At 43.7% G+C, this 72,089-nt stretch overlaps 1 protein-coding gene across 1 annotated transcript; it reads right to left on the bottom strand.

The window, feature by feature from the left end:
* Positions 1-16,403: 16,403 nt before the first annotated feature.
* LOC137527384 (interleukin-13 receptor subunit alpha-1-like) lies at positions 16,404-55,913 on the bottom strand. The gene is made up of 11 exons (XM_068247897.1): positions 55,757-55,913; positions 53,404-53,537; positions 50,847-50,994; positions 46,997-47,117; positions 42,939-42,983; positions 35,779-35,966; positions 32,687-32,832; positions 25,392-25,533; positions 24,012-24,108; positions 23,139-23,202; positions 16,404-16,511 (listed from the first exon to the last, which is right to left on the bottom strand). Exons 1-11 carry the CDS (start codon positions 55,911-55,913, stop codon positions 16,404-16,406), a joined length of 1,350 nt encoding a protein of 449 aa, XP_068103998.1.
* Between the last annotated feature and the right edge of the window lie 16,176 nt (positions 55,914-72,089).

Raw genomic sequence — 72,089 nt, 5'->3', positions numbered from 1 at the left:
AAAACAGGCAGACAGGGGCCGGGGGCCGAAGAAGAAGTTTTCAAGATATTCCACAGCAAAACAAGCGGAATAGACGCGGACTGTAAAGCTTATCAAGCTGAGACTGATAAGTGGTGTGGGGAGTGTGCATTGCGTGAGCCAAGCGAGCACACGGGCTGCAATTCGAGGAAACCAGCGGCGAAACTCGTGGATGTTAAACTTTGACTGTAAGTGCACGCAGTCATAGCCTAAACCGGATCGCAGGTGACTGGAAGGCTCCGAGGCCGGCTGGCAGCTGCCGCTAGAGATCGATCCGCTGAGCCAGTGTGGGTACACAGAGATGACGCTCAGTAGTTCCAGGGATCCACTCAGTTTCGTGGAGTTGCCACAAGCTGGTCGAATTGGCAGGCGTACGAAGTCCTCTCAGGCAAGTTTGATTTACGTTGTTATATGGCGTTATCTGTGTTGTATTTGGTGTTATAACAAGGAGAGGATAATGTGGTCATATGTACATTCTGTGTTAATTGCAGCGTGGAGGCTGCGTGCTTTATTTTTTTTTTTTTGTTTGTTCCTTCTTCTATGTTGGTTTTGTTTTTCTTTCTCCCCGTCCAGAGACTGGGAGTGATGCCAGCTGTGTTTTAGCCTAGCAGAGAGCGCCCCGCGGAAGAGATAGGGGGGGGGGCGGCTGTCGAGCAGGTGGAGGGGGGAGAGAGGGGAGAGAAGAAAGAGAGAGATAGCTGAGTAGACAGGAGAGGGGAGTTGAGACAGTTGTAAAACTTAGAAGTAAGTTTTTTTCTTCGGTGAGCTGGCGTTTTTCCAGAGCCGATCAGCGTGGTTTTTTCCTCTCTGTCCGTAGTGGATAGCGTAGTGAGAGGTGCAAGCTTATCTAGTTCCAGTCAGGGCCGCTAAAAGTTCTAAATGAAGATGTAGGTTTAATGTTGTAGTCATGTCAGACTGATAAATGTGCGTCTCAGAAGTATTAGCTGTTAATATGGTTTAGAGTTACGCTGTGCGCTTGAGTAGTTCTGGGTTATGGCGGAGATATGCTGCAGATGATTTGTGAGGAGAGAGAGAGGTTTCTACGTTCCTGGGTGATGCTAAGATGTAAAATATTTAGCATTGCAGCTGTGACGCGGTTTGTCTCAAGTTTGGCAAGCATCCCAGAGAGTATAGGTAGCGAAAGGCTGACTCTCGGTAAAATGTATCGATGCTGTGTGTAACTATGCATAAAAATGTTTGTTCTGTGTGAGTTTGTTTCTCTCCTAAGGTATAGGAACGAGAGGCTGCTATGGGAGCAGCCATCTTAGCTGGCAGTCCAGGACTCAAAATGGCGGCAGTGGAGAGAGCCCGCCCCCGAGAGTCATGGCCCCCACACGTCATGGCAGGGGGGAGGAGGGGCTGGGGGATCCACGTCACGTCAGGCTGTGCTCGCGGCTCCGGGCAGAGCAGCTGTAAGGGAGGGGGGTAGAAATACAGAGACAGTCTACTGAGTGTCTCGGTTCTCGAAGTATTTCCCCAGAAGCTTTTCCCTGAGTCCATGGAAAGGAATGCCAGGATACGTGCACCAAGCTATTACTGTAAGATTAGCAGGAGCACGGAAAAGTGTCCCAGCTAGGTGCAGGGACACACGTAGCAGTGCAGGTCAGGAAAGTGTCTGTACTGAGTTGCTTACGGGATTATTCCTGTAAGTGGGGCACCTTAATGGGTGGTGCAGCATGAGTTCCCAATAGAGTATAGGGGGGGACAGTGCATCAGGGGGGTGCCGGAGTTGGAAAAAAGGGAGTTAACCAATCGGGGTTTCCGTCGCCGCTGCTGCAGAGCGGTAACGTTTTTTTCCGTTTTTTGTCGTGGACAGGGCCAGAGCTTGACTGAGAGGTCTATGCTGGGCTGGGGCTGTTTTTTTTGTGCGTTTTTTTTCGTCCACTGATTGGTCAAATATGTTTTTTCCAGCTCCTATCAATTGTAGCACAAAGAACAAAAACTGACCGCAGTTCATGGGGCAATTATACAGATGATAGAATTGCCATGTACAGAGTGACAGTGTATCAGTACGCTGTTTGCCATGTGACTACCTACCATGTGGGCATTCACGGATCTGCATACAGGCATGTGACGCTGGTATGCTTAGCCCTGCACCCTGTGTAGTTTAAGTGCAAAGTGCTCCTTCCTACAGGGAGGCAGCCGGTTTTTTTTGGTAGTCTAGGTAGTGGCACGGCAAACATGGATCAGAGGGTACAACACACAGAACTTCTAGCAGAGCTGGTATCGCGATGAAGTTCTAGATAAGTAAATGCGATAATGAGTAAGAGCATTGCAGGCTCACCTGCAAAGCAGCATCAGGTGTGGCATCCGTAATCTGTGCATGCAACGGCCGCGCATGGACAGATAGGGGGGGATGTGGAGTGAGCTGCAATGAGGTGAGAGCTTCCAGAGGTGAAGTCCGCGGGAGCATATTTTAAACAGGTAAGTACTGAGGATAGTACTGAGGTAGGGGGGTGAAGTTTAACTCCAATCTACCAAAAAGAGTAAACAGAGTTCATGAGAACCATAAAGCAACGAGATCAATTACGATATATATTGATCAATTTAAAGTGTACAGAGTACAAGCCGCAGGGCGAATCCCAAATCATTAATAAGAATTGATTTGTTTGTATTTCGATTTCAGGAGTTGGGCAATATGGAATCGAGACAGCTGCAGTGCTGGCAGCAAAGCTGGAGATGTCAGTCGGATAAGCGAAAGGTTCCAGATGCCAATCTAAGTTTGGAGAAACACAAGATTCCTGAAATTGGAAAGAGACTAAAACACGAGATTCCTGAAATTGGAAAGAGACTAAAACACGAGATTCCTGAGATCGGAAAACGTCTAAAAAAACTGACTGAGCAAAGCATAGTGCAAATTGCTAATGTTTTTCTTTCCCAAGGTGGTGCTTTTATAATGAAGAGTACCGTGCTGATGGTGATCCTCGGTTGCCATTTCGTCCTAGGAGAACGAAGAGAGGACATTCTCGTGTATAATAAGGGGTTAATGAGAACACAAGTGCCAGGTGCAGACAAATTTCATGGCACAATGTGGGTGAAAGGTCTGAAGGGTCAGGTGTGCTGGAAGGGTGACGTGAACGGCAGTGTAAATCTGCTATTGAATGTCACACTCCCAGAATCGATGCACCGATCCAAAGTTTTGTTAAAAGGTACATTGCAGTACAATGGGTACGTGCAAAAGGTGGAGTGTGTGATTCAGGGGTACCTTGTCTTGGTTATGCAGAGTGAGATGGTTCCAGATTGGAGAGGAACGAGTAGGAGGCGTCAATTCTCCTGCCGGAGAGACGCGGGGGACAACATCACACTCTGGAACTACCAACAGAGAGTGCCTCTGAAACAACTATACACACGTAAAGGCTGGAAAGCCAAGGGTGGGTGGTTCTCGAAACAAGAAGTAAAAATCGAGATCAAGCCACATTTCCAGGTGACAAAGAGGGTGGGGAGAGCGGTCCCGGGGGAGGGAAAGCCAACACAGGGAACCCCATCCACACTACACGGGTCACAACAGGGGACGATATTACACAGTCCATATGCAGCTGCTTATCCTCATGCTAGGTGGGTAAGTGAAGAGGTACTCTTAATTGAAAGATTGCAGAGAGTACAGTCTTCCCGACCTCAGGTACATATTGTGCCTCAGGACGTAAGGGGGGAAGAGGTCCAATCAGGACAGTTGGGGGCATATTTTGTCAGGGAGATGCTTAAAGATCCTGTCCAACTGAGATTGGACAAGGGGAGATATATTAATTTTTCTGGAGAAGGATCTTTTGCATGGCAGCTTCGAGATGTTTGGGTGAACAAAGGGAAACGGTGCAAGATTCCTTTAGGCACCGCCACTTCCTTGGTTCCCACCTCAACCCGTGTCTCACACCAGGACCTGAGAGGTCAACCTTTTTTGGGGCTAGACGGGGAGGTGAAGCAAGTAGAGTTGTCCTCATGCGGGCAATTCTTGCAGAAGTACCTGCGTTGGCCGGGGCAAGTCAAATTTAGTGAAGAAGCCTGCAGGCTCAAGAACGCAGAATGCGAGGATACCATTCAAAAGATCCACCCTGAAGCCCAACCGATAGTTCCGGTGGCTGAAGGAAAGGTTTGGTTTTTTAACATAAGGTCTAATGATACATTCAAGGTATATTCTCCTAATTGTTCCGATAAGGGAGATTTTCCAAGGGGAACATATTGTGGGAGTGGAGATCCCATATGGATCCAGTCATCCAGGTTGGATGACGTTGTTTCTCAAATTGTTAAGAGAACTCTAAAGTGCAAAGTTTCACGGGTAGTTCCCGTCCTGAAAGAGAACACGACATGGGACAAAGGGGAACAGGGTTTGATCCAAGACGACCACATTTTGTTACAAAGGTTAAACAAACAGTACACTAAGTTAGAGGTAAGATTTCACCATGATACAGGTGATCTTAACGAGGTAGAACACAAAAATGAGCAGGTGAGTGCCAGTCTGACCTGGTGGACAAAGGTTCTGGTGATGTTCCAGGGACACTCGGACTGGGCCTCTGCAGTTCCAAAGTTTTTTCTACACCCACTGGTCGTCTGGATGGGGATGACAACTTTAGGCATCATTATCCAGGTGAGGTTGCGTGTTAAAATTACGTAAAACAAATTAACCTGGTCCAGAGATTGGTGCCTCATAAACAATCTCCTGAACCAATATTTTCAAATTAAGAGATATACAGGGTTACGGGTATAGGTTTAGTAGTACCTGTGATGGAGCTGATTGTATAAAGGCGTTCTTTTAGAAGGCACCTGGCACTGCTCCCTTGAGTAACAACCAAACGAGTTTCACTTTTCTGTGGTCATGCAAGTTTGTGAGTGATACGCAAGTGACGCAAATGCTGAGCATGTGGTATAGAGGGATTTAGAAGTAGGGCCTCCCCAGAGAGCCTGGGTACAGGAAGACCAAGAGGTCGTGCTCTCTCTCTTCGAGGGGTAACCACCGAGAGCAGAGAAGTTGTGTGAGCACGAACATCGAAAAGTGAAACATAAAAGAAAAAAAACAGGTACTGGGAGGTTCAGACGCTGGGATCTGCGGGTCAAGCCGTTTTAGGGGGGATTGTTATAATTTAAGTAGGCCTCAGTTACTTGGCCTGAGTTTTATGTAAAAGGCTTGTCCGCAGTGTATGCCTTTAAAATCAATAGAGGTTTTGTGATGCAGGCAGAGGCATCTCAGGGTCTGCGTGTAGCAGAGGATACACGCAGATACTGAGAACATGTTCCTAAAAGAAGGCCATCGGCCTACTCTGACTTCCACGTACACCACAGGAACAGTAAACATTGGCCATATTTACTAAACATCCACGTTCCTGCATTTAGGTCAAATGCCTCATTGATTATTAATCAAGTAGGTGGATATGATGACACCACGAGTGGGTCCACCAATAATCTGATCTAGGGGGTGGCGAAGATGATGTCATATTTAACTCTTTCCTAGTCGGTATTAAACCCGGAGTGAGCGATGGAGAGGGCATTCTACTTCTTCCTTCCACACTAGCTCGCAAGGCCGACTGGGACCTCTAAGCATGTTCTTCCTTTCTGTAATCTGATATAATGTCTGCTGTACATAGGTAGTCTAGATGTAACATAGAGTAGATACAAGAAGACCTGGGTATCTTCAGTAGGAAGATGCTCACGCCGCTGTAACGCAACATGGAAGTATGCTTTGCCAGGAGATGATAAACTGTATCTATCTGTATTTCTGTTACTTGAATAAATAACGTAAACCTTGAAGAAGCCTGAGGAAGTCTATCTCCTGCTTGCTGTGTGGAGAGTCAAGTGATCTCAATAGTCTGTGAGACGTAACTGTAAGAAGTTACTGGTGTCGAAGCAAGGTGATAAGAACAGTTTATAACAACCACGAAAAAAGTCCTTTAATATTCTTAATTAACCAATAATACTTACCTGTCCCTTTAAATAAATGATCCCACGCAATATCCTCAGAAATGTTCTATCAGTTACAATATAACAAAGTTATTACAATGTAACAACTTTGTTACGTTGTAACTACGCCGCACCCGACGCCACTCGCCGCTCAGCCGCCGCATACGCGTCCGTGCAGGACGCTAAGTCCCCGCTGGCCCCCGCTGTCCACCCCACCCACATCTGTCACCCACATGTCACCCACATGTGGGTGACATGTGGGTGACATGTGGGAGAGGCAGGGAGGGCAGCGGAGCCGGCGGGGACTTAGCGCCCTGCACGGACCCGACAGAGCTCTGAGCTATATAGCTCAGAGCTCTCTAAGCATCTTTGTATTTGGGCTCCAAGGAGCCCCATTGGTCCTTAGCAGACCAATGGGGTTCCTTCTGATTTGAAGGAACCCCATTGGTCTGCTAAGGACCAATGGGGCTCCTTGGAGCCCAAATACAAAGATGCTTAGAGAGCTCTGAGCTATATAGCTCAGAGCTCTGTCGGGTCTGTGCGGCGGCTGAGCGCCGAGTGACGTCGGGTGCGGCGTAGTTACAATGTAACAAAGTTGTTACATTGTAATAACTTTGTTACATTGTAACTGATAGAACATTTCCGAGGATATTGCGTGGGATCATTTATTTAAAGGGACAGGTAAGTATTATTGGTTAATTAAGAATATTAAAGGACTTTTTTCGTGGTTATGTTTTTTGTTCAATTAAAATACTTTTTCTAAGTGTTTGTGTGTTTATTTACTTTTAACTCTTAAAGGAAATGGGTAAGGGGTACAAGTACCTCTATACTCATTTCTCCTGGGAGGGGGGGTGGGCATCTGGGGGACCCCTTTTTAAAGGGGATTCCCAGATTCCACCATGAACCCCCCCCCAGGAAATCGCGGCCTCCACCTCCACCGCCCATCGGAGGTGGAGAAGAGCCCCTTATCCTTGGATTGGACAAGGGCTCGGAGGGGGAGGGGAAAGCTTGGCTGCCCCTCCCCTTCCGAGACCCCCCAATCCATGGACCATGCGGGCTGGTATAGTCAGGGTGCGGAGCCAGAATGCGGCCGGTGCTCCGCATTCTGGCTATCCCAGCCTGCATGGGGGACAAGGGGTTAAAGAGGTCTGGGAGGGCGGACCCCACGTCGTTTTTTTTTTAAATTTCCCACACTCAGAACGAAGTAAGTAAAACTCTTCCCACTTGGGGGAATCTATGAAAATAATACACTATTGTTACCTGTGCAAAAAAACCTGACATTTTCCGCATTTAAAAGACATTTTTGCCCTTGAAACTTAAAAATCGATTTTCTCAAAAACTATAAGGTCTTTTTGAAAAAAACATTTTTCCTCTTATTCCTCCTGATCTCCTTAATATATTCTCCAAATTTGAGGCTCTCAGCATTTAAGGGGGCTTTGCTATTAACCCTTAAAGTCGGCGGCTTTTTTATATTATACGGAGCGTTACGGTTTAACGCGAAATTACGGTAGCGTTTAATGCGAAATTACAGCATGAATAAAATGCGAAATTACGCGTTGAAAATTACGCTTACGGTATTTTCAATTACGATTTTAATGGCAATTACGCTACGGTATTTTCGCATCGTAATCGCAAATTTCGCATGCGTAATTATAGTAATGCGAAATTACGAAAATTTCGGCTCAACTCTATGAAGGACCATGGACATTCGGTTTTTGCATCCCACAGTCCCTAGAGTTTAAAGGTCCAAATAGATCTTGCATAATGAGAAGGGGAACCGTGCCAGTAAAAGTGGGGGTTCCCACGACTCCTAAAGCTCAGGTAGTCACCCTGCCAGTGACTATCCAGGAACCCCACCTAGCATCATGTGATACACATCAAGTTGTAAAAAGTGGCCCTTTTCAGCTAAATCAACTGAGGGCGATTCCAGTTATCATGGAGGCCCAGCTTCAATTGATCACTTGGCAGATTAATTTAGAAGAGTGGGTAATATCTAATAGCTACCCTAACTGCAGCACTGTCGCTGCCACCCTGATACAGGCTTTTATGTCATGGGCACCTTCCACAGGGAATAGTGTAGCCAGAAGAAGGTCCTGGGATTTAGCAGATACAGTCTTGGGAGGCATGGGCGCTGGAATGGGGGTAGCAAGCAGTGTAGACATAGAAGGTATGACAAAGGTCATTCAACAATTAGGCACATTGGGGCAACAGAATCTGGGTACCCAACATCATCTGAACGCGGTTTTGGAACAGTTAACGCACAACACATATAAAGTTCAGGGGTACACTCAAAGGCACATTCAAATAATTCTTCAGAAGATGATTGCACATGCTAGGAGTACTGCATGGGAAACAGCAGGCCTGTCTATGCAGACCGAGTTAACAGCGAATTTTAAGATAATGGCTCAAGCCTTATCAGAAGGTAAAACTCCTTTACAACTGAGACTTGGCAAGGAGAGATTTATCGATTTTCCTGGGGAAGGATCTTTTGCATGGAGGCACCGAGATGTCTTGGTAAACAGGAAAGGGTGCGACCATTCTTTATGCACTGATACTTCCTTAGTTCCTACCGATGGAAAACACAGGTAGTTTTTCCAGTAGTATCACTGGGGACACCTGTTTCATGCATGCTCAATAACAAAGAATGCGCAGCTGCCATTCAAAAGATCTATCCTAAAGCCAAACCAATATCTCCAGTGGCTAAAGGAAAAGTTTTTTTTTTAAAACATGATGTCTACTGACACATTCATGGTACATTTTCATAATTGTTCCGACAAGGTTGACCTTCCAAGGGGAACTTATTGTGTGAGCGGAGATCCCATATGGATCCAGCCATCAAGGTTTGACTACGTTGTTCCTCAAATTGTTAAGAGAACTCTAAAGTTCAAAGCTCCCCAGGAAGTGCCTATCCTGAGAGATAAAACGCCATGGGACAAATGGGTACAGGTTTTGACACAAGACCACACTTTGTTACAACGGTTAAACAAACATAACACTAAACTAGAGGTGATATTTCCCCATGATCAAGGGGATCTTAAAGAGGTTGAACACAAATATAATCAGGTGAGTTCCAGTCTGACCTGGTGGAAAAGGTTTATGGTGATGTTCCAGGGACACTCGGACTGGGCCTCTGCAGTTCAAAACTTCTTTCTACACCCACTAGTCGTCATGATGGAGATGACAATCATAGGCATCATTACACAGATGAGTTTGTGTGTGAAATTACGCAAACAAATCCACATGGTTAAGAGATTGGTGTCAGATAAACAATCTCATAAGCCAATATTTCCAAGCTAAGCGATATACAAGGTTAGGTGTCTAGCTTTCAGCAGTACCTATGATGATGGATCTGATTGTTTAAAGGCGTTTTTTTTAGAAGACACCCGGCACTGCTCCACTACTTAACAGACAAACAAGTTTCACTTTTCCATGAACATGCAAGTTTGTAAGGGACAGTAAGTTTGCATGTGACGCAAATGTGGAGAGTTTGGTCAATAGGGACCTAGAAGTAGAGCATCCCCAGAGAGTCTGGTTAAAAGGAGGCCAAGAGGTCTTGCTCTCTCTCCCAGGGATAACCACCTAGAGCAGAGAAAGTGTGTGAGCACAAGCATCAAAAAGTGAAACATAAAGGAAAGAATGATGGGTACAGTCTGCAACAGAAGAAGGGATCTGCAGATCAAGCCTTTTCAGGGGGGCTGTTAGAATTTAAGTATTATATGCTTGAATTCGTAGGCCTCAGTTACTTTAACTGAGTTTAATTAAAAGACTTGATTTGCAGAGGATTTTTAGAACCACAGGGTTTATCTGTCCACTGATGTGCAGACAGAGAGGCAGTCTTTTCTGTAAACATCGAGTGTTTTCATATTTCCGAAAGGTAAACAAAAGCTACGTACATTAAACAACTGTTCTTTTCAGAAGAAGAGAACATGGAATTTTCCAGGGCATGTGCAGTAAAGACTGTGCTTGTCATGATATCACAGGTTCTAATCAGCCAATAACAGGCGATGAGTTATTGATCCGTCCCTGCTCAGATGATGTCACATTTAACTCTTTAGAGGTCAGTATAAGAAGGGCTCCCGAGGGGCAATTTCTGACTGAGGACTTTATTCAATCCTTTTCCTACTTTCATTCTACATGATCTGTATGCTGTACATATGCCTAGCATAGATGTAACTAAGAGAGGCCTGATCTAGCTATTAGGGATAGATCAAGTATGCAAGGACCGCATAAGATTCTACAGACAGTTTACTTTGTCGAGGTTAGATATTGCTACTGAACATATCTGTATATTTGTTTTACAAATAAACTCTTGAACTTTGACAATGTCTACAAAGTCCTATCTCCTATGCTGTATGCTGTGATGAGAGTCAAGTTATAACACTTCCTGTGATATGGTGCCGAACGAAGGAGTAGTGTTGTTGCCAATAGCAACCAACGTATAGATTCTTACAATCACAATCACAAATAGACACGGATATCCGACTCGAGTGTGGTTTTGAGTCGAATAACCGCATGTAATCACGAATCACATTCGGGATTAAAAACCTGCTGACTTTAGCGGTTAATAGCAAAGCCCCCTTACATGCTAGGAAACACCAAATTTGCCAGATATGTTAAGAAGAACAGTGGGAACAAGAGGAAAAAAGAGACCTTATAGTTTTTGAGAAAATCGATTTTAAAGTTTCAAAGGAAATAAGTATACATTTAAATGCGGTAAATGACAGTTAATGTAGAAAACCTAACGGTAGTGTAAATTTACATAAATCAAAAGAAAGAGCAATGAATTTCCTGATGGAGTTTCCAGGGGGTCCCCCTGGAAACCCCTCCGGAGCCACAACAATAAAGATCCCTGGCAACTTTTCCTATTTTTTTTATGTTCAGAGGGTGAGAAATTAAAAAAAAACGACGTGAGGTCCCCCCACCCGAGGCTCTTTAACCCCTTGTCTCCCATGCAGGCTGGGATAGCCAGAATGTGGAGCCCCGGCCGAGTGGGGCTTCGCACCCTGAGCTATACCAGCCCACATAGTCCATGGTATGGGGGGCTCCGGGGGAGGGGTGGCCAAGCTGCCCACTCCCCCCCTCGAGCCCTGGACAAGGGGCTCTTCCCCACTTCCGGTGCCCTAGGAGGAGGTGGGGCGATGACTCCCGGGGGGGGGGGTTCATGGTGGCATCTTGGCATCTGGGAGTCCCCTTTAAGAAGGGGACCCCAAGATGCCCACCCCCCAGGAGAAATGAGTATAGGGGTAAAAAGTACCCCTTACCCATTTCCACAAAGGGTTAAATGGAATAAAAAAACACAACAACACGTAAAGTCTTTTATTAATCTTAATTAACCAGAAATACTTACTGTACCTTTAAAAAAAAGTTCCCATGGCAATATCCTTGAAAACGGTGTTTCTAGCATGTAAGGGGGCTTTGCTATTAAGTACTAAAGTTGGCGGGTTTTTAATCATGAATAACGACTAGTGATCACGAGTAACTCGTGATCACGAGTCGGGTATCGAGTGCAATCATGAGTGCATTAGTGATCAGCATTCGTGATCGAGAGTCAATCACAAATGCCGATTACGACCTTGTGATCGCAAAAAACGGCTGGTGATTACAAGCTCGTGGTGAGCACCGCTGTCTTCCATTACCCTTCTTCCACCACCGTGTAGTGCTACACCACTGACACTATCTTCTGAGCCCCGCCCACATGTAATATCATGTGACCGGGAGTCAGAAGAGGATGCTGGGCAAGAAGAGGAGAAGCTGGTCCAGCATCTGTACCAGGTAACTGTAAAACCTGTGCTGTTCTGCATGGTCACCTCAGTAGGCAGAACAATGTTCAGATTTATCAAAGCATTACCAACAGTTTCTTCTAAAACTGTTCTAACCAGCAGAACTGTTCTGCATGCTAGTAAGAAACTTCTCAAATCCTACGTAATAGCGGCAGTTTAGCGTGGATTTCTAGAGCTGCACTACAGTTAAAAAAAGTGTAAATCCATTCCTAAACTTCTGCAGATTAAGAAGTGCTTCATAGCAGTTCTCCAGATAGTGCAGCAGTGTAGGCTAGATGTGATTTGTGAAGGGCTCCTCCCCCCTCACTCAGACCCTGCTGACAGCAGATGTGTTGTTTACCTTAGCAACAATAATTTCCCTCACACACTGCACTGTCTGAGAGACCTTCCTAACTCCTCCTATTCCTAACAGTTTAAAGGGAAGGTTCACGGTGGGGAGAAAAAAAATAAATATGCACATCCACTTACCTGGGACTTCCTCCAGCCCGTGGCAGGCAGGACGTGCCCTCGCCGCCGCTCCGCAGGCTCCCGGTCGCCTCTGCTGGCGCACCCGACCTGGCCAGGCCGGCTGCCAGGTCAGGCTCTTCTACGCTCCAAAATGAGCCTCACACGGGCGCACTGATGTCATCAGACGTCCTCCGGGCTGTACTGCGCAGGCGCAGTAGTTCTGCAGAAGAGCGCAGAAGAGCCCGACCTGACAGTCGGCCTGGCCAGGACGGGTGAGCCACCGGAGGCGACCGGGAGCCTGCGGAGCGGCGGTGAGGGCACGTCCTACCTGCCACAGGCTGGAGGAAACCCCAGGTAAGTGGATGTGCATTTTTATTTTTTCCCCCCACCGTGGATCTTCCCTTTAAAGAGGAACTCCAGTGAAAATAATGTAATAAAAAAGGGCTTAATTTTTACAATCATTATGTATAAATGATTTAGTCAGTGTTTGCCTATTGTAAAATCTTTTAAAGCCCTGATTCACATTCTGACATTTATCACATAGTGACATTTTTACTGCTGGCAGATGATGTAGCTAATGCTTGCTTTCTTGGCATTTGGAAACAGCTTTAAACAGCTATTACTCACAATGCAGGAAGGTTCACAGACAGGAAACTGCCAGGACCATGGTCCTCAGAGTTTCTTGTGGGAGGGGTTTCACCACAATATCAGCCATACAGAGCCCCCTGATGATCCGTTTGTGAAAAGCAATAGATTTCTCATGTAAAAGGGGGTATCAGCTACTGATTGGGATGAAGTTCAATTCTTGGTCACAGTTTCTCTTTAAGAAGCAATCTGCACTATTTAGTGATTTCTTAGGATGTCTGAGACAATTCTGCACAGAGATTTCTAAAAAACTACTAATATTTTGTCTCAGACACTCTTGATAAATGTCCCCCTATGAGTTTTGCTGGCTGAGGTCAAAATGGGGGCGGCTTCTTCAAATGAAATGTTCTGTTTTAAGATGCTAACAGGTTAAACGGTTCCTGAGTGTATTGGATCACTGAAAATACAACTGGTGGTGGTGGTAAGACTGAATGCTATGAGTGTTGTCATTACCTAACAAGGAAATATTTATATACTGCTGTTGCACATGTAAATGGTTTAACATGTTTGTTGTCTGCTGGCATTACAAGAACGTATGCTAGCCGAATCTTATTACAAATGTTTCTTGATTCTTATTGTTTCTTGATGTCCTTTTTACAGTTTGCAGTTCCACACCAATGCACTGTATTGTACTGCAGTTCCACACAAATGCACTCTTTCATATATATTAGATGTCTGTTTTTTTTAAACTATTTTATTTGTTAAAAACATCACACATTTTTTAATATTTTTTATATTTTCAAAAGTTCAACAGCTTACAGATATTAGGTTAGACATAATGGCCTGATGAAGCGTAATTGACTCGAAACAAGCTGGCGTTGTTGGCTACAAATAATTGCAGCTCACCACACTATTCATCATGACTTTAGATTTGTATTCTTGCAAAAAAAGAGGAACAAAAGTGGGGGTCTCGGCTAATACTCGAGTCACTACTCTTTGAGTAACCCCCACAATGCCCCCATTATATGCACAGTGGTGCATCATCTGAGGGAGAGTAGACCACACACTTGACATTTCCATGGGAGGTCCCAGCTAACCTCATCTCGAGCCTTGGAAGGCATACAGGGACAGTGTCTACTGAGTGGTGAGTTACCTTGCATTCCTATATCAAGTTTAAGATACATGACTATATGGCTCTGCATTCCTTGCTTTATCTTTATGCCAGCTTAAACTTTACAACAGGAGTTCTTTGCATGTCCATCTCCATTGTAGACCTATGTTCTGGCTTATTTTTGCAATCTGTTGAATTTATGCTGCTTTTCTAATATATGGTCGTGGCCGGCCATGGCTGTGAGCGGTGTTGTGGTTGTGGCTTTTGCCACCCCTGGCTTATACTCGGGTAAAACATTTTTCCAGTTTTTAAGGTAAAATTTGGGGGGTCGGCTTATGCTCTGGCCAGCTTATACTCGAGTCGGCTTATACTCGAGTATATATGGTACATCAATCCTTTTTTATGAGTTTTTGCACTATACACTTTTTACATTAATAAGGGGATTGAATAAGACGTTTTCCAAATCAGTTTCTTGATTTCTATTTAAACAGATATCCTTTGGTTATACAGAAGATTGTGAACAGTGTGGTGGAACACTACTAAGGATATTATAGTTAAAGGGACCTTGAGCAGAGCTTTAAAATCAAAATCAGCAGTTACCCGAAGCTTCCTCTGCAACTCCTTCAGGGTTACCTCTGGTCTCTGTGCTGCCTCTCTGATTAATGCCCTCCTTGCCATTTGATATACTACACTGTGCGTAGTATGCTATCTGCAAGGACATCGGGCATTGCATTAAAAGCAGTGTCTGATTCTTCCACTTGATCTAGTTCAGCTACTCACTGTGATCTCAATGTCACAGTATCATATTGTAAAGCTGATCTAGTGCACAACAAAATTCACATTCAGTTTCAAAACACTTGCGTATTTATAGGGTAGGTCCAGGAGATGAGATTTTTAAACAGTTCTGTGCTGCTGTTTCTTAGGCTGCATGTCGTTCTCCTTTTTTTAAAAGTGATTTAGTTATGCAGAGTAGCAAGCCTCCATAGTAACATCCAATCCAATCCAAAAATGCTTTATTGGCAGGACCAAATACATTAAGCAATGCCAAAGCAAAACATTAGCATAAGCATGGAAGGGGTTGGTTGTGGGAATAAGGGAAGGGTATAGGGGGATGGGGTATACAGTTCATAAGGGTGTGGTATTTAATGGTTCTCGGGGGAGGCCATTTAATGGACGATCCTGCTGATATAATGGGCTGCAGTGGCGGTTGAGATGTCCGTCTGTGGCAGGCATGCAGCTGGTTTGTTCTGGCCCCAGCGCACGGATTGTGTGCTTGTGGGGTCCCGGGGTTTTGAATATTGAAGGGGCAGATTCGGCAGGAGGTTCAGGCAAATGGGGCCACTTTCAGGGGGAGGTCTGTGTCCAGCTCAGTCAGGGTCTCATTCAGGTTTGATAGATGCAACTCCCTGGGTAGAATTCAAGTTAACCAATTTTGATTGGGTTTTTTTTTTAGAGACCATAATGTTCTGGTGGTGAATGGTGGTGAATGGAAGTGTGTATGTGTAAAGTGGCTAGGGATGACAGGTAGGATAATTGTTTGTATTTTTGTGCTACACCTCTGTATAATAAAAATTATTGAATTTGTTAAAGAAGAATAAAAATATCAGAGTATTAAACAATGATGCACACATAATCCAATACAGGAGTGTTGCAATGAAGCCAGTCTGCCTAAGTTGGGTTAAAGTACCAGGTGTACGCTGAGTTTGAAAAAAAAAATAAGGGTGTGGCAGATATAAGGGACAGTATATGGGCTGGGTGAGGAGAGTATTGGGGCAGTATAAGGAGTATACAGTTCATGCAGTCAGTGGGGTATCGTGTTCCTGTTGGCAGGGCCGGTTCAAGTAACAATTGGGCCCTAGGGCAAAATTAGCCTGGGGGCCCCCCAACAGACCCCTCCCCCCGACCAAAAAGCCTTAGAGGCCCTTTGTTGCAGCCAAATTTCCCTCCTGGGCCCCTGAGCTGGCTGATGACCCTCCCCCAATCACGTCCCAACTTAACAGACTGTGCAGAGTCCCTGGGGAGCAACAGTTAAGATGGGGAGGGACAACTTGGGGTCCCCTACAGGCTCTGGGACCCTGGGGCAATTGCACATTTTTTCCTATGGTAGCTTCCGGCCCTGCCTGTTGGTGGCAGGCAGCGACAAATCAGGTTGCTATTTGCACTGTTGTTTCCTCTTCCCCAGTAGGACGCAGAGTTTCCTCTATCTCTCTTGCCTCCATTGTACCAATGGAAGCACTATGTGCATGTTTTTTAAAGTCGTGAAATTGGTTCTCTGGGGTGCCTCACTGAAAATTGCAGCCTTTCTTTGGTTACTTTAGTATATGTTCCATTTACTGAACCAAGAGATCTCTGCCACAAGAAGTAGGATGCTATTGCTGTGAGAAACCTAATTGCAATTGGCTGAGGGGTTTCCAACTCCAACACACTTTTGAAGAAGCAGTCATCAGATCAGAGGCACTTGCGCATGTTCACAGACAAACATAATTGCTTCAGATACAAAAAAGTACTGTGTGCAGGTAGCTGAAGGATGGACTGTTTAAGTAGACATTATCAACAGTCTCAACACAAATGAAAGATCATTTTATTCCAGTAGATGTAAGTGGCTTTTCTGTAAGAGACACAGGCCAGACCTCCTCTTCCTCTGGATTTTTTGACTGGTTTACTGTGTCAGTCTGTAACCATTTCTGCAAAGATGAAAGATATATTTTGCATGAATATTGCTGCAGTGAAATCACAAATAAAGACAAAACAATCAAACTGTAGCTGTGCACGCTGGAAATCGTATTTCTGTGCAAATGACTCATTTTGCACTATACTGAAGTGCAGCACAGTATGTACCGTAGTATGCAGTAGTAGCAGAGCACAGCAGAGCGTTATTATACATTGCCTGCTCCACAGGCATGCGTCTCATCCACTTCTGGAGAGTACCCTTGCGCAAAGAAATGCAAAAAAGTATGAGGCTGGGAGCACACTTAGCAGAAACGCAAGCGTTGCGGAAAACACTGCGTTTTTGCCGCCAATGGAAGTCTATGGGCCACATTAAAAAATGCATATGCGTTTTGTGTGCGTATGTTTTTGAAAATGCTGGTTTTGTTGCATGTTATTCAAAAACGCATCAAAAACGCACATAGTGAAAGTCAATGGGAACGCAATGTATTGTATTTTGCTGCAGCTGCAGATATTCTGGTGTCTCAACTTGTGCCTGTCCCAAGACACTGCACCAGCCCTGGTCTGAGGGGGGATTCTGGGCAGCTGTAATCCCCCTCTGCGTTTGCCTATGCAGTGGAGCACCGGGAGGGGGGGGGGGAGCCGCACAAAATCGTAAAACGCTTGCGTTTGCAATTACAATTTTAGATGTGAACGAGGCCTTAACCACTTGCCGACCAGGGGAATTTTCACTGATCGGTGCTCCGTGGGCTCTACAGCCCGCAGCACCGATCAGGAGTGCAGCAGGGCGATCAGACTACCCCCCTTTTTTCCCCACTAGGGGGATGTCCTGCTGGGGGGGTCTGATCGCCGACCGGCCATTAGTGGGTAGCGGGGGGGGGGCTCCTCAAAGCCCCCCTCCGCAGCGTTTTGTGCGCTCCCTCCCTCCCCTTACCTCCCTCTCCCTTCCTGGGCTGCGCAGGACGGATATCTGTCCTGCGCATTGTGGGATAGGCTTCAGCCTATCATATGCCGGCGATCCCCGGCCAATTAGAGGCCGGGGATCGCCGATCTGCCTTACGGCGCTGCTGCGCAGCAGCGCCGTATCATGTAAACAGCGGGGATTTCTTCCCCGCCTGTTCACATTTTCCGGCGAGCCGCTATCGGCGGCTCTCCGGCTGTTCACGGAGACACCCTCCGTGAACTGACATGGAAAGGTTTCCATGGTAACCCGCAGACGACCAGTTTACACCAATCGGCGTTAGCTGATCGTCAAGAGGTTAAAGAAACACAAAATGCTTTCCACACTTAAAGGGATACTGTAGGGGGGTCGGGTGAAAATGAGTTAAACTTACCCGGGGCTTCTAATGATCCCCCGCAGACATCCTGTGCCCGCGCAGCCACTCCCCGATGCTCTGGCCCAGCCTCCAGTTCACTTCTGGAATTTCAGACTTTAAAGTCTGAAAACCACTGCGCCTGTGTTGCCGTGTCCTCGCTCCCGCTGATGTCACCAGAAGCATACTGTGCATGCCCAGTATGGTCTGTGTCTGAGCAGTACGCTCCTGGTGACATCAGCGGGAGCGAGGACATGGCAACACAGGTGCAGTGGTTTTCAGACTTTAAAGTCTAAAATTCCAGAAGTGAACTGGAGGCGGGGCCGGAGCATCGGTGAGTGGCTGCATGGGCACAGGATGCCTGCGGGGGACCATTAGAAGCCCCGGGTAAGTTCAACTCATTTTCCCCCGACCCCCCTACAGTATCCCTTTAATACAATGGCTGCATCCTTGATTGATCTTTCGAAATAGTCCAATAAAGATTTGTACATTAAAGATTAGCAAATTAGCAGCTGACATTAGTCTATTTTACTTTCCCCAGGTACTGAATGTATGGAGCAAAGATGATGAGGTACATCAGCAATAAATATTTTATAATGCACAGCACTAAATATTTGGATAAACCTTGTGTAGGAAATTCTTGCTTTGCAATATTAGAGGGAGCCTAGCCATTGTTATCTGATTATCTTGTTTCCTTTGGTGTCTTTCTGGAAATAACTGTTAAGATGCAATCACTGCATCACCTTGCAGCAGTCTTCCTGTCGGAAATGTGAGCAATATCACCCACCAAAAAAAAGAAAGACTACAAAACGCAAACCAAATAGATTGCTGACTCAATAACATTTAATTTATCCATATTGATCTGCACTTTATAATAGGAAATATCCAGCTAATGTAGCTGCAATTCTCAAGTTGGAATCTAGTAAACTTGGAATCCAGTACCAATGTTAGAGCATTATGATTTTGGAGCAGACTATCTCTAAAGATTATCTTGTGTGACTTAAAGCTCCATCTACTTGGTACAATTTTCCATCAGATCGACCAGTGATCTGATAAGAAACTGCATCGTGTGTAGACGCCCACATCTAATGGAACAATCAAACAAAATTATCTAATCGAAAAGAATGAAAAAAATTGTACCATGTATGGGCACCATTACTGTCAGCTGCAGTGAGATAAATCAGAGATAAAGTTAGAGCAACTGAGGAAAGGGGGTTGTTGGGTAGGTCAGGAGGATGGCTCAGGTCCCATCTACACAGTACAATTTTCCGTCAGATTGACAAAGCTATTAGATCATTTCCGACAGGTTCGATTGGATTCCGATCGATTTTGCAATCGATTTTGGGTACTTATCAATGCAAAATCGATCTGCAAAAAACGTGAGTTGCAATTCATACAGTCCTGTATCCTGTTTTTTCAATAAAAATCTGATCGGACATTTCGGAAAAATCCTTATATTCGATCTAATGGAACAATCATGCTGGAGTTTGCTAAGTAGCTGGTGGTGATGTGCGGTGCACAAGTGATTGGACTGGCTTGTTACTATAGCTCCTTTGCTTGTTTGAGTAGTTGCAGTTGGAACTGTAAACATAATAACTGCCTATCAGCTGAAGTGGAAACATCTATTGTGCTATTGGGATTTCAATACAATGACTACTGTATGTGGCTTGTGTGGATGCGGGGGCATTCTGTGCTATTCCTGGCGTTCTGTTTAGGGTTTTTAGTGGTTTTTAAACTGTGATTTTGATACATATCTATGGTTGGTTGTTCACAATAAAGAATTTTGTTAATTGGTAAGCGAGGCCTGGGCTAACTTTTCTTTGGTTGGTGGTTTGTAAATTGAAGTCACAAGGGAGGACAGAAGGAGGCACAATGGGGAACAAAATAAGGCACAATGGGGGGCAGAATGAAACACAAAGGAGGACAGAAAGAGGCACAGGAGGACAGAAGAAGGTACACAGAGAGGCAGCGGGAGGTACAGGGGGACAGAAGAAGGCATGAGGGCAAGAAGGAGGCACAAAAGAGGACAGAAGGAGGCACAGAGGAACTGAAGGAGACACAAAGTGAGGAAAAAGGAGGCACACAGTAGGGCAGGTGGTGGCTCAATGGGGAAATATTGAGGCACAAAGGGGGACAAAAGAAGGCACAGGAGGAAAGAAGGGGGCACAGAGGGACTGAAGGAGATACACAGGGGACAGAAGAAGCACAATGGGGGATCGAAAAAAGTACAAAGGGGGGCAGAAGGAAGCACAGGGAGACAGTAGGAGGCACAAAGGGGGACAGAAGTATGCACAAAGGGGGACAGAAGGAGGCACAAAATGGTGACAGAAGACGGCAGAGGGGGATGTAAGGACTGGCACAGGGAGACATAGGAAGGAGGCGGGGGGGGGGGGGGGGGCAGAAAGAGCCACCGGGAGACAGAAGAAGACACGAAGGGGCACAGAAGGGGGCAGTGGACAGAGGTGACACATGGGGACTGAAGAGGCACATGGAGACAGAAGGAGGCACACAGGGAGGCAGGGAGACAGGCACAGGAGGCAGACTGGGACTGAAGGAGGAACAGGGGGCAGAGGTAGCTCAATGAGACATAAGGAGGCACAAAGGGACAGAAGAAGGCACAAAGAGGCACTGAAGGAGGCAGAGGTGGCACAGGGGAACTAAAGGAGGCACATGGAGACAGAAGGAGGCACAAAGGGAGACAGAAGGAAAAACGGGGTTAGACATGGCACAAGGTACTGAAGGAGGCACAAGGAGACAGAAGGAGGCACAAAAGGGACAGAAGGACACACAAAGGGGGAAGAAGGATGCACAAGGCACAGAGGTGGCAGCTGCATGCAACTTACGCTAAGTAGAGGCAGGAGAAGCAAGTAATAGAACACCCAGGGGGTGGGTATTATTCTGGGGTGGGGCTTAATTTGGGGGCTTGACTTAATCCAGCAACATTGCGCCCCCCAGGACCAATGGCACTCCAAGCAATGGCGTGTACTGCCTATGCCTAGAGGCGCCCCTGGCTCAGTGATGTGTATGCTGTTTTGGATATGTGTGGATACATTTTTTTTAGGTAGCCCACTATACCACATTTGGGAGCAGCATCAACAACAGCAAGGTTGAAAGGTAATGCCTTTGGAAGGGTCTTCTCCAAAAATAAGGCAGGATACAGAGCAGAAGAAGAAGTCCCTTGAATGTGTCTTACTAAAAGAAGTAGCTGGATTTCAGACCATAGGCAGAAGGCTCTAAGTGGTCTTCTTGGTCTTTTTTAAAAATGAATTTGCCCAGATTAAAGGCATACAGGTTGGTGGGTAGGTATGGTGGCAACTTCTACTGTGCCCCAGCGTGCGGCTGTACTGCACCAGCGCAGTACAGTCCGGATGACGTCAGTGTGACTCCATGAGCCGCACTCTGAAGCACGCTTGCACCAGAGGGGACCCTGGGCCAGTGGCGGGGAGCGGAGCTGGGGCGAGGGCGCAGGATTGCTGCCAGGGGCTGGAGGAAGCCCTAGGTAAGTAGATTTTTATTTTTAATCACCTTGGACCTCCCCTTTAAGACTCGAGACTTAAAGTGTACCCGAGGCGACATATGACATGACGATATAAACGTCTACTTAAAGAGTGCAAAACATTAATAACCAGGCCGTTTTACTTGCTTTATTTTGCTGCCTGGAAGAGTTTATTTTTAGGCATGGAAGTGACAGCTTCTGTCTTGTCGGTCCCTTATCAGAAATATAGTAAACATCACTGATAAGCAAAATACAGCCATACAAGTTTTCCTGGCAGAATATAACTTCTGAGCGCAGAGATAGATAAGATAACAAAATTTACTTTGTAAATGGTTAAATATCTATAAAAAACATGAAATATCTAAAAAAAAGGTAATTTTTAGGAGTAGGAGGACTAGTACAATTGTTTATCTCATCAGTTTATTTTCACCTCTGGTTAACTTTAAGGAAGGAACAGCAGCCAGTAAGAATGGCACCACTGAACACCAATGTTTATATGGAAAGATAACTCATAAAAGAAGACAGTGGGGTCATGTATTATAATTAGTATAATGGGAACACAGGGACCACATATGAGCCCCCCTTATAACTATAGGAACTGCGGTCGGGGTGGCTCTGCACCCTAAAGAAAAGACACAGGAGACACAAAGACGGGAGCCCAGTAGTGCACTATGCATGGTACAAAAATTGAGATGTAGTAATAGAAATGCTACTCACAAAGGAGGGTTGCAAGAGGCAACTAACCACCGGAAGCAGGTGGAGACAACAAACCCGACTCCTCTCAGGGGTGGTCCTGACCGGGACCTGGATGTGGTCGCTCTCTTAAGAAAAAAGAGAACAGGTGTCCACCGTGGTGGAAACCAACGGTGGTCTGTCGCCATCCCTCAGACCAGAAAAGTGCGGGGGTATACTAAGCACAATTGGGGGAAAGAGGCGCCCTAGGTATGATAAAAGCGTCTAAAAACAGCTTAAAAGCGATAAACAGTATGAGGTAGCTTACCTCAATGACGAAATCTCTAAGTGTACAAAAGATTTTTTATTTAGCACAGGCAACGCATTTCGCGGGTCTAAGCCCGCTTCCTCAGGCCAATAGCAGTGCCAAATGAATGAAATTTGTATGGCGAAGGGAGCCTCTCAAAGAGGCGAAACACGTTGCCTGTGCTAAATAAAAAATCTTTTGCACACTTACAGAGATTTTGTCATTGAGGTAAGCTACCTCACACTGTTTATCGCTTTTAAGTTGTTTTTAGACGCTTTTATCATACCTAGGGCGCCTCTTTCCCCCAATTGTGCTTCCTTATTACTATTAGTTATAATGGGGTTAAATATGTCCCCACTATAAATAATGTTTCTCCATTAGAACTTAGACCCTGGTGACACGTATTAGCGTATTGCTTATAATGGAAGCCACTGAAACCACTTTCATTACACATGTGATAAAGGGAGACACTGGGCCACATAAGTGATAATGGGGCGTACAATGGGCAACACTATTGATAATGGAAGACAATGGGGTCACAATAATAATAGTGGGGGATACTAGGGTCATAATATTTATGAGGACACTATTATGTAGCGAAAATGATGGCTGTATTTATTTTGGGGCTATTAAGGGTGACATTTGTTTTGTTGCGGCATTGTAATTTGAGAATGATTGTGTGTGCGTGTGTGCTTGAATATATATACCATGTATATTTTTAGTTTCAAAGACTTTTATTTGGTAGTAGCTTATCCATACAAGAACACCATGTATATTTTTTAACATCATATATTTATTTCACTGCAGAGGAATGTTGTCAATGGCAAAACCCTGTTTAATTCTAGATCTAATTTACCTGCAAATCTTCTGGAAACATTCCCGCAGGGTCCGGAACTGAAGACCATACTACATTTTTTAACCTATGGGGAAAAACAGAATTTCATATGCATAATTTCAGCAGTGAGTATTTCTACTTTTTTTAATAGAAGAACTTGAATTTTGTCTGACACTTTGATCTATATAGGGCAATGCCGTGCTGGACCCAATCTGTCAGCTGCGCCGCCACGATCTACAAAAATGAGGTGAAGTGTTGGGAGAGATGGCGGGCATAGCGGTGGTGGTGGGGATTAGAGTGTTGGACACAGTCCGGCACTTTGATCAGAAGAGGCTGGAGTATGGGAATATGATGGTGATGTAGGGGAGGAGTCTCTTGACATGGGATGTGTGATTCATTATTGGGAGTAGGTATCACAATGTAAGCTGTGGGACGGGTAGTCCTTATGTAATTTATTTTCTTTCTCAGGTGAGGATTATAATGTATAGAGTGGGAGGGGGAGGAGGGAGGGGAATGTTTTTGTATGTCTTTGGATTGTAAAATATTGAAGAAAAGGGGGAAAAGGGATTGGGATTATACGATGGATATGGTTGATTTTTGTGTGTACAGTATATGGATGCATTCTCTTTTCTTCAATAAATTATATAACAAAAAAAGAAGAAGATGGCGCTGTGCTAGATTTTATCAGCAACAGCACCATCTGGTGGTAGGCAATTCTTAGTTCAACTATGTCCAACACTGCTGCTAAAGGGGAAAATGCCCATGTTAGATATAGTCCGACATCGGTTTGGAAAGTGTAACATTTCAGCCATGATGTAGATATTTATCGTGACCATTTCTTAGCTTAGGTGACATACAATTTATAAGTGCCAATAAGGTAAAGAAAAAGCTTACCGTTTAATATAGATTAGCAGAGTAACTGTAGCGATAAGTATTATAATGGGAATGACCGTTAGTAAGATGATGGATCTAGTTCTGGCATTGCCTATACCTATAAGATAATAAATACATTGAAGTGAGAAGAACCAATAAGTTTGTAACTTATCAGTTCTGTGCAGCACTATTAACATCTGCAGCAGCTATATTGAAAAGTGTCCAAGTGCAGGAGCATAACTAGAAATCACCGGGCCCCCTGCAAACATTTGGACACCCCCCTCGGGCCTGCTCAGGTTTTGGGGGCAGGAGGGGTCACAGCATGAGAGGAGAGCATGGCCTCACATCGGTGGGGAGGGGGGACAGTCCCCCCTCCCTCACCTCAGGCTCTCACCTCAGCACTCTCCTCCAGCATCAACCACAGGCAGCGGGCAGGAACACAAGCAGCGGGATGGAACACATAACTCCATGGGCTTCCCGCAGATGCAAAGGCTGCAGCCCCTATTGTCACGCCACTGTCCAAGTGACAGTTAGTATCTCTCTGCCAGGCAGACATAATTTACACATAATAAACTCTACTTTTCCTCAGGCAACCTTGTAGGTTCAACACTGTACAGACCCGTCTCTAGCCTGCAGGCTAGCAAGGTGTTCTGTTGCTATGCAGCGGGGGAAGAGGACTGGCAAAGTGGTACGGGATCAATGTTACACGGAAGGTGAGGCAGGCTGGTGGCTGGCTGAGATGTTGGAGGCGGGGAGTTGGGGACTACTGTACACTTGCTAGATTCTCAGCAGTGGTGGTTGTTATCAGCCAAATTTCATCTGGCCTGTGCAGGTCTGTATTTACATCACAGGAGCCTATAGGCACAGATGTCCTGCCACCCTAGACTTCACCCTCCATGAACCTACAAACCCCGCCTGTCATAGGCAGCTACAGGTGCCCCTTAGCATTAGGTAACCAGAGGTACCCTCAATATTAATTAGATAGTGGTTCCTGAAGGGAGATTTCGTCAGTGGAATGCCGAGAGCTGGGTGAGTAACCTCTCATTTACACTCTGCTGGAGACTATGCATAGGGAAGGAGGGAAGGAGGCCATAGGAGAGGGGAGTGAGCCACCTTTTCATCATCAGGTGCCTGTAGGCACATGCCTGCAGTGCTTTATGGTAAATCTGGACCTGATCCTGTGCCAATCCTCACACCTGGAGGGTTCACACGAGGTTTACATGCATGCAGAATTCCACCAGGTAAAATAGCCCATGTTATTCAATCACCTGGTTCTAAAGATTGCTGACAAGATAGGAATAATTCATTATAATTCATGCTTTGTCACCATAAAAATGTCATTTTAGTAAAACAAAGGACAATGGCACAGGAAAATAAAATAAAAAAAGTCTTTGTTTTTACCTTTTACAATCTCTTCATCGCTCCAGTCACTCCAAATCTCAATTTCATTTCCAAATAAAGAAAGGATTCTTGCTCGCACTTTCACTCTGTATGTGGCTTCAAGGAGGGCATTTTTTATTTCATATTTTAAATCTTTTAAAACCTGTAGTTATTAAAGATAAAGAGGATATGGAGAAATTCTAATAAGCATGGCATTCTGTGTAAAATTAGTGCTGTCACAGACCCAGTGCACACCAAAAACCTCTAGCAGATCTGCAAAACGCTGGAGGTTTTTGAAGCAGATTTCAGAGCGATTCTAGGCATGTTTTATAAACATGCCTAGCGTTTTTTTGGAGTGTTTTTGTGTAGCAGATTACAAATATTGTTACAGTAAAGCTGTTACTGAACAGCTTCTGAAACAAAAACACCTGGAAAACAGCTCTGATCTAGCGTTTTCCAGATCGGTTTTCCACTTTTCTAAACTTTAACACTGAGGCAGAAACGCCCCAGAAATCTAAAAAATGCTGCAGCCCGGGAGTTTGCGTTTGTGGAAAAAACAAACTCTGGTGTGCACCATCCCATTCACTTTCATTAGCCAAGTGGCTTTCCCCCTGCAAGCGTTTTAAAAACTGCTTCAGAACCGCTCTGGTGTGCACCAGCCCACAGATGGTCCTCTATAGAAATGCAGGAGTGACTGATTTAACTGGACTTTAGTTTAAAGAGCTGTGAGGGCTTGTTCACACCTAGGGCATTTTTGATGTTTTTTCAGCACCAGCGATTTTGAAAATCGCCTTGAAAGCACTTGTGAAATGAATCCCTATGGGACTGTTCATATCTGCGTGTTTTGTCAGCTTTCCGCAGACCAAAGCGCTGCCTGCACCGTTTTTGGGGCAATTTTGCTACAATGGAAGGTATAGGAAAAACGCAAAATGCTCACAAAATAGCTTTTGCAGCGATTGCGTTCGCTCTTTTAAGAATAAATACATCGTATTTATTCTTAACCGGGTCAAAGAGTTCACTTCCTGACTTGCGTCAGGAAGTGAAAAAAGAAATCGCTCTGCAAAAGCGCTTTAAAAAGTGCTTTACACAAAATCGTAGTGCGCAGGTAAGCGCCGGGAGGGGAAAAAAATCACTTGCAAAATCGCAAAACGCGTCTGTCAGCGATTTTGATTTTAGAACAAAGCCTTACTGTGTATTAAAGGCAGTAACTCATGACAATAGATGCTGAAGATCTTGATTACAGGTGGTTCGCTACTTACAATCAGGTTCTGTTCTGGGAGATTGTTTGTAAGTTGAGTTTTTTTGTAAGTTAAGTCCAGTGTTACAAATGGTGAAACCTGGATAAATCATTTATTTTGGACAACTCTGGATTTCAACATATAGAATAAACTATGTTTTTTCTTTGTTTTCAATGTGTTAAAGTGTTTTAAACTACTACTACTTATTATTTTTACTTAGTATTTATATAGCACCAACATCTTCCACAGTGCTGTACAGAGTATATTGTCTTGTCACTTAACTGTCCCTCAGAGGGGCTCAAAGTGTGTACAATACTGTAACATTTAACAAAAATATGTAATAAAAAACAGTATTGTATATTTTGTACATGATGACAACTTTGTATCTCTAAAACGTTATAACGCGGGTCGTTTGTAAGTAGGGGACTGTTGTATTTGAACTATATTTCCATGTACCCCCATATTTAAAGGTACTCCGAGCACCTCTCATGGGCCTTTAGACAGAAGACTCTCTCACATCATGCCTTTTAGACAGAAGACTTCCAACAAAGTCGTGCTATGACCCCTCTGGAGGAGCCTCTTGCAATGGCCATGCATGTCACTTCCTCTTCCTGCTTCATTCAGTGATGCACCTCTCTAACAGAGAAGACAGCGGTGACCCGGATGTTATAACATAGCCAAGATGGCAGCCGCGATTTATAAATTTGAAATCGAATGAAAACTATTTGGTGTAGAACGGCGATTCAGGTTTGGCGATTCATCAAATGAAATAGGAGAGCACAAGCTACAGAAAGGTATGCATCTTTAAGTACTTTGCAGTACTGGTCAGAGTCTTAAAAGCATACCCATGAGAGGTGCTCAGAGTCCCATTAAAAGTATCTTACATATATGGTTTCCAGAAAAAACTAACTTTGATTTATGGACAAGACACACATTTCCCCCCAGCAGTATTCTGGGCCTCCCCAGGGGACATAATTTAATTCAAATAGATATCATTGCAAATCAGTCAAATTACAGGGACATTAATATATTTTTTTTAAATAAAACAACATGCTTTTTGGCCATATTGAACAAAGTTGGCAATATTTGAATTTTACATTTTGCAACCCTGAATTTAGATTACCGGTGTCTATATAAGATTGTTTATTTTATTCTCTTGAGTTTTCTAATTAGTTTTAATAAATCTTTTGTTTTAATCTATAACATTCTATTATAAGAAAAATGCTTATTAATCAATAAAGTAAAATGTGTTGCAAAATGCACTGTATTTGGAATAACTGTAAGAAATAGGCTTCAATTCATTAAGTATAACCGCATTTGGTAATGCTGAAAACAGCTGATTTTATTGAGCATTTTGTAAAATGTCAATTCATCAAGGCTGTTACCGCATGGCAAGCAGAAATGACCAAGCAGTGAGGTAAATTACCGACTTGTGTGGTAAACGCCTCAATAAATGTCAGCAAATGTCAATTAATGAAGATCAGAGCATGCGGTAAAGCCCAGTAGCATGTTTGATGATTACCAGCTGCTTTGAAGTGTCGAAAACCAGCTTCAGGATACTATAAGACATGATTGACAGGAGCAGAGAGCCAATAGAAACAGCCTCTGTCTGCTGCTAGTCCGTCTGATAGGATACAATAGCTTCTTGGGAGGAACAAGCATCTCTACCCCCAGGCAGCAGAGCAGAGAGCCCTTACAAAAGTAGTTTCCCCCTACAGTCCTTCAAACGTTTAACACTTTAGGTTTCTGTTTGAAGATGCAGAGGAGCAAGTGAGGAAATCACCTCAACATGGCAGGTTTAATGTTTCTTAGAAGTTCACCTAAACTGTGGCAATAAATTAAAATGTTAAGAAAGACTAATGAACAGATTCAGAGGAGGCAGAGGCAGTATAGCAAACAGTACAACAAACATGTACATTCTAAAGGGATGTCTGGGATGCCTTTTACAATTGTAATGCTTTCACTGCACGGAACAGCATGTAACAAACCAGAGACAACTCCATACTCGTGCTGTTATCAAACAGGTTTTTGTGAATTGAAGCCATGGGTTTTGGTAAATTACCAAACTTCTACCGCACCTGTGAAAATCTTGATGAATTAGCAAAAAAAGTCTAAAATACCAAATGTGGTATTTTGCCGACTTGTTTTTTTTCTTATCGAACAGCCTTTGATGAAGTGAAGCCATTGTCTTTTATTAATCAATAAAGTAAAATTTCTTGCAAGTAAAATGCAAAACCAAGTACAGTGAATGAGGGGAGTGGGCGTACATGGAAAAAGATATACCTGATAGTAGAACATTGCTAACTTTACCAATATTCTACTATGACCATTTATCGTTACCAATATTTTACTATCACTTACCCTAACCTCTCTCTCGCATTATAACTCCCTTACCTATGCCTACCACTAACCAACTTACGCCTAACACTACCATCCACCTATCCCAAACACTAACTACCCACCTACCCCTATCACTAACCTTCACCGCTATCTATTACCGCTACCCCGTCTCTCCGCTCTCTGCTTAATCGCACTAATCCTGTCGTTAATTTTTAAAGCTAGAATTCGGCTAAAGTCTAGCAGAACTCTGGTGCCCACCATGTCCAGAATGAAACCTTTTACCGCTATCATATTTCCCACTAGTAGAATATCAGTAAGGGCCCGTGCAGATTTGCATAACCAATACAAATGGATGGGCCTGTTTCTACTTGTCAGGATTTTTTTGCGGTTTTCTGTGCAGGAAAAATTTGCACGGCAGAGCCATCAGAATTCGCACAATGCAAGGTGGTGTGCGATTCCCACACAATGTATTTAAAAGGAAATTCGCATGCGTTTTAACTATGCGATTTTTCATGCAAATTTGCGTACGTTTTCGCCTAAAATCAATGTAAAAGCACACAGGCACTGACATGGTTAAATACGCAAACATACAAAAGTACGCAAAAACGTATGCAAATTTGCGGTAAAATTCACATACAAATGCATACGCATGCAAATTCGTTTTTGCGTTTCCCGCAACTAATTCGCACCGCACATGTGGAAACGGGCAACATTTTACTATGTCCTTTTACAGTTAATAGTATATCTATAATTTTACAGATATTCTACTATAACTTAACTTACCTATCTCTCCCATTGCCCCTGCCCTACCTACACCTAAACTAATCCCACCAACCTACGCCTAACACTACCCCCTACTATCCCTTAAACTAACCCCCTCCCTACCTACCTCTAAAACTAACCTTCACCACTTTCTATTACCAATACCCTGTCTCCTTGCCACTAAATCATGCTGCTCCCACCACTAGAATTGAAAAAGCATCTCCATATATTGTATACAGGTGTTGGTGAAAGTTTTCATGTGTCTAAGACCAGGGTTTGCAAAATCTAGATAATCTTTCATAAATCCAAGTCTGGTTTGCTAGAGCTCGTAGGTTCTTCAAGTAACTCTTGAAAAAGTTAAAGAGAATCTGAAGCAGATCTTTTTATCTCATTTTCTTATGTAGACATCTTCAGCATTAATACCCAGGATGTTTCACCGCATTCCCGCGGCAGAACGAGTATCATGTCCCCCAGAAATGCCCTAAATCAGAGGTGCTCACACTTGTTTGGCTTGTGAGCCACTTTAAAAAATCAAAGCAAGTCAAAATGATCTACCTATGTACAATTTTAGGAACACATCCGTATATACAGAATGGAAAATGTAGTGGGGTTGGGATCTACCATGAAGTTCTTCGCGATCTACCGGTAGATCGGGATCTACCTAATGGGCATTTGGGCACCCCTGCCCTAAATAGATTCCAGGATTGCAGATTTTCCTTCTAGGAAGAGGCAGAGCTGTGCGCAGTAGCTCTGCCTCTTCTCCTGTCAATCTCCGCTTCTCATCGTACCTCTCAGTCTTCTTTCACTGAGAGGGGCGGGGAGAGGTGGAGATTGACTGAAGAAGAGGCTGAGCTACTGCGCAAAGCTCTGCATCTTCTGGGCAGCAAAATTTGCAACCTGAAAAGTCGTAGAATTTATTTAAGGGATTTCAGGGGCAAAAATTACTCATTCTGCCACAGGGATGCGGCGATTCAGCATGGAATTTAAAGATGAAGATGCCTACATAAGAAAATGAGGTAAAAAAAAACACTGCAGTGCCTCTTTAAAGCAGGAGTTCAGGAATCACGTTGAAGATGGTCCTAGCTGATACTACATTGCTATATTAAAGAAATGTAAAACTTTTTTGTTTTAATTAAAGATTTTTCTTGTCTCTTAAGAGTGTCCTCAGTATCTGTGCTGTTGATGGGCAGAGGGCACATGCAGACTCCTTGCACCCTGCTGCTTTGTCAAACATTTTCAACAGAGTTAGCTGAAGATGCGTACACACCTGTGACTGACGTCACCCGTCAGGGAGCGGGACCCGATCCCGTTGGGTGACATTGCTGGGCTGGGCTGTAAAGACGAGAAGTCAGCTGTATAGCTGATGATTCATTGTGTTGCTATGTAGGGAAGGCAGAGGAATCATGGAGAATTGCATGCATGATGTCATGCGGGGAAGCAGTGTGCACAATGCAATCAGCCGTCCCTCGGACAAATTGATGTGTTTGTGGGCTGGCGGTCATACACACACTAAATATCTGCTGAGGCGGTTATAGGCTGCCTCAGCTATGATCATGCGTGTGTAATTGTGTATATAGATTTAGGCTCATATCTTTTTAAATAATATCCAAATCACAAATAAACACATTTTACAGTACATGTAAAGAAAACAGACCTCCTTTGCTCTTCCATTTACAGCAAAAAAATTGTTATTGGGATTTTGAGTGTGAATCGGCCCGTAAGGTGGCCACTAATGATCCAATCTTTTTCATCCAATTTTACCAAATCTATCTAGTAGAAGAGTAAACTGAGTGAATGGATACTATAGGAAGTTCCCTTATATTACATAGAAATGGTAAGACTGGATTAAAAAGATTGGATCATTAGTGGCCACCATTAGTCTGATCAGTGACTTGAAGTCCCAGCTATGGGAGCTGACAACGATGAGTCACTGAGGTTATAGTGTACTTGCAGATCAGATATTTGGTGTGTGATTCAACTAGGGAAGCTCATTCCAATTCTGCGGAATTGAAACTTCTGCATTTCCGATAAGAATCCAGAAAGCAGAATATGGAAAACGGAAATCAGAATTCCGCAGAAATCCGATTTACCGCAGCTCTGTAATTTTAGCAGAATCACAGATCTCAAAAGAATTGTACCAATCAGAGAATGCAGTATTTTTTAGCAAAATTTTGATTTCACTCCAATCAAGCAATCAAGACTGATTTTCCATTTTTCCGATTTTTTAATTTGCATTCTCAGATACAAAAAAATGACTAATAAAATACTCCTCAAAAATAAAAAAATGTAAAGCTGGAAATCGGAATTTTTGTGGAATCGAAAATGGGCATTTTCGACCATCCCTAGTTTTAACCAACACTTGCAGATTAGATAGGCAGGAACCAAGGAATCTGACTGGAGCTCTCATGCTGAGAAACAGCACATGTATACTTTACATTACAAGCAGAAAGACTGTCTACTAAAGGCTCATTCACACTAGTCAGTGAGTTGAAATGCATGAATTAAAAACTCATGAATGGGTGTGAATGGGTTTGTGAGTTGCTGCGCATTTCCATGTTTTTCCGTGCGTTTCATTGCTCTTCCATGCATTCCATTAGTTAAAACTTCCGTCGAGTTTAAATGCACTGCATAGCAACTCACTGTTGTAGTGTGAATGATAAAATGAAAGTCTATGGACTTTCATGTTCCCATGAAAAATGCACACTATGTGCAATGAGTTAAAACTTACTGCAACTCACATAGTTAAGGATTTTAGTTTTTACCCAGGCCTAATAAGAATTTTTAGTAAGGAGCTCAGTGGTAGCTGCTGCTCATGTCTAATCATAAGCTACAATCACACTGCAAACATGAAAGAATGAAATGCAGAGGGGCAAAAAAAGACTGAACCATTCACTTCAAAATCATATGTGTGCCAATACTCATTTCTGCTTGAAGGTAAATATTTTCAACCAATAGTGATGATTGATTATTCCTTACACATTTTGTTTCCTCCTTTTCTTCAGCCGAGCTTATATATGCCACTTCATATGCTATTCTCTTATACTCATGTGATGCATTCCAGGTAACATTTAAGTTTAGGTTTGCAGTCCTGGACACGTATATTGTAGGGGGTCTGAGTTTTCCTAAAGGATGAGGAAACATATTTATTACTATAACAACACTTTGTCATGCAGTATTTTAAAAAGAACATACAACAGTTCCATGGTTTTTACAGTCTAGGGACCATTTTATTTTTAGGGAGAGTTAAGCCACAATTCACTAAGCTTCTTTACTGTCTTTGATAAGGCTTCTGAGAAGTTTCTCCTGTTATCACCTTGGTAGTAAATCATGTAATATTCACTAAGCAATTTACCTAATGAAATCCTTAATTTAAGGATTCTGTTAAGCTTGGAGGTGTAATCTCCACAGTCAGCATGCAACACATAAGCTGACGTGAAGGAGGTACACACACCAGCACAAGGAATCAGTATATCCCCAGTTTAGTGGAGGAGAGGACTGACTCCAATAGGAGATTGTGGTGCACAGAGCCGGTGCAGATCCGAACAGCCACAAACAACACTTTCGTAATAACGTCTCAGCGCAAAGTAGCGCTGAGCGCATAAACCAGGACTGAGGAGATCAGGACAGGTAGACAGAATGAACGCTTGCTTAACTAGCCACTACTTAGTGACAGCAAGCGTCCACAACAAGACAGACTGGAATGAGGCAGCCAATGCGTTTGCAGCGATGGCGTGCCTCACAAAGACAGGACAAGATAGTCAGGAAATAGCAGGATCAAGATAGATGAACGTAACACAGACAAATATACAATAAGTATGTTTTCCTAGCGTATTACAATTACAGCTATCAATGAAACTATTTGTAACGTCTGACTAACATATGTATATATCGGCAATGAACCGATATATGACATAAGCAGGAACACTGACTAGCACTGGAGCAATACAGGGAACAGGACTCAGAAGGATTCGCTATCTCTTCGCAGAGATGAACGCAATCCACAAACGGTAACAGGACAGGATTCAGAAGGATTCGTTATCTCCTCGCAGAGATGAACGCAATCCACAAACAGGACCAGGAGCAGGATACTAGCTCAGCACAGGTGCTCACGATACGCGCAAACTACCAAAACGTGCTGGAAGGCTGACTAACTGAACACAGGAAATAAACAGTTCGTGTACGTATATATCAGCGACACTGATGTATCAACGTAACACGAATACAAGGAAAATAACAAAATGCGCAAGTATGCGTATATATTGGCGATGAACCAATATATGACACAAGACAAGCAGAGTAACAACTTCTAGAACAAGAGCAGCACTAGGAGGACTCGCTGACCCCTTCGCAGGAGTCAGCGCAGTCCACACGGACTAGGAACGAGGTGGGGCACGAGCAGAGTAACAGACAGAATCTGAGACTATGGTAGCCCATGAGGCATTGCAGGAAGCAGTTCTTTATACTGAGGTCATCCAATGGGAGCAGACCTGCAGATTCCCACACAAGTGAATGGTAATTAATCACAGGCTGACAGCAGGAAAAGGCAGACAATGATATGCAGCCTGCAAGAAAGGGATTGCCCCTCCATTGCAGCAGACAATGTTTGTTTACACAAAAGCATATTAACCTGTCATTAACTTCAGAGCGACTGCAGATGGAATCAGCAACTAGCTTAAGTGCAAACCAAACTATGCAAGCAAATGCATGTAATGACATCAGAACTGCTTGGGTTGCAATACCACTGCAGCCAGCAGCAAACGCTGCAGAAGCGATCATAACAGATTCAAACCATAACTTAAAGTAGACCTGAGGTGAAAATAGTCTAATGAGATAAGCAATTGTATCTATCCTGCTACTCATAATAATGACTTCCCAGCAGTTTAATTTTTTGTCTAAAAACTTAAAAAGTTCTAGGCAAGATTTAATGACAAATATTTCAGCTTTTTTTTACTTTGTTATCATGGGCATATACAGTGGGTTGCAAAAGTATTCAGCCCCCGTGAAGTTTTCCACATTTTGTCACATTACTGCCACAAACATGAATCAATTTTATTGGAATTCCACATGAAAGTCATTAGCACTCGTCAGGCAATGTCTAAAGGCAACTGACTGCACTCAGATCAAAGGGGGCCGAATAATTATGCACACACCACTTTGCAGTTATTAATTTGTAAAAAATGTTTGGAATGATGTATGATTTTCGTTCCACTTCTCACGTGTACACCACTTTGTGTTGGTCTTTCATGTGGAATTCCAATAAAATTGATGCAGGTTTGTGGCAGTAATGTGACAAAATGTGGAAAACTTCAAGGGGGCAGAATACTTTTGCAACCCACTGTAAATATGTCCATTACATGGCGTTTCTCACAGGAACTGGCAAAATATGCTGCCAGTCACTAGATTAGTGAAGTTGTTGAAAAGGATAACAGCTGCTGCTGGGTAAAGCTAATTTCTTTTACATGGTGACAAATAGTACACTTTGAGCTTTTAAGTCACTGTAGCAATCTGCCAGGTGGATTAACCCGGCCAAGCGACAGCCAATAGCTTTGTGCTTACCGCTCGTCCCGCCCATCACATGGCATTGCAGGGATCGGTTCCCTCGGCAACATAAATCCAGCTTGTGTATGGGCCTTTAGGAGCTTAAAGGGAACCTTAACTCCCTCTAAAGAGAAACCGTAACCAAGAATAGGAAATGGGAAATGGCTGTTTCCAACTGTTTCCAACTGCCAAAAAAGCAAGCAGCATCTCCTTCCACTGACATCACCTGCCGGCAGTAAAAATGTCACCTTGTGATAAATGTCAGAATGTAAATCAGAGTCAGGGAGAGGAAAGCTTTTACAATGGGCAACACTGACTAAATCATTTATACATAATTAAGTTTTCCCAATAAGTATCTATGCAGGACTGGGGAAAAAATAGTTGGGTTTTAACTTATGATGCCGACAAGGTTAAATATGATTTGTTCACTGCGCAAAATTTGATTACCAGGGGTTACAGCACTTTGCACATCATTGCACTTTGCCCTACTTTAGTAAAGAACAACAGACTTAACTGTGATAAAAACTTACCAATGGAATTAGCATCTTTATATAAAATGAAGGGCTTTATGCTGTTTTTTTGGTTTGTAACCACCATTAAAAGCTCAGTCATAGATGATATGTTCTTTTTTAATTGGAACTGGCATCCAACATTTAACGCATTGCCATTTGTCATATAGTGATGGCAAACATTTCCGGAATGTAGCAAGTTCTCAAACCTACAATCCAAATTGAACAGACATTGGCATAAGCAAAAGTCAAAACTCAGAACTTCCTCTCTGCTCTAAAAGCTAAACAGCAGCATAATCATCTTTAAAGAAAAACATTTCTTTGTAACAGCTGATACAAATCCTGCAATAAAACTGCAGTGTGTCTACTTCCTGCTTTCATGGAAGCAGCCATAGGGTTAACATCCTGTGTTTACAAATTAGCTGCTCTGCCATGGTAGCCAGTTGACACAGCTGAGAGATCAAATTACACTTGTGATTAGTCACAGATAAAGGGGTATTAGACAGGCTAAACACTCTAAATGCATACAGGGTGCATTTCTCTATGATTTCCTTCGGTCCTGTGCAAAAGTTCAGGTCCACTTTAACAGTTCATATTATCTGATCAATGTCCAGGACAAACTAGTGGCAGGAACAGCGCTGCCAGTACTAGAGACAGAAACTGTTAAGAGACCAAAAGCAAGGTTCCACCACAAAAAAATAAAAAAATAAAAAGATTTAATATTACCTCAATTCTATAAAAATGATCAGTTGTACAGCAAAGTCGAAACAAATATTTGATCAAGTAATCTTCAATTTCCCATTTGTATCAATATAAGTCGATCAGGAGTGGCTGAGTTTTCTTGCTCGAATAAAAGAAAAACGTTTGATTTTTCTGTCTAACCGATCATTTTTATTGAATTGCAGTCAAATTATATATTTTTATTGTAACATGCGTGGCCACCGCTCTGTTTGCCATCTGAATATTTAGGTAAGTGAAAAGGGGATGGTACTCACAAGAGGTAGCAAAGAGGGTACTGATATTCCACTAGGCCCTAGGCATCTGCCTGGAAGATTATCTGGTCCTCCTTGTACCATTATCACTTTCAACTTACGCATCCTTAACCCTCCTGGCGGTCTAATAAATTTCGCCAGGAGGCCGCGCAGCAGTTTTGTTTTTTTTAAATCATGTAGCGAGCCCAGGGCTCGCTACATGATAGCCGCTGCTCAGCGGCATCCCCCCATCCGCTTCGATCGCCGTCGGCGATCTCCAATCAGGAAATCCCGTTCAAAGAACGGGATTTCCTGGAGGGCTTCCCCCGTCGCCATGGCATGATGTCATTGAGAGTCCCGATCCACCCCTCAGCGCTGCCTGGCACGGATTGGCCAGGCAGCGCACGGGGTCTGGGGGGGGGGGGGGGGGCGGCGCGGCACGATGGATAGCGGCGATCGAGCACGGGGCGGCGGCGATCGGTGTGCTGACGCAGCTAGCAAAGTGCTAGCTGCGTGCAGCAAAAAAAAAATTAAGCAAATCGGCCCAGCAGGGCCTGAGAAAACCTCCTGCGCGGCTTATCCCAAACTACGTTCGGGGTTACCGCCAGGGAGGTTAAAGGAAACCTGAAGAAAGAAGAATTTGTAGACTAATATAGATTAACCCTGGGCAAAGCTGAACATTTCTTTAGTTATTTCCAAAATTATGCAGATTCTTTTTCTGTAGATAAGTGTAATTTGACCCCTTGATCATCATCCTTATGGCTTAAGTTTTGTACTGCTGGCAGGGACAAAACTTGGGCAGCTATTTTTTATTATGTTTTATTTATATAGTGCCAACATTGTACATTGTGTAAAACAAATATTGGGGAATAGTGATGGCAGAACAATTCACCAGAAAAACAGTTCTCAGCAAACTTCTGCCATTCACCAATTTAATGCAAACTTTCCTTTCAAAAGTTTGCGTTCGCAGTTGAAATTAAAGTCAATGGTCGCAGACTTTAGCGGTTAATAGCCAGATAGAAACCCTTAATTTTCAGGATATGTTAAGGAGAAAAGGGGGAACAATGAGAAAAAACCTTGTAGTTTTTCAGAAAATGGATTTTAAAATGTATTCAGAGTGTGGGAAAGTGGGTAATAGGAAAGCCCCAGTATGTGATAGAAACACCAAATTGGCTGGCTATGTTAAGGAAAACTGTGGGAATCAGAGGAAACTGGCAACTTTACCTATTTTTTTGGACCATTAAAATTCTGGCTATCGCAGCCTGCATGGGGGGACAAGGGGTTAAAGAGGCTCGAGATGGGGGACCCCACATCATTTTTTTAAATTTCCCACACTTTGAGCAAAAAAAAATGTAATGGCCAAAAAAAGAAAGAAAAAAAAAAAAAAAAGGTCAAGTTGCCAGGGATTCTTATGCAGCCATATTGCGGCTGCATAGCGTTCCCTGGCCAAAGTGTTGTCACATTTCCACAGGGTTTCACCTGGAAACCTCATCATGAAATTCACTGCTGTCTGTTTTGATATATGTAAATCTACACTACTGATAGGTGCACTGGATACATTATCTGTCATTTAAAGAGAGTCTGAAGCGAGAATAAATCTCGCTTCAGACCTCATAGATAGCAGGGGCATGTGTGCCCCTGCTAAAACGCCGCTATCCCGCGGCTTAACGGGGGTCCCTTCACCCCCAAATCCCCTCGGTGCAGCGGGGGAGCGCCTACTGGTTGGGGCAGGGCTAACCGCCGCAGCCCTGCCCCACGCGCGTCTGTCAGCGTGTATCTCCGCCTCTCCCCCGCCCCTCTCAGTCTTCCTCCACTGAGAGGGGCGGGAGAGAGGGGTCGATGCGCCGCTGATAGACGCGACTGGAGGCAGGGCTGCAGCCGTTAGTGCTGGCAACACGCTGTGTGTCGCTAGCACTGCAAAGGGCATAGCGGCGCGCAGGGGGGTCCTGGAGGCACACCATGGGGCAACAGAGGCTGGTGTTAGTGTGCACAACCAGCCTCTGTGCCCCACTAACATAATTAAATCCCACCTCGGGTTCTCTTTAAAATTGATTTTCTCAAAAACTACAAGGTCTTTTTGAAAACAAAATTTCCTCCGATTCCCACAGTTTTCCTTAACTTATCCTGCAACTCTGGTGTTTCTATCACACACGGGGGGGGGGGGGGGAGCTTTGTTATTCACGTTTACAAGATTTTGCACGCGCTTCACCCCTCCTCTGGAATGCCCTCCCACAACACATCTGTCACTCGCCGACCTTTGTTACCTTTAAACGCTCTCTAAAAACTCATTTGTTCTGACAAGCATATGCACTGCCTTAGGCCATTTCCTTTTGTCCTAAGACCAAATTGCACTCCTGCTAGGTATCCTAAAACACACGGCCTCTATATATTTGTTGTATACTACCCCTCCTCTTGTTTCCCCCCATTCCCTTTAGATTGTAAGCTTGCAAGGGTAGGGCTCTCTCCCCTTTTGTGTCTTGGAAATCATTATACATTTCATTTATCATGTTACTTTTATCACTGTCATTACCAATTCTGTATTTTGTATTCTGTATTTTGTATCATTTTTGTATTTTGTCACTAACTATGTATCTTGTATATTGGTATACACTATTGTCTGTATTATTATGTACCCCATGTTCATTTCTTACTTTGTACAGCGCCACGGAATATGTTGGCGCTTTATAAATCAACTAGTCTACCTAAGCCCGTTTAAAAACGGGCTCTAGGTAGTGGTATCGCCACCACTGCCGCTACATGTTAGTGCGCACACCCGCTGCTCATGCGCACGCGCACCCGTCTGCCTGCCCGGCTCACTGGCCCCGTCCTCCAGTCGCAACTGCTGTCCGGGCCAGCTACACAGGGACAGCTTGACGAAGGGACACAGGGGTTTTATTATAGAGGATAAAATAATAATAAAACTGTTTTCCCACAATCTGAACATAAAATGTAAAATCAATTTTCTCAAAAATGACAAGGTCTTTTTGACTTTTTTTTCCTCCTTTTTACCACTCTTCTCCTGAACATATCCTGAAAATATGGTGTTTCTATCAAGTCTTCTACAGTATAGTTAGTGGCCATTGACATTTCTTAAAAATAACCAAAAATGTTTGCTTAAAATACGTATTTTTTGGCAACTATTTTGCCATTGATTTCCCTCCGCCATGCCACAGCCTGGGTTCTGGTACACTTTATACACCATTTTTAAAGAAATTGTGGCTACAAAGATGCTCTGAAGGTTTTAGATGTTCGTCTGCCCATTAAAGTCAATGGAGCTCACCAGTTCAGTTTGCGGACGCGTATTTTCTCAGTATAGTTCGCGAACACAACATTTTGATGTTCGGCCATCATTATTAGGGAACATATATACATGAGAACTTGGACGTTCAAACCACTGTACAATCAGGACATCCAGCAATACAAGTACAAATGCATACATAGTTGATGTGTGGATTGTGATAACACTAAAATTGGTACTCGTTCATATGATACATTATAGCAAAAGGTAAAAAAAAAGGTAAGAAACAATAGGAGAAAGTCCCTGCCCTTGCTAGCATACAATCTCTAGAGAGTAGTGTGGTGGAAACACTAGGCAAGGAGACACAAGAGTTAATTGATGAAGCAGTGAGCCTTCACTGCCACCTACAGCAAGGTGTAAGCTTGTCTGAAAATATGTGGTTTTTTTTTAGTACATTTGAATTGCCCTGCCTCAGAACATGATTGACAGGCTGTGGAAGAGAGTTCCAAAGAAGTCCTGGATGTGGAAGGAGGTGAACAAGCTGGATGACCAGGATCTCCTGGGAGGAGTTAATGTTTTGGGTGGGATGGCATCTAGAGATTTATGAGGAAATGTGTGGAGGTGACAACTTATTTAAAGCTTTGTATGATAACATGAGGATTTAAAATGGGATCCTTTGGTTAATGGGTTACCAATGGAGTGATTAGCAGACAGGAGCTGCCTCAGAGGAGTGGGAGGCATACTTTTAAAGAAAGTTAACCCAAATAAAATTTTTAATGGAAAAAAAAAATTACAATAAAAAAAACAAAAAAAAACAAAAACAAAAAAACATGAATAGTTACCTAAGGGTCTGAACTTTTTAAATATGCATTTGAAGGGGGTATACTACGAACATTTTTTAAATTATAAGCTTGTAAATAGTGATGGATGCAAAATGGAAAAAATGCACCTTTATTTCCAAATAAAATATTGGTGCCATACATTGTGATAGGGACAGAATTTAAATGGTGTCATAACCGAGACAAACGGGCAAATAAAATACATAGGTTTTAATTATGGTAGCGTGGATTATTTTAAAGCTATAATGGATGAAAAATGAGAAATGAATTTTATCCATTTTTTCTTATTAATCCTGTTAAAATGTATTTATAAAAAAATGATTCTTGGCAAAATGTACCACCCAAAGAAAGCCTAATTAGTGGAGGAAAAAACAAGATGTAGATCAATAAATTGTGTTAAGTAGTGATAAAGTTATTAACGAACGAATGGGAGGTAAAAATTGCTCTGATGCATAAGGTGAAAAATCCCCAAAGGCTGAAATGTTTTTAATGTGCCTCATTAGGCTATTACTGCTTCTGCAACAGGATACGGCATTTTTGTGCGATGCAAGGGACCATACCATGGTAAGCGTGAAAAGGGTCTAAATTTCTCTTAAATGTCAGTTGCCCACTTTCCAAGATAGTTCAGTAAAGGCACTAAGGCAGAGCACCTTATCTGTATAGATGATTAAGGTCAGGGATTTAGGGGGTCAGGGGTCAGCATTACAGCCAGGAAAATTATTATGATTTTGTTTTATATTTTTTTTTTATAAATTAATCAGACACCTTTAGAGATAGTGGTGTAGTTGCTAATTTATTTGATTTGCACAAAAATGTACAATTTTGCAAATTGTTTGCACTTCGGAATTGGGTCAGTCCAAACAGTTAGGAATTTAATTTGATTGGCCTAATTTGATATTGCATAAAACATGCAGTAACTTTGCACGCAGGTCAGAACTCGTTGACAATTTCTAAAAACCTTCCATAGTCCTCTCTTTTCAGGTTCCATTTAATGGCCCCGTATAGATTCCAAAATAGTTTTTGGTACAAAAAAAGGTGCAAGGTTATCTTTACTTTTACTGACTGTACCATTCAAGAATAGTGAGAAACACAAAAAAAGACAAATTTCCACTGACCCAGGTAAAGAAATGTATCCTATTAAAGCCAGTAGCTGATGACCCATAATGTGACAGCTGGTTATTTAACTGTTACTTAGAGGCTTTGACAGGCTAACATAGATTTTCCTGTTTGAGTCTGTGGAAATTTTCATGTCAGGATCATTTTCCTTGCTCATCACTACTGAAGAACTCAAGTATGGGAAATGTTTTATTCCGGATCACACTTGTTATTTTATGAACACTGCTATGCAGGCTTTACCTCACAGGAGCCTATAGGCGTAGATGTCCTGGCACCCTAGATTTTGCCCTCCATGAACCCACAAACCCCTGCAGAACCGCACCACAAGTGTGCTGGCTGGCCCAGCTGTCACTTATCCCTTACTTCCCATGCCTGTCATAGCTGCAAGTGTCACTTAGCATTAGGTAGCCAGAGGTACCTTTAGTATTAGTTAGCTACTGTTGCCCCCAAATAAAGTGAGATCTCATCAGTAAAATGCAGAGAGCTGAGTGAGTAACCTCTCATTTGCACTTTTCTGAGGACTCTGCACAGAGAAGGAAAGAGGGAGAGGGAGGGAAACACTGGGGGAGGGGGTGAGCCACCTTCAATCATCATGCGTCTGTAGAAACATGCCTACAGTGCCTTATGGTAGATCCGGCCCTGCTGCTATGGTGTTTGTACTTGTTTAAAAGTTTTTGAAAAATTCAACAAAAATTCAACAACATTCAAAAAACAAAACAAAAAACAATTGTTACAATCCTAACAATCCTAACAAATAAACAATCCTAACAAATAAATGTTAGGAGAGGCCACCGTTTTCATTGGATGGGATCTGGTCATGTTTTCATGCAGTCCAGCTGCTCTGACAGTTTTAAGGATAATGTTTAGAGTTGCTCTGTTGTTTTCAGGAATCAGAAACATCAAGGCTCAAAGCTCTTCACATCAGAAAAAACAATTTCATACATGTCTACATTCATAGCTTTTAGTAAGAAACCTTGTATACTTAAATCTTACAGTAATCTATACCTTGCAACTTACTTTTTTGGCTGGGTGACTTTTTTCCCTGTCTTTCCATCTTTGACCCTGTACCAAGAGAGAAATGGTTTAGTATCTAGAAAAATGTATTTACCATTTTTATGTGCTTCTTTATTTCTGTTGATGCCTGGGTGGGTCATACTGACAGGCACCATAGTTAGTATTCTTCATGTATTAGAAGGAGGTGTACTCTGTAAGTTGACATTTAAGTGCTCTCGCCTTAACGTTGTTAAATGTAAAGTCATGCACCTTGGACGTACCAATAGTAGAGCATCATATAAAAAAAATAGCATACAGCTGGAAACATCTGACTTGGAAAAGCACTTGGGAATACTGGTTGAAAACAAGTTACGTTGAAAACAAGTTAAGCAACTGTATACAATGCCAAGCAGCAGTAGCCAAAGCAAATGCAATACTGGGACACATAAATACCGTATATACACGTATATAAGCTGACCCGAGTATAAGCCGAGGTACCCATGTTTCCCTCAGAAACTAGGAAAAAGTGATTGACTCGAGTATAAGCCCCTTCCCCAGTATAGCCCACTCCATATTGGCCAGATGTACCCACAGTGCAAGTCAGCACCCCTCCCCATAGCCAGATGTTCCACAAGGATGATAGTTGTGTCTCAAGATGCCGCTAGATGGAGTCATAGATATGAGACAGCGAATGCCACACAGGAAGAATCCCTGATTATTGCACCGCTGACAAGTTGCTTGCACACTCTGATCCACAAGACAGGGGACACAGGTAGACTTGAGCAGCTCACTCTGCACACCATGTTGCAGGGGATGGGCGGCACGGACACATCAGCCAGCTGGCAAAAGAAGAATTGCTAGTGCAATATCCTTACGCTCCTCTGCCAGTAACAAAACCTGCTCCATCATTCATTTTGCTCAACTTGACTCGCATATAAGCAGAGGGGGTAACTTTTAAGCACATTTATTGTGCTGAAAAATTAGGCTTATATGCGGGTATATACAGTAATCTCACTAATATTATAAATGTGAAAGTTTGGATGTTTGGGTGTTTGTTACTCAATCACGCAACAATGGCTGAATGAATTTGAATGAAATTTGGCACGCACAGAGTACATTACCTGGAATAACATATATGATACTTTTTATCCCCATAACCAAAAAGTGGGCTGAGACAAATGCAAATTTCACTGGCAAAATGTAAACTGCAACCTTTCTTACACTGTTAATAGTAGGGTTCTGAAACTTTGCACAGTTGGTCACTGGGTGACTGGGATTAATATTCACAAAAGTGGGTGGACCAAGATTGTGAGCTTTGCAGTCTTGACATCAATAATTTGCATTGAAATGAAACAAATCGGATTGGTTGTGGCTCCACCCCCTTTTCTGAATGTGAACCCCAGTGACCCAGTGACCAACTGTACCAAGTTTGAGGCTTGTGCCATTAACAGTGCAAGAATGGCAGTAATTAAATATTCCCCTTGAAAATCAATAGGTTAATTTTGATTGGCTCCACCCACTTTTCTGAACATTAATTCCAGTCACCCAGTGTTAAACTGTGCAAAGTTTGAGAACCCTACCATAAACAGTGTAAGAATGGCTGCAGTTTACATTTTGCAAATGAAATTTGTATTTTTCTCCACCCACTGATGCCCCGACATTGCTTGGGTATGTATTTGGCTGGTGTTGGCTTCTCCCACTTTTCTAACCCTAACACACAATTACTTAATGACCAAGTTTGTGAGCTTTGCGGTCTTTGGCATCAATAATTTGCATTGAAATGAAACAAATCTGATTGGCTGTTTGTGGCTCCACCCCTTTTTCTGAATTTGAACCGCAGTCACCCAACGACCAACTCAACCAGGTTTAAGGCTTGTGCCATTAACAGTACAAGAATGGCAGCAATTACATATTCCCATCAAAAATCAATAGGTGAATTTTGATTGGCTTTTGTAGTCTCCACCCACTGTTCTGAATATTAATCCCAGTCACCCAGTGACAAATTATACAAAGTTTGACAGCCCTACCATTAACAGTGTAAGAATATCTGCAGTTTACAGTTTATCAGTGAAATTTGTATTTGTCTCCGCCCACTGATGACCCGGCATTGCCTGCTTATGTATTTGGCTGGTGTTGGCTGCGCCCACTTTTCCTAGCCCTAACACACAATTACTCAATGACCAAGTTTGTAAGCTTTGCAGTCTTTGGCATCACTAACTTGCATTAAAATTAAACAAATTAGATTGGCTGTTTGTGGCTCCACCCCTTTTATTAATGTAAACCCCAGTCACCCAGTGACTAACTGTACCAGGTTTGAGGCTTGCGCCACTAACATTGCAAGAATGGCAGCATTAAATATTCCCCTTAAAAATCAATAGGTGAATTTTGATTGGCTTTTGTAGGCTCCACCCACTTTTCTGGATATTAATCCCAGTCACTCAGTGACCAACTGTGCTAAGTTTGAGAACCCTACCATTAACAGTGTAAGAATGGCTGCTGTTTACATTTCCCCAGTGAAATTTGTATTTTGTCTCCGCCCACTGATGACCCGGTTGTTGCCCGGTTATGTATCTGGCTGGTGTTGGCTGCATCCAGTTTTCCTAACCCTAACACACAATTAATCAATTACTCAATTACCAAGTTTGTGAGCTTTGCGGTGTTTGGCATCAATAATTTGCATTGGAATGAAACAAATCTGATTGGCTGTTTGTGGCTCCACCCCCTTTCTCAATTTGAACCCTAGTCACCCAATGATCAATTGTACCCGGTTTGAGGCTTGTGCCATTAACTGTGCAAGAATGGCAGCAATGTAAATATTCCCCTTGAAAATCAATAGGTGAATTTTGATTGGCTTTTATAGGCTCCACCCACTTTTCTGAATATTAATCCTAGTCACCCAGCGACCAACTGTGCAAAGTTTGAGAACCCTACCATTAACAGTGTGAGAATAGCTGCAGTTTACATTTTGCCAGTTAAACTTGTATTTATCTCCGCCCACTTTCCTTTTTGGTTAGGGGAATAATAAGTATCCTATACTTTATTCCAGGTAATGTACTATGTGTGTGACAAATTTCATTCAATCCGTTCAGTATATATATATATATATATATATATATATATATATATATATATATATATACACGCACACACTCCAGAGGGAAATACAGAAGCTTAGCAGATGAGCTATTTGTAAAACAGTTTTTGCCATTTACAGTATATACTCGCATATAAGCCTGATTTTTCAGCATGAAAAATGTGCTGAAAAGTTATCCTCTCGGCTTATATGTGGGTCAGAGGAGCAGAATGGATGGTGGGGCAGGTTTTGTTACTGGCAGGGGAGTGTAAGGATTGTGTACTAGTGATCCTGCTCTTGCCAGCTTGCTCCCTGCTGTTTCTGTGCTCCCTACATCCCCTGCAACATGGTGTGCAGAGTGCGCTGCTCAAGACTACCTGTGTCCCCCGGCTTGTGGAGTGGAGCGTGCCAGCAAAGTGTCAGCGGTGCAGTGAACAGGGATACAGCTATATCATACTTGGGACACATTTGGCTATGGGGAGAGGGGCTGACTTGCACTGGGGGCACATCAGGCTACTGTGGAGGGGGCTATACTGAGTAGGGGGCTTATATGTGAGTCAATCACTTTTTCCTGGTTTCTGATGGTAAAGTGGGGATCTCGGCTTATACGCGGGTCAACTTATATACGAGTATATACGGTATTTAGAAAGGTGTCCTTCACAGTGAGAATGGTTAAAATCTGGAATATCTTACCTCAAGAAGTAGCTTAGGCAAACTTTATATCTTTAAAAATTAAAGAGGGCTTGGATGCTTTCCTTGCATTGAATGGCATCCACAGCTATAATTAATACATAATTCTCTGGAGAGTTGATCCAGGGAATTATCTGACTGCCATCTGCAGTTGGGAAGGAAGTTTTCCTTTTAAGGCTAATTGGCCCAGGCCTTGTAAGGTTTTTGTCCTTCTCCTGGATCAATTGGTATATGTGCGGGTTCAGGACAGTGTTTTTTTTCTTTCTGGTTGAATAATTGTTTTCCCATTTCAATTATATATTTGCTTCCACACACTTACCAATAATGTAGGCTGTAGTTAGCATCTGGATGAATGACTTCAGCAGGTTCCCATTTGCAAATGACATATTCCAGGTAGTACCAAATACAACTTAAATTTCTCACCATGGTATTTTCCTCACCTGTTAAACAGCAAACATAAATCATTTTTATTACTTAATATACGGCATCCTATGACAATAATTCAAGAACAACTATCAAAGGAGACACGTGCAGAATCTGCAGTTCACCACATAAGCAAACCCTTAACTGGCAAAGCTGTATGTAGGTACAAATCTATTCAAATACATGTATGAGTCTTCATTCATAGCGCTGACATATTTATGAACCATCCCTTGAAAGTCTGTGTGTATCCAGGGAGCAATGCCCTATTCTATAATTTGGGGCATTACCACTGTGGGAGGGGTGTGTGTGTACGTCTAAGGAGGGGCACAACTTCTTACTATCCCTGATACAGTCTCAACCCCCCTCCAGAGCAGGTGTTGCCATGGTCACACTAGATCATAATGGCTGCAGTGTCATGGGGTGTTTGTGTGTGTGTGTGTGTGTGTGGGGGGGGGGGGGATGGTTATTTGACCTGTCAGATAGACAGGCTCACTGTGCATGGGAGTCACCATGCTGAGAATGGGGCAAGGTGGTCTGAATGTAGGGGAGACCCACTCAGAGTTTTGCTTCGGGGTGCAAAGATCGTTAGCTTAATCCCTTATCTTAGTTACACACCATACAATTCTCTGGCAGATTTACCTGCCAGATCGATTATTTCCAAAATATCCAATCTGAATTTTGATCTATTTTTCGATTTTCTAAACTTTTTTTAATTGTTTTAAAAATTTCTTCGACCGATTTTCGTTTAGTTCTATGAAAATTGATCAAAAAAAGATCGAAAAAATGATTTAAAAAAATGATCAGGAAATTGGAAAAATCAATCTAAATTCAGATCAGACATGTTGGAAATAATCGATCTGGCAGGTAAATCTGTCAGAAAATTGCATGATGTGTACCTAGTATTAGAGTCTAATGTTCTCTACAAATGGCTATCTACTATGGCATGACTCTTAAGTCTAACTACAACTATCGATCACTAGATGCCATTTCAAGATTCTGAATATTACTTCCTACCTTCCACTAAAGTCTAATTATCATTTCCTACCTGCCACCAAAATCTACCAATCATTATCTACTAACTCCAAAAAGTGATTAGTATTGATCAGTAGGGCAGTGGTAACATGCCTAAATTATGCTGACAAAGCTCCTAATTCCTAGCTCCTTTTTGGGAAGGACAATGAGTATTTTGGAACAAAATCCCTCTCGACCTATTTCTTCATGAGTTGTGCCTCTTTCAAGACTGATACACAGATCTGCAAAAAATATGCACCTATGCTAATCTTTATTCTGACCCCTGAAATGACATAGAATGAAAACATTTTTTTTTACTTTGTTAAATTATGCACACTGTTGACTTATTCATGTAGAACTGGTTTAATAATCCACTAACTAGTCAATAACCTGCCTGCAGTTAGTTCACAGGTTGGGGTTGATTCACAAAAGGCCGGTAACACTGCCCACCCCGCGGCGATGTTATTGGCCTGTATTAAAAATAGTAACTCTTGTTTCACCGATAGCAACGCACGTTAACAGTGTACGCGTTAAAAAGTAGCATAGTGCAGGCTACGCTAATTCCAAACTGCGAGTACACTGTGTACGTGCGTTGCTACGGTAACACTAGTCATGCTATTGGTGCAACAAGCATTACCAGTTTCAGTATAGGCTAGTAAGATTGCCAGGAGGTGGGCAATGTTACCAGCCGTTTGTGAATCAATCCCAACTGTTTCCAAAGAAGCAATGCAAGACTCATAGTTCTTCATTTTCTTAAAGTGGAATTAAAGTCGAAATTACTTCTGATTTATTACAAAAAAGATCTGCATCCCTGCAATAGTTTGGTTTCCTGTCACACTTTTCTTTAAAAGCAATGTTGCAGAAATGACTCTTTTCTTGTTAGTTGATGATCTTTTCATAAAAGTCATGATCGTCAAGATAAAAATTGTCTTCAATCGGCTTTGTAAATGTATTGCTTGGAGCAGGGACAGCCAAATGTTTGGCAAGATGAGTAATGTTATGCAACATTAGCTACTGGATGTTAAGGCTCTTTCTGGAGTCTACACATCTGCGGCTATTCAGGAATCTTGGGTAAATAGCATTAAAAAGGCCAGGTATACTTGATGAAATGGACAATGTAAATTCAGATCAATTTTAAAAGACTGATCACTGTTCTTTCCAAATTGTCATGAATTTGTGAGAAAACGTGGTAAAGCCGCCGCGGGTGCTCAGAGCAAGGCGGCTAATTCCGCATCCAACGCGGCAGGTTGCGCGCGTGGGCCTGCATCTGTTAGCATGACTGAACGCGGAGAAACCGCCGCATGTCCTGAGAACAAGGCGGCGGATTCCATGTCCCATGCGGCGGTTTGCACACATAGGCCAACATCTGTCAGTATGGCTGAACGCGCAGAAACCGCCGCATGCTCTGATAGCGGTGCGGCTGGTTCTGCGTCCAGCACAGCGGATGGGTTACAACACATGTCTGGTGTGGCTGGGACTGATAGTCCACACAGGTTCAGAAGGACACTTGCGCGCGCTGAGAGGCAGAGCTTTTATGACAGCCAGAAGGGAGTCAGCTGACCAAGCCGGTCAGCTGACAATTCTATCAGTTCTCATTGGTCCAGCACTTAGGGGAGGCGCTGCAGAGCGCTATTGTATATATACTGGGTGCTGGTCATTTCTCTGGTGTCTGTCGTTGCGATCACTACGTGGAAGCACTCAGACCTTGTTGTCAGAATCTGTGTTATTCTCTAGACCAGTTCCAGGGTGTTGATGACTACGGAACTCACACCCAAGACTAGGAATACTGTATATTATCTGTGTTATTCTCTAGACCAGTTCCAGGGTGTTGATGACTACGGAACTCACACCCCAGACTAGGAATACTGTATATTATCTGTGTTATTATCTAGACTAGTTCCAGGGTGTTGATGATCAAGGAACTCACACCCAAGACTAGGAATTAGCGTTACCATCTTGTCATTATTCAGACTAGTTCCAGGGTGTTGATGATCAAGGAACTCACACCCAAGACTAGGAATTAGCGTTACCATTTTGTCATTATTCGGACTAGTTCCAGGGTGTTGATGATCAAGGAGCTCACACCTAAGTCTAGGCATTGCTGGATTATCTGTTATGACTTTCTGCTTTCCTGACCACTCTTCTGGTCACTGATTCGGTACCTCGCTATATCTGATACTCTGTTGCCAAACTCTGCGTGCCTTAGGATTCCGATTCTGTCTCTTGTCTCTGTACCTGATCTGTCTGTGTGTTGCCGCCCTGGCCTGTCCGACCTCGAGAACTATCCCCCCTGTTTGGAGATAGTTCACAGACCTGTCAGTGACACTATACCTTGGTGTCACTCGCACTCTGGTCCTTTCCACTCTCAGCCTGGCTCCGCCCCTTGGGGAGCCTCAGGCCATTGGAAGGAACCTGTTCTTTGGGCAGTATCTCCTACTGCTTTGCATCCTCTATACGGGTGCTCTCCTCAAAGTATTACTGTTGCACCAAACACTCATATTACCCAGGTGTCCAGAGGTTGGAGATGTATCTGATTATCGGTGATACTGCAGATCATCAGTAATCGGGTATATATCTGTATTTTCGGTGATACTGCAGATCACCGATAATCAGATCCTCTCTGTGTTACACCGATCGTTACAGAATTCACTTTGATTTTGATATCCTTTTGTATACACCAAAATATCTACACATTTTATCAGAAATCAATTTATAAAAATAAAATAAAGTTTTACCTGCTGCCAATGGTGTATGTAGACTGTAATTCTCAGATTTAATACTTTCACACTTAGCCACAAGGTCATTAAGATAAATATTATTTAGATCCTTCAGTTTGTAAACTTCTATGGCTACATATGGATCTTCTAAAAAACGGCGTGTCCACTAGAAGGTGACATGACAAGAATAGCAGTTATATTCAGACTTTCACTTCCCAAGCTTCATTTCAAGATTATTCTGGAAAAGCGTATTTGGCTTCATTTAACCTGAGAAAAAAATTGCTGGAGTGTCTTAAAGAACAACTAAAGCGAGAGGTACAATATAAGGAGGCTGTCATATTTATTTCCTTTTAAGCAATATCAGTTGCCTGGCTATCCTGTTGATCCTCTGCCTCTAATACTTTTAGCTATAGACCCTGAACAAGCACGCAGCAGATCAGGTGTTTCTGACATTTATTGTCAGATCTGACAAGATTAACTGCATGCTTGTTTCTGGTGTTATTCAGACACTGCTGCAGCCAAATAGGTCAGCAGGGCTACCCCAGGCAAATGGTATTGCTGAAAAGGAAATACATATGGCAGCCTCCATATTCTTCCCACTTCAGTTGTCCTTTAAATTGCACCTGTGTGAAGAAAAGAATGAAAAACAAGCATTAGACAATGACAGGGGCTTTTGACTAATGAATAGATTGTGAGCTCCTCCAAGGACAGCTCCTCCAAGAGACATGACTATGAAGTCTATAAAGTACTGCAGATGATGGCACTGCTACATAAATACATATAATGCCAATGGCGGCATTTAGCTACTTGGCTAGACTCCATAATCGTGTCTCCGACTGTCCTTAGAGGAGCTCACAATCCAGACTGTCATCGTCATAGTCCCTGTCATTATCTAATGCTGATTTTTGAGGGAAAAACAGAGAAACCCACATAAACACAGGGACCCCATACAAACTCCAGGCAGATCATGTCCTTGCCCAGATTTGAACCTGGGACCCTGGCACTGCAAGACAATTATATCCGCTCTCTGAAGGTTTTTGGCGCTTTTGTGATGACAAGAACTTATAATATCCTGTGTACATCCAGAGTCCAGCACAAAGGGGGTTACTTACATATCATGCAACCAGTGAATATGTGGGGTGCCACAGGGCTCAGTCTTATTTCCTTTCATATGTGCAATTTCCTTGCTGACACTTGGAAAAATAATTAAACATCACAGCATAATGTGCCACTGTTATACTGATAATAACACCGCACTAAATTTATTACATATTATTCACAACTGGTGGGACAGACCCTACTCTATACATAAAAGTTTGCTTAGCTAAGCTACAGGTGTGGATGAATGATATCTGGCTGTCGGAAACTGAATGCTGACACTCTTGTCATTGGAGTTTGGCTCTTGACATCAAAAAACCATTCTACTCTCAATGTGTACAGGTCCAAGTCCTCCGTTCCTTGTGGCCATCGTACTTCCTCATTAGTGTAACCACCAGCAGTGCATGTGGTTATAATAACAACCACTAATGAGGAAGTACGATGACCATGAGGAATTCAGGACCTGGACCGCTATAGTGGCAGGTGTTTGCAGTGTATGCAATATCGCCAGCAGCTGTAGGAGAAGAGGGGCTCATGTAGAAGCAGGACCGGAACGAGGGGGAAATGAGCATGGCGGCAGGATCAGGTAATATAGCATCCCTGCGCACTCTGCACCACTTGCCTACCATACCTTCTTAATATAATTCACAACCATTCCCCCCCCCCCCCCCCCCCCCCTCTGTTTTGAGAAAGAAGTGTGTCCTATATTGCAAAAAATGTGTCACTCATATTTTTTTTACTAGCGTCACCACCCTGCACCCAACTCATGCGTCTGTACCACAACATGTCCTCTCTGAATGCTGAATACACCCCAATATACGCTAATAAGCATCTGCACATGAATAGGCAAACATCTGTGCCTAGAACTGTATGGAGGAAAAGTTTAAAATAGACCAAAAGATACTATACATGTATTTGCTTAAAAACGAAGATAGGAAACCGAGAGCCTAATATAGTGTAGTATTTAAAACAATTCAGCAAATTGAAGTAAAAACAACTAGGGTTATACTCACAAACATGGGTTACCACACAGGTAACCACTAGCAGGGCAGGTGCGGAGAATAAGAACCTGACCCTAATCAGGTTTAAGAAGTCGCTCTCTGTTGTAGGAGAAATATGGGGATACACCCCTCCACCATGGGTGGATTAGACTGATTGCAAAACACTTTTAAACAGAGGCGCCAACAAGAATAAAAATGTCTAAAAACCGTTTAAAAGGGGGAAGTTAAAGATGGACTTACCTGCCTTGTAGAGTAATAGACTGGAAGCCATTATTTTAAACAAATTATCATTTATTTAGAAGCTCCAAAGTTTTTTGCATACATGTATTTATTTTCCCTTTATACAACTGTAAACCATTAAAAAAAGTAAGAGGGGACCATAGCTGTTTTCTCCTTCAACATTTCTTGAAGGAACATCAACATTACTTGCAGCAATGAGTGGAGTTAAACGATAATGTCGGTAAATATATAATTACCTTTTGTTTAGATCCATCCCTTATGGTCACATCATAGGTTAAATTGCAGGCTGCTACAGGTGGCTGCCATGTCCAAATTAATTTAAACATTCCCTTCATTTTTACAGTGATGTTGGTTGGAGGCTGAAGAAAATCTACAAGCACCAAAAGCAAAACAAAATTATGTCTTATTACTACAATTACTACTTATTACTACATTACTACTATTATCACAAGAGACAGACACATTATTTCCTTTTTGTTTGGATATCTTCTTGTCCAGTATTAAGGCTCATTCACACTAAGGGCGTTTTTGCCTTTTTTTCCAGTGCACAGGATTTTCAAAATCGCCCACAAAACGCTTGTGCAATGAATCTCTATGAGAAGGTTAATATCTGCACCAGGCCCGGCATGTCCTGGCACCGTAGACTTCACCCTCCATGAACCTACAAACCTCCACCCAAACTGAATGCAAATGTGCTGGCTGTCGCAGCTATGACTTCTCCCTTACTTCCCTTGCCTGTCATAGGTAGCTACAGGTGCCCCTTAGTATTAGGTAGCCAGAGGTACCCTCACTATTAAGCAGCTAGAGGTGCCCCCAAGTATTAGGTAGTTAGAGGAGCGTACGTTAAAAAGGGGCGCTGGGAAAAAAGGGCGCCGGGTTTTTAACGATAAGCATGGATAACGTTTAAAAATGTATTGTACTGTATTTCGTTTAAAATTAATGTTTTTTTAAAGTTATAAATCATTAAATAATGTGCATTAAATCGGGCAATTGTAAAAACGTTAATCTTTCGTTTAAATACTGAAACGTATAATAACGTTTAAAAAAAAAAAATTACTAAGTAACCCTCCCTGTACCTACCCCTAACCCCTAGACCCCCCTGTTGATGCCTAAACCTAAGACCCCCCCTGTTGGTGCCTAAGTAACCCTCCCTGTACCTACCCCTAGAACCCCTAGACCCCCTGTTAGTGCCTAAACCTAAGACCCCCCTGTTGGTGCCTAAACCTAAGACCCCCCTGTTGGTGCCTAAACCTAAGACCCCCCTGTTGGTGCCTAAACCTAAGACCCCCCCTTTTGGTGCCTAAACCTAAGACCCCCTCCTGTTGGTTGCCTAAACCTAAGACCCGCCCTTTTGGTGCCTAAACCTAAGACCCCTGTTGGTGCCTAAACCTAAGACCCCCCCCCTGTTGGTGCCTAAACCTAAGACCCCCCTGTTGGTGCCTAAACCTAAGACCCCCCTGTTGGTTTTTTCGTTTAAAAATAATGTAAAAAAAAAAATGTACTGTTTTTCGTTTAAAAATAATGTTTGAAAAAAAAATATTGTACTGTTTTTCGTTTAAAAATAATATTTAAAAATGTATAAATCATTAAATAAGTGTAATCATGAGAAGCAGTAATAAAACACTTAAGTCTCCGGGCGCCGCTTTTAAAACGTTATTTTTTCACCGGCGCCCTTTTTTCCTATCGGGCGCCCATTAAACGATATTTATTATAGGAGTGAATGGCGGCGCCCGATTTGTCCACTAGCCTCAGGCGCCCGAATTTACTGTTACCGTTAGAGGAACCTCAGTATTAAGTAGCTAGAGGTGCTTCTGACTGAAGGGAGATCTCATCATCAGTGGAATGCCGAGAGCAGGATGAGTAACCTCTCCTTTACACTCTCATCAGGGCTCTGCATAGTGAATGAGGAAGGGAGGCATTCGGGGAGGGGAGTGAGCCATCTTTTCATCATAAGGCGCCTGTAGGCACGTGCCTACAGTGCCTTATGGTAAATCTGGCCCTGATCTGCACCTTGCGTCCGCTTTGCGGTCCGCATACAGTGCCTGTACCCATTTTTGGGGCGTTTTTGCTATAAATGGACGGTATAAGAAGAGCGCTAAATGCTCACAAAACTGCTTTATGCGGTGATTGCGTTTGCGTCTTTTAGAATGAATACATTGTATTTATTCTTTTCTGGTCAAAGAGCTCGCTTCCTGACTTGCGTCAGGGAGTGGATGACAAAACCACTCTGGAAAAACCTGTTGAAAAGCGCTTTTACCAAAAGCACAGCGTGCAGTGGAGCGCCGGGAGGGGAAAAAAACCCGCTTTACAAAATCGCAAAACGCTTGCGTTTGCGATTACGATTTTAGACGTGAACAAGGCCTAACTGAGCTGTGGCTTTAAACTGTTGTCAGCAGGTAGAATAGCCTCACCATGTGCACCAAGGATTATGTTATACATGTACTCATACAAGTACTTGCACATTAGGTTACTGTACTGTACTGTAGGTTACTCCACCCTTGGCCCTTTAATAGTTCCCTGGTAATCTAGTGATATCCACCCTTATCCCTTGCAGTGATCAGCAGCTGGAAGCATGGCTGTGTAACTTACCCTCCTGATTCCTGCAGCGATCGTCTCGCTCACTCGTACCACTGCTCTCTAGTGTCAGCATGTACCAGGTCCTGGCCATGACATCATCATGCCGAGACCTGGTACATGCTGAGAGGAGAGCCCAGTAGACAAGTGAGAAGAGGATTTGCATGGACATGTGTTTCACTTCTACCTCATGTTGAGAATCTTTCCTGACCTTTATTTATTACACAAGGCAGTTGAGGTCAGCTAGTAAGGGTATAACTGTCATAGTATCATGATCTCAAGATACCATGGAATGGTCAGAAATGCTGATTTCCGATGCCGCAGATTTTCGAGGAGTCTCTTTTTAAATCATTTTTTTGAATTCTCTGATTGGCCAAATACTTTCGAGTTTACTTTGCATTCTATGATTGGTCCAATGCTTCTGAGTTCTGTGTTTGGGCTAAAATTACAGAGTTGTGGTGATGCGGTATTTCCAGGAAATCTGCTTTAAGTGTTGAGTGTTCCTGCAGCACATATCTCCATGCTTCAGGAACTTTTGATTTACTGACTGTGACCCTTATCTTCGTGGCTGTACTGTACAGTATGCATATAAAAGTTAAGCATGTTTAAATAACTAGAAAAAAAAGGACTCATCATCTCAGTACTGTCAAAGTCACTTTAAACCGCAGTTCCAGTCACTGGGTCCAGTATGCCGTGGACAAGCATGGCTGTATTGGCTGAAGGCTGGAGCTGCAGCATGATCAAAGGAACCAGGGAAGGTGAGATATTCTCCTTGCAGGGGCATTTTTTTTACGATCTTGGCCACGGAGGGGGCTAAGTGTTAAGCGGGGGGGGGGACACATCTGGCTATCCATTACGGAGGGGTGGGGGTTCTAAATCTGAAGGGGGGGTTGAAATGATTATTGAGGCCCATCAGGGTAACAGGGAGTGGGGGATTTCATAATGGAGGGCACATCTGATGGTCCTGAGGGACATAACTTCACTTCCCTAGCGTTCTGAGACGAGCTGAGCTCGTCCAGAGACGCTAGAGGGCACCGCTCAGGCCCTGGTGGGCTGATTTTGATAATTTTTTTTTCAAACACGCAGCTAACACTTTGCTAGCTGCGTGTTTGCTCCGATCACCGCTGATCCGCTGCTACCCCGACGCGAAAGAGGCCCCCACCCGCAGACCCCGTGCGCAGCCTGGCCAATTGCCGCCAGGCTGCGCTTTGGGTGGATCGGGAGTCCCTGTGATGTCACAATGTCGATGACGTCACTCCGTTCGTCGCCACTGGCGACGGGGGAAGCCCTAAAGGAAATCCCGTTCAGAACGGGATTTCCTTATGGGCGTGATCGCCGGCGGCGATTGGAAGGGGTGGGAGGGAGCAGGAAGGGGATAATCATGTAGCTAGCGCTAGGCTAGCTACATGATAAAAAAAAAAATTCGGCGAAAAGAAACCCTCGCGTGGGGCGCCACGGCCGCAGGAATTCAGAACACCCAGCAGGTTAATACTGGGGAGCACATATGGCTATAAATGTAGCGCGGGCGCTAATTCTGGGGCACATCTGGCTATAATGGGGAACACTGATCCCGGTGGACACATCTGGCTATAATGAGGGGTGCTTTATTGGGGTGCGCATCTGTCTATATATATATGGGGGGCTAGCAAATGCGGGGACCACATCTGGCCTATAATGGAGGTCTGATATTGGGGGGGCATATCTGGCTATACTGGGGGGGGTCTGATACTGGGCACACATCTGGCTATCTATCCTTGGAGGACATAATACTGGTGGCATGTCTTTTACCATACTCATAGCACCTTTTTTTTTTTTTTACCAGAATTGAAAAAAACCTGAGAAATAATGCAATTTTTAATGGTTTTCCCTCTTTCCTCTTTTTTTCCGCAAAAAAATTATCAGGACAAAATATCCCCCAATGAAAGTCTAGTTTATTCTGAAAAAAATGATATCCATGATCATTAAGGTGTCGTGAGTAGGGATAAAGTTATGGCTGTTTAAATAGGGACATAGTCTACAATGTCAAAACTGCTCTGGTCCCAGAAGGGGAAACAATGTCAAAACTGCTCTGGTCCAGAAGGGGAAAACAAGGTCTGGATGCGAAGTGGTTCAAGGACGTTTCCCAAACGTCACATGTGCTATCAATGTTTGCAAAACGCCATGCACAGTAAGTGTTTTAGTCTCTAACACCCTGGGGAGTCAGACATTTAAGACCCTTCACCAACAGAAGCTTATCTCTCCACAGCCTACACCCATGGTCCCCTTGCTGGACAGCCCTTACTTCACAACAGGGACCAACACTGGGATGTATAAGAACTGGAGGTTTTCCACTCCTCTTAGAGCTCAAATGACCTGACAAAGAATTATTGGGTAATGATTTAGGACTTTTGATGCACATAACAGAGGGACCAGTTTGATGACTGGAGCTACATGCAGTTCCGCCACTTCCTATTCTCGATGGGGAGGAAGCAGGACCTGTCAAGGCCCCTGACTTTCTTTAAAGCTCTCTGTTATGGCACATGTACAACTCACGCCTTTATTTCACAAATTTATAACCTTATCAATTTCAACCCCATCTCTCCCTCGCCACTTGTAATAAATAAGAAAAAGAAGTACAGATACATTTTACTGACACATAATGGCCTAGAGTACTACATATGCCAGAAAACCTCTATATCCAACAGACAACAGAAATTTAAAACTCCCTCACCCAATGGTACTTTACACCGGAAAAAATGAACAAAGCTTTTCCTCAGACAGACCCTAGATGCTGGAGGTGCCACCAGTCTCAAGGCTTCTTTTTGCACATATTTTGGGCGTGCAGTAAGATTCAGCACTTTTGGCAAACAGTCCTATCCACTATTCACAAAATTACTGACCACTCTTCGCCAAACGACCCTTCATTTTTCTCTACTGTATAATATCTCATTTAAAATGTCTAAATATAAAAAAAATCCCTAGCCAAGCTTTCAGTCAATAATCGTAAAACTAAAAGGAGAGAGCCAAGAGCCCAATATAGTGTCGTATGGCAGTGTACTAACGGTGGGTTTAGGAGCTATCACATGGAAATATACCCACAAGTCAGGGTTACCTCCAAGGCAACCACTGTTAAGGCAGGTGAGGAGAATCCACAGTCTTGAACAAATGTTCACTTTACTGCATGTCAATACACTACATGTTACGGGCTCCGCCCTTCATCAGGTGGAGCCCATAACATGAAGTGTATTGATGTGCAGTAAAGCGAATATTTGTTCAAGCCTGTGGAGTGCATCCTTCTGTGTTGAATAGAGTATCAGTGTGTGAAGCAGGAGTTGTGTACCTGCCTGAGGGATTGCACCGGCCAGAACTCTCTTAAAAAAGGATTGAGTATAAAGCTGGAGTGGTTAACAAAATCATATTGAAGAAAGGGGTGACCCAATGGTGGACAAATGGCAACAAAATGAGTGTAGCAGAGGCACCAAGAAGTATAAAATAGCATAAACTTTGATTGAAAAAGGAGGTAGTGGTGGACTTACCTCACAACTAATGAGTAAAAAGGTCAATTTCAGAAAAGACTTTCAATTGTTACTTTAAAAACTCCAAAGTGTGATGCGTTTCACGGGACAAAGTCCACTTCCTCAGGCATAATGACAGCCAAAAAGTGGTGAAAAACTACACCCCCCCCCCCCCCCCCCACTTTGTCTGTTTTCTGAAGTATCCGCTATACAGAAAATAGAGGTATATGAGTTTATAGGATCTGAGTATTATAAATCACTCACCTCTGCCCTCTCCAACTCTTACTTCCTCTGAATAAAGCTGGACCTCAACACACTTGTGTTTCCTCCTGGCATACCGATCACATTATCAGCCTTCCCCAACCCTAATCCTTCCCCTCCATCCACCTGTCCATAGGCCACACAGCCTACCTGTTCTTCCCCACCATCACATTACCCCTCTTTACTACATTCTTTCTTTCCGTATTGCCTCATAATGTTTTTTTTGTATGCCAAATTATTGCCAAACAGGTTGATAGGATAGGACTATAGCTCTTTGGATCACTTCAGAAGGTACACACTTCCAATATTGATTGAACAAGGATTGACCAATTTTATCACTTCCATGTGATACCAAAGCCTATACCATTTGTTCATAGTATTCAAAAGCAGTTGCCCTACATGACAGGAAAAAGTTAAAGGACAACCGAGGTGACATGTGACATGATGAGATAGACATGTGTATGTACAGTGCCAAGTACACAAATAACTATGCTGTGATCCTTTTTTTCTTTCTCTGCCTGATAGAGTTAAACATCAGGAATGCAAGTGACAATTTCTGTCTGGGTCGGGACTATAGCATTACCCTCACTGATAAGGAATTACAGCCATAAAACACTTTCCTGTCAGCAATTGGCTTCTGAGAGCAGGAAATAGATAAAAAGGGTCATTTGGTTTTGATTTGAGTTTTGGCATAATTCATTGTATGTGTCATTGAGCAGAGACAATGAAACAGTAAAAACTTAAAAACTAAATTTAAATATAAAATAAAACTGTGGGATATCTAAAAAAGTTATTTTTAGTAGAAGGACGATAGATAAAATTGTTTATCTTAGCAGTTTATTTTAACCTTTGATGTCCTTTAAGCAAGTTAAATATTTCCCATAAGCTGGACTTTCTGTGTGAGGGGTCAATGGTTTTACAGTCAGGAAAGCTGACACAGTGCTAAAACATCCAGCAAAATCAAGGCACACTTACCTTTTTCAGCCACTATGGGAAAAATGATCATCAATGGGAGAAAACCTAGAACAGTGTGCAGACTGAAATGAGGACCCATCACAGCAAAGACACCTCATGACATTGAAGACAAAGTATGTTTGTACTGCTGAAAGAATGATGAGAAAGAGTGGTGACCGTAATATTGTATCCTGAAGTAACACTTCTCCAGAAATGCATTGTGAAAAATGTGATACCCAAAGCACACCTCTTTTCCTCCCAGCTGCATAGAATATACCATTTTGCAGTAAAGGTCTCCAGAAACTCCTGTACAGCAAGATACTCTGACAGAAAAGAAACATTCCAGGTAAACAGTAATATCACTAAAATCGAATCATTGCGGCTTCTAGATAATAAAGATTAGCATAAAATTTGACCTATGCAATGTTTCTTGATCTAGCACTTTGCACATAGCTAATTTTGGGCCTGATTTACAAAGTTTTTCTGTTAAATTATCTCACCTTACTGTTAAATTATCCCACCTTACTTATTAACTCACAATTTATCTCCCCTTAAATGACTTAATTCATGATTTGCCTCTCCTTATCTAACTAAACCATGGTTTAGCTCTCCTTATTTGACATGACTCATGGTTTAACTCTATTTATTTGACATAACTCATGGTTTGGCTCTCCTTATTTGACATAACTCATGGTATAGCTCTCCTTATTTGACATAACTCATGGTTTAGCTCTCCTTATTTGACATTACTCATGGTTTAGCTCTCCTTATTTGACATAACTCATGGTTTGGCTCTCCTTATTTGACATAACTCATGGTTTAGCTCTCCCTATTTGACATAATTCATGGTTTAGCTCTCCCTATCTATTTATCTCATCAATTATCTCTCCTTATTTTTTTATCTCATGCAATAGCAATCCTTACAGTTAAGGTGAAAAATAAGTAACCTTTGTAAATCAACCTTGTATGCTAGGTACCAACTATGAGATCTTCTGGCCGATTTACTGTCAGATCGATTATTTCCAACATGTCCGATCTGATTTCCGATCTTGAAGTGAACGGAAATCGATCGGAAACCGATCGGAAATCAGATCGGACATGTTGGAAATAATAGATCTGACAGTAAATCGGCCAGAAAATCTCATAGTGTGTACCCAGCATTAGAGTCACTAAATTGAAGATGCATACAAGTGTTGCTCGGATACCCCCGATCACGGATTCGAATAAATCCGGCCATGACAGTCCCAAAATCCGGATTAGCTGTGATTGTGACTCGGATTTGAAACAAACTTATGAATTCGACTCGGATTTTAGCCGTGATTAGAATACGGGTTGTGATCCGGATTTACCTTTAACGTTAATGGCAAAGTCCCCATACATGCTCTCCTGCGGGCCGCGCACGCTCACTCCTGCACGCGCTCCCGCTGCCGGCCAATAGCCCAGCGATCAATGAATGGGATTATAGATCACATTCATTGATCGAAGCCCCCCACAGAAAATCCGACAGCCTCTTATCAGAGGCTGCTGTTTTTCTGATTCACAAAAAGTTTCCTGTCCTCCTAATGCGTCCTGGAAGCCTGATCATACGCTTCCAGGACTTTTTGACTGTGTCATCTTGTGGCCAAATAGTAAAACTATACCCACATCTATTTTTTATTAAACAAATCCATTATTTTACATTTAAATTTAGCTGTTTACCTCCCACACCACAAATTTCCAAAATAAAATTTTTAATAAAAAAAAAATTACAATTAAAAAAACAAACAAACAACATAAATAGTTACCTAAAGGTCTGAACTTTTTAAATAAGCATGTCAAAGGAGTATATTAATATATATTTTTTAATTATGGGCTTGTAAATAGCGATGGATGCAAATTGAAAAAATGCACGTTTATTTCCAAATAAAATTTCGGCGCCATACATTGTGATAGGGACATAATTTAAATGTCGAGGTCGGCTGTGCCAGCGGAGAAGACCGGGAGCCACCGGAGCTGCAGTGAGAGCACAGGATGGCTGTCATGCGGAGAAGTGCTTTTCAGTGCAGGTAGATTTGGGCGCAGCCGGCGCCACCATAGACTGTAATAGGAATTACAGCTATAGCAGCGCTCAGTGAGTTACGTCGGCGCGGTCAGAAGACGCATTGCCAATGCAAAATAAACTTGTCTAGTTATATTAAATAAGTGTCATCACAGAGGTAAGCCACCACTCTTACTACATTTTAGTTAACTTAGTTCTATATTCCTCTGGGCACCTCTTAACCCTTTGTGCATTTAAAAAGCCCACCCCCTTCCATGTGGAAACAGGTTTATGATTCTTCATCTGCTTGTTGTGGTTGGTTGCTCCGGCTGCAACCCACCAATTTGAATACCACTTTTTTGTCCACCCTGTTTCTTTACCGTTGAGTGACATATGTGCGCTATTTGGGCTCCCGTTGTCTCTGTGTTTTAATTCTTAAGGTGGGGAACCACCACACTCCAATCTCACACACAGTAAATGTTGACCACAGAGATCAAGACTGGATCCTTCAGGCGACAGTTTGTGGCGGAGTGCAGTATAAACAGGCTGTTGCTAAGGAGTTCACGGCGCACGACGCAGGGGTTGCATGGCGCACAATGGAGCAGCTTCCAGCAGGAGGTGTAAGGAGAAGAAATATGCACTCTGCTGAGAGAATCCGGCACTCTGGATCTCACGGTGAGGCATCAGAGAGGTAAAACAACCCTATTCTGACAAGCATGCTGATTGCCGTGTTTATGATTCACACTTACAGTACATACAAGAGGGATCAGCTAACCAACCATACCAGTAGTGTCACTGTTTAGATTTGGTTCAAGTTCCTAGTCAGACAGAGTGTTAGTCATTCAGTTAGGTCAGTGATCTACAAACTTGGCTCTCCAGCTGTTAAGGAACTACAAGTCCCACAATGCATTTGCCTTTATAAATCATGACTGTGGCTGTCAGACTCCCACAATGCATTGTTGGACTTGTAGTTCCTTAACAGCTGGAGAGCCAAGTTTGCAGATCACTGAGTTAGGTTAATGATATTCTGGTCAGATTACATGGATAGGTTAGGGCTGGGTGAACAATGGAGGAGGTGCATCAAAACACCAAAACTGAGGCAATCTTGAAAATTGCAGAGCATCAATAATATTGTTTATTTGAAACTGGGGCCAAAATGATTCACATTGAATCCATATGCACTGTTAGATGGCATCAGTGCAGCCAAAACTTAAACTTTGAGACCTTTCACATGGACAGCTGACAATCAGGGACGTGACAGTTAAAAATGGCGCACAGCACCAGGGGAATTAAAAGGGCGCCCCATAGACTTACATTATATAACGCTATTTAGCGTTATAAGTGTTAAGAAATGGCGCAGGCAGTGTGGCTTACACTTATAATGCTAAATAGCGTTATAAGTGTTCAAAAATGCAGAGGGCAGCGGGGGTCGGGGGGGGGGGGGAGAGAGGCAGCGGGGGTCGGGGGGGGGAGAGAGGCAGTGGGGGTCGGGGGGGAGAGAGGCAGCCGGACACTGGAGGGCATAGGCATCAGGGGAGGATGTGCAGAGGCATACGTTACCTTGTCCTGGGCTGCCGAACGCTCCTTCCCTCCGCTCCTTCACTTCTTCCATTAGTTTGCTGTAGTCCTGCAGCACCGGCCAATCACCATGCGAAGACTGAAACCACATGGTGATTGGCTGGCTGCAGGACTACAGCAAACTAATGGAAGAAGTGCAGGAGCGGAGGGAGGGAGCGATCGCCGGCCCAGGACAAGGTAACGTATGCCTCTGCACATCCTCCCCCCGATGCCTATGCCCTCCAGTGTCCCGCTGCCTCTCTCCCCCCCGACCCCCGCTGCCTCTCTCCCCCGACCCCCGCTGCCTCTCTCGCCCCCGACACCCCCTGCCTATGACCTCTAGTGTCCCGCTGCCTCTCTCCCCCAGCCCCCACTGCCTATACTGGCAGCCCCCTGCATGTTTTCATGGCGCACCGCCCTGCAATCAATGTATCATAAAACGAAATTTACCGTTTTATTGTATTTACATTAAAACGGTAAATAGCGTTTTTTGATACATTTATCGGCAGAACGGTGCACCATTTTTCTCCCTGCGCCATTTTCAGATGGACCCACCAGGGAAGTCACCGCCTGTCAGCTGCTCTCCTGCACCGTCTGGGTGCTTGTCACAGGCAGCCCCCATCAGACTCGACATGTCTCGGATCTCCGCCACCCAGTAACACCAGCGCAGGTCAACACATGACATGCGTGGTGTTACAACTGCATTTACATTGCACCGGAATTGCACTGGCAGGTAGCAGACAGGAGGCTGAATTGCTTGGCAAACGCGCAGTTCAGCCGTCTGTCTGAAAGGGGCCTTAAGATGGCCATATATCAGGCGACTTGGCGGCCGATCGGCCATCCGATTCAATTATTATAATCTAAATGGATGAAAATCAATGCCGCCAAGTGCATGCCTGACTGACAATGGGACCAATTTCGGGATGAAAATTGGTCGCATTGTTGATCACGCATTCTGCAAGATGTAGGACTGACCTGCTCGATCGGGTGCGAGGCGTAAATGGCATGCAATTTCGTGAAGAATGACGAACGTGAAAAAAACGCCAGTGATGTCCCCCCTGATGAAAAATGTCCCCCCGGTGCCCAGCGTAAAGTATACATTACCTGTCCGTGGCCTCCGCTTGTCCCTTCACTGCTATGGGCGCATTCCCCTGTCCATAGTAAGTAGTAGTAAGGGTGCGCGTGTGACGTCACACACGTGCGCGCTTACTAAGAAACCATGTGGGGCGCATCTGTATGCAGGAGAAATCCCGGAAGCCAGCGGAGGGGACAGGTAATGTATACTTTACACTGTTTACCGGAGTGACATTTTTCATTAGGAGCGGCGACTGCGAGGCAGATGGATGCGGCGCACAAGGCTGATTCTGGATCAATTTCAGCATGGAATTAATCGGGAATCGGCCTGAGATGTATGGGCAGCTTACAGATCTCTTTCTTATGAGATTCAATTAGAGAGAGATTTGTCTCTTGGTTTAATCTGCCCATCATCGCTTGATGTATTGCTACATACACCACAGCTTTATCTGGGATTCACTTAGTGAATTCCCGAGATCAGTAGACATGTACAAGTCTGCCATGAGCAGGTTCATGCCCTGTTTTCACCCCCCTGGCGGTCTATTAAAGAGACACTGAAGCGAGACTAAATCTCGCTTCAGCTCTCATATATAGCAGGGGCACGTGTGCCCCTGCTAAAACGCAGCTATCCCGCAGCTAAACGGGGGTCCCTTCACCCCCAGCCCACCCCCCGCAAAAGTTGGTCGCAAAGTTGGTCGTGAACTTTGCTTCCTGGAGGCAAGGGCTAACGGCCGCAGCCCTGCCTCCAGTCGCGTCTATCAGACGCGCATCACCGCCTCTCCCCCGCCCCTCTCAGTGAAGGAAGACTGAGAGGGGCGGGGGAGAGGCGGAGATACGCGCTGACAGAGCGCGTGGGGCAGGGCTGCGGCGGTTAGCCCTGCCCCAATGCGGAAGCGCTCCCCCGCATTACGAAGGGGATTTGGGGGGACAGGGACCCCCGTTAAGCCGCGGGATAGCGGCGTTTTAGCAGGGGCACACGTGCCCCTGCTATATATGAGGTCTGAAGCGAGATCTATTCTTGCTTCAGACTCTCTTTAAAAACCGCCAGGGGGAGACTTCCGGTTCCGGCGCCTGGATGTGAGGAGGAGGAGAACGGAGCTCCGAATCCGTGCCCGCTCTCACCGGCCTAACGCGCAGCTAAAGTGCCCCCACAGCTGCAAATCCCAACCCGGAGGCAAAAGAAACCTCTCACTCACCACCCAGCCTTTTATGGACCGCTACATAACGCGATCCACCCGCAGACGCCATAACGAGGAAGGCGAGGAGGAGGGAGGCAAGATGGCGCCCGGCTCACAACACGAGGACGACACAGGCAGCTCTCAGGAGTGGGGCAATGAAACTCGGCAACAGAGTTGGAGTGCAGAGGAAGACCCAACACTATCCCAGATCGCTGGGGAGAAGGTACAAGCCCACACTGACCACTTTGATTATAAAAAAAATAGCAGACAAAGTGTCTAAATCTCTTACGCCTGAAATACATTCTGCCATACAAACGGCTCTCACAAAAGCACTCAGTGACATTCACTCCCAGCTATCTACACACTCTGCAAGACTTACACAGGCAGAAGACCATATTCAACGTATAGAAGATGACAGACTCAAGGACACTAGCAATATAGAAAAAGTCCTAGAGGAAAACAAACAAATGCACCTAAAACTGCAGGATCTTGATAATAGATCCAGACGCAACAATGTCAGAATAGTGGGTCTTCCTGAATCGCTGACACCTCAAGAGCTACATGATTTCTCAGCAGGCGCCCTCCCTAAACTACTGGGCCTAAAAAAGGGGTTCAAGGTGGAACGGTCCCACAAAGTGGGCCCTCCACGATCGACCACCAAGAATCGTCATGACGCGGTACTTAGACTTTGCGGACAAAACAACCTTAATGAGGGCGTATCGAGCCCTCCAGAGGCCTCTGGAATATCAGGGTACTACCATCCGTCTTTTCAATGACTACTCCATGGAAGTTTCTAAGCAGAGACAAACTTTTAACCCAGCATGCGCAAAATGCATTCAGCTTAACCTGAAGTTTGCTCTTCAATACCCCGTCATTTTACGGGTCACGGATGACACAGGAACTGACCACATATTCCGAAACATCAAAGACGCTATGCTGTACCTGAATTCTTCAAACCCCCCTAATACTTGATTACTGGTCGCTTTAAGTATCTTTGTAAATTTTGACCCTTTCACATTTGCCAATTTGACGGGGGCACTATGCACTCATATTTATATTTTTCAATCGGTCAGATCTTCTAGTTAGGTGGTCATTGATCTTAACTATGGCTATAGTTTACGAAGTCTGACCTCGCTTCAACTATAAGGCCGGTTCTGCGGGTTCCACGAGAAGGGGCCCAAGAGACGGTTTACGAGTCCAGGGTAGAAGAGAAGTCTCGTAAATATGTGTTTTGTTTTGTTATGGTTTTTGTTCTGTACTACAAGTAGTTCTTTGATCTTCACCGGTCCAGCACATTTATGTTTTGCTTCAATCAGGCCACTATTCAGGGCCTCTGTTACAGGTTTAAGGGGGGGGGAGGGGAATCTTTGCGGTCATCCCCGGGTTCTGCAAGTACATGCTATATGTTGTCGTGGTGCATCCAGCAATCGGATTCATAGACCCCGGTTAACATGTCCATAAAAATTACGTCATGGAACGTCAAGGGCCTACGCTCCTCAGGCAAAAGGTCGATAGTATTAAGACACCTTAAGAAAATCTATACTGAAATTGCTTTACTGCAAGAAACACATTTGACTAGAGACCAATTTCAATATATGCGAAAATCTTGGGTCGGGCATGTTTATGGCTCACCAGCCCAGGGGAGAAAATCAGGAGTTTTAATCCTACTACACAAAAATTTATGAAGAGGGCCGCTGGGTGCGAATCCGATTGCGAATGCATAGTGATGTCTTTGAAATAATGAGCATTTATGCCCCCACATCAGAAGATAAATCTTTTTACTCATCACTGTTATCTCAAACACTGTCCATGGGTCAAACTAAAATCATCCAAGGGGGGGACCTAAACGCACTGATGGACATAAAGGGATAGATCTGGCACGTCCACAAGTGGCTTCGCTAACAAAGCAAAATCTAAATTACTCTCAAGCTATGTACAATCCACACACCTAAACGACGCATGGAGAACCTTTCATCAGGATGATTCCCAATTCACCTTTTTTTCTGCCCCCCCACAGCACTTGTCCAAGATTAGACTATTTTTTTATCTCTAACTCTATTGTAAATCAAATCGAGTCGGTGGAAATCCTAGACTTGTTAATATCAGATCACGCCCCAATCCAACTTTCCCTAGTCCCCACAATGCCAAAAGGTACGGACATTTTATGGCGGTTTCCAGCCTATTTATATGAGGATGAAGGGTTCTCAGCCTTGTTACAACAATGGTGGTGGGAATATAAAGAAATCAATGCTGAACACAAGAAAGACGTATTCCTATTCTGGGAAGCAGCTAAACCGGTCTTGAGAGGTAGAATAATTGGATATGTGGCGGGGAAAAAGAAACATGCAAACTCCCAGTATCTTGAGTCAGTGGAAGAACTACGCAAAGCTCACAGGCTATTTCTAGATACCCCCACAACTGAAAACAAACTTAACTGGTTAAGAGCTAAAGGCCATACTGACAAATGCCTAAACATGAGGGAAAAATTTCTCAATTCTTATAAAAATCTATACTATTATAAATTCGGAAATAAGATGGGCACTATGTTGTCCAGGCTATCCAAACCCCCCTATCAAAGTACAGTAATCTCTAGTATGAAAGACGCCTCAGGTCAAATTACACATGATCCCAAAAAAATTAATGACACCTTCAAAACTTTCTACGAAGAATTTTACCAAAAGCATGAGGAACTATCTAACCCACACATAGGTTTTGAATGGCTACAAAAAACTAGACTAGCACAATTGACTGAGGAAGAGCTCACCATACTAAATGCAGAAATTACAGCAGGAGAAGTTACCAATGCGATAAAATCATTGACAAACCGTAAGGCACCAGGCCCTGATGGCCTGTCACCAGAATTTTACAAATTGCTTAAAGCTGAACTCGCCCCAGTACTTACTGAACTGTTCAACCATATCCTTGAGAAAGGTTCCTACCCAGGTTTTTCCAATCTAGCTTATATTAAGCTGTTATTAAAACCAGGCAAGGACCCTTCAAAACCCAGCTCGTACCGCCCAATATCCCTGATCAATCAGGATCTCAAGATCCTCTCAAAAATCATGGCCGATAGGTTAGCAGACTTTATGCCCAAGCTAGTGAGCCCTAATCAAATGGGTTTCATACGCAATAGATCGGCAGTGATAAATATACGAAAACTATTAATAGCCCAAGACTACGCCAAAACTTACCCCAAAACCAGTAAAAACTTTGCAGTCTTACTTATTGACGCTGAAAAGGCCTTCGATAACATACAGTGGAATTGGTTAAATAGAGTATTAGACAAAATGCACATACAAGGTCCCTTCCGTAATCTTATAAAAGCCATGCACACAAACCCCTATGGCCAAATATTCACCCCAGGCTTCCTATCCCCCAGATTTAAATTAGAAAAAGGCACTAGGCAAGGCTGCCCACTCTCACCACTGCTCTTCAATTTGGCACTGGAACCACTGACCAGGATACTGGAGAGGCATGTAGAGGGTACAGGGGCGTAGCAATAGGCCCTGCAGCGCCTGCGCCCGCGGGGGGGCCCGGCCCCCCCCTGGGGCCCACTCGGGGCCGTTTTTTGGGGGCTGGAGGGGTGGCAGCATGAGGGGAAAGCCTTGCCCACAGTCGGCGGGGAGAGGGGAAGTTCCCCCCTCTCCCTCACCTCGGGGCTCTCCCCTCTGCGCTCCCCTCCAGCTAGTCAATGTGTGTGGGCAGCGGGCAGCGGGCAGCGGCGGCGGGATACATACCTTCTTCCTTGCGTTCCATCGCCGCCTTCTCGCTCTAGCGGCTGACGTCACTTCCAGAAGTGGAAGTGACGTCAGCCGCTAGAGCGAGAAGGCGGCGATGGAACGCAAGGAAGAAGGTATGTATCCCGCCGCCGCTGCCCACACACATTGACTAGCTGGAGGGGGATTTTCAGGTGTCTGCTGCCCACATTACGATTTTCAGGTGTCTGCTGCCCACATTGTGATTTTCAGGTGCCTGTTGCCCACATTACAATTTTCAGGTGTCTGCTGCCCACATTACGATTTTCTGGTGACTGCTGCCCACATTACGATTTTCAGGTGCCTGCTGCCCACATTACGATTTTCAGGTGTCTGCTGCCCACATTACGATTTTCAGGTGTCTGCTGCCCACATTACGATTTTCTGGTCACTGCTGCCCACATTGCGATTTTCTGGTCACTGCTGCCCACATTAGGATTTTCAGGTGTCTGCTGCCCACATTGCGATTTTCAGGTGCCTGCTGCCCACATTGCGATTTTCAGGTGCCTGCTGCCCACATTACGATTTTCAGGTGTCTGCTGCCCACATTACGATTTTCTGGTGACTGCTGCCCACATTACGATTTTCAAGTGCCTGCTGCCCACATTACGATTTTCAGGTGCCTGCTGCCCACATTACGATTTTCTGGTCACTGCTGCCCACATTGCGATTTTCTGGTCACTGCTGCCCACATTGCGATTTTCAGGTGTCTGCTGCCCACATTAAGATTTTCAGGTGTCTGCTGCCCACATTACGATTTTCAGGTGTCTGCTGCCCACATTGCGATTTTCAGGTGTCTGCTGCCCACATTACGATTTTCAGGTGCCTGCTGCCCACATTACGATTTTCAGGTGTCTGCTGCCCACATTACGATTTTCAGGTGTCTGCTGCCCACATTACGATTTTCAGGTGTCTGCTGCCCACATTACGATTTTCAGGTGTCTGCTGCCCACATTACGATTTTCTGGTGTCTGCTGCCCACATTACGATTTTCAGGTGTCTGCTGCCCACATTGCGATTTTCTGGTGTCTGCTGCCCACATTACGATTTTCTGGTGTATGCTGCCCACATTAGGATTTTCTGGTGACTGCTGCCCACATTGCGATTTTCTGGTGACTGCTGCCCACATTAGGATTTTCTGGTGACTGATGCCCACATGGCGATTTTCTGGTGACTGCTGCCCACATGGCGATTTTCTGGTGACTGCTGCCCACATTGCGATTTTCTGGTGAACTCTGCCCACATTACGATTTTCTGTCCCACATTACGATATTCTGGTGAACGCTGCCCACATTACGATTGTCTGGTGAATGCTGTCCACGTTACAATTTTCTGGTGACTGCTGCTCACGTTACGATTTTCTGGTGAACTCTGCCCACATTATGATTTTCTGGTGAACTCTGCCCACATTATGATTTTCTGGTGAACGCTGCCCACATTACGATTGTCTGGTGAATGCTGTCCACGTTACAATTTTCTGGTGACTGGTGCCCACATTACGATTTTCTGGTGAACTCTGCCCACATTATGATTTTCTAAAGGCACACATTACGATTTTCTGGTGAACTCTGCCCACATTACGATTTTCTGGCCCACATTACGATTATCTGGTAAAATGCTGCCCACTTTACAATTAATTTACAGTGAAACGCTGCCCCATTACGATTATTTGGCACCTATGGGGGGGGGCATCCAAATATTCGCAGGGGGGCCCAGTGATTTCTAGTTACGCCCCTGAGAGGGTATTAAACTGGGAGAAACCACTTTATCCACAGCAATGTTTGCAGATGACATTATGATTTTTCTATCAGACCCGGACAGACAAATATCTTTGGTGTTCAAGCTTCTGCGGGAAATAGGAGGAGCAAGTGGATTCAAGGCCAATACATCCAAATGCGAGCTCATATTCTTGTTGTTATGATCATGTCTGCAGCGTTTATTGCTGGCTGCAGTGGTATTGTAACCCAAGCAGTTCTGATGTCATTACATGCATTTTCTTGCATAGTTTGGTTTGCACTTGAACTAGTCGCTGATTCCATCTGCAGTCACTCTGAAATT

This window comes from Hyperolius riggenbachi, chromosome 8 (assembly GCF_040937935.1).
Source record: "Hyperolius riggenbachi isolate aHypRig1 chromosome 8, aHypRig1.pri, whole genome shotgun sequence".
NCBI lineage: Eukaryota > Metazoa > Chordata > Amphibia > Anura > Hyperoliidae > Hyperolius > Hyperolius riggenbachi.
Note: the sequence above shows the minus strand (reverse complement) of the source record. Positions and strands in the feature narration are given on the sequence as shown.

What these genes read in the sequence shown, in the direction of transcription:
- LOC137527384 (XM_068247897.1), bottom strand. Translation starts at nt 55,913, where the DNA reads ATGTCCATGCAAATCCTCTTCTCACTTGTCTACTGGGCTCTCCTCTCA. An exon ending in AAAGTCACCCAGCCAAAAAA is followed by an intron (nt 35,967 to 42,938) that starts GTAAGTTGCAAG and finishes TTTGGATTGTAG; the next exon opens with GTTTGAGAACTTGCTACATT. An exon ending in TAAAGATGCTAATTCCATTG is followed by an intron (nt 32,833 to 35,778) that starts GTAAGTTTTTAT and finishes CTCATCCTTTAG; the next exon opens with GAAAACTCAGACCCCCTACA.